Source organism: Carica papaya, chromosome 6 (assembly GCF_054855325.1).
Source record: "Carica papaya isolate Zhongbai chromosome 6, ASM5485532v1, whole genome shotgun sequence".
Taxonomy (NCBI): Eukaryota; Viridiplantae; Streptophyta; class Magnoliopsida; order Brassicales; family Caricaceae; genus Carica; species Carica papaya.
This window is the reverse complement of record NC_142314.1, coordinates 14,549,580-14,621,668: the sequence shown is the minus strand read 5'-3', so window position 1 is coordinate 14,621,668 and position 72,089 is coordinate 14,549,580. Positions and strand designations below refer to the sequence as shown.

The window sequence follows — 72,089 nt, the reverse complement described above, 5'->3', positions numbered from 1 at the left end:
AAAATTTCACATTTTAATTTCATCTATCAGCTTTTAAGGTTATTTTTGTTAATAATAAAATAAAAAATAAAAAAACAAATATCTAAATATTTTAATCACATTGTTGATGCAGAACAAAATAAAAACACCACACAAAAATTATTTGCTCAATAAGTTAATTATTAATCACATTTTATTGACATATTTCCAGTTTAATATATCACGAAACGACATCGTGTCGTGCCTTTTAGCTTGAAATGAAATTATTTTAGTTACTGGTTGTTACTTAGCCAAATGTTGGAACCAGAAATCCACAAGTATCATTCATGCACGACGTGGTAGCAGCACGTCCTCATCCTCACCGACATTGAACCCATTTACGCATCTCCATCTTCCACCTATTCTTGTTACTGTCTATATATATATGTATATGTATATGTATCAATGAAGGCTCAATTGCAGATCATAAAGCGAACATGGCGAGAAACTCGCCGGGCCTCTTGCTATTTCTGCTTCTTGTTCTTGCTTCTCGTAACTCTCTTTCTCACTCGACTTCATTATACACTCTCTCTCTCACTCACTCACACACACACACACATAGATATACGTATTATATATTATATGGTAATAATAAAAATTTTCAAGTTGGGGTGTTTGGTTAATTTTGCAGAGGAAGAAATGATGACGGAAGGCAGGACGTGTCAGTCTCAGAGCCACGGTTTTCACGGTGCATGCTTAAGTCACCATAACTGCGCTGTGGTCTGCCAGAAAGAAGGCTTCTCCGGCGGTAAATGCCGAGGATTTCGCCGCCGCTGTTTCTGTACCAGGCTGTGTTAATCCGTTATGTATTTTACTTGGATCAATATATATCTGCCAACTACGTGACCCTCTTATATATAAATAAAGACCAAAGGGCACCAACTTGTTATTAATTACTATTTAAAATATTTAATGGGTGTGTGTGTGTATATATAGATATATATATATAAATATATATATACGCTAATTAATGTATATTTTATTTTTAGGCTTTAAATTTATTATGTCTAAATGTAGTGAAATTATTAAAATTGATTTTTAACCTAATATATTTCAAAATTTAGTAAATTTGTCAAAATATTTGTGGGTTATTATTTTAATTTTAGTAGTAAATTAAGAGTTTGTATAATTACTTAATACGTTGATATAATTAAGAAATTTAAATATATTTATTAACCACTATAGTATATTTAAAAAAAAAACTTTAGATAAGTTATGCACCTTGTCTTCAAGAGAGATATATAGTCTTGGATAGTTGGATACGTATACTAATATATTGTTCAAGGAAAACTCAAACTTATCATCTAATAAACCTATACACGTGTAAATATATATATATATATGTCATAAGTAAAATAATAAACGTTATAATTGTATTTATATAAATTGAAGTTTCGTAAAAATTAATTTCTATTTCGGCCCGTTGGATATATGTATACTTCTTCATCTGAGTAGAGTAAGTTGGTTCAAAGCCCTTTTCCCTCGGCTCTCTCTTTTGATTTTGAAAGCCAACTTTTTCTTCTCTCTTGTACAAAAACCCACTTAATATATGTATTACGAATTTCCTTAAAAGAATTTTAAGAGCAACCAATATATTATTATTATAAATTTTGCATGACATATTTGAACTGTACTGGAGTAAAATGTGATTTATTAAATTTTTTAATATTCAAAACTAATTTAATTAGTATGGACATATTTAAATCGTGTAGATTATATATTATTTATTAAAATTTAATAACTAAAACATGGAATTATTAGAAATTGTAGATTAATTTTATGAAGACTTCATCGTCAATGCGAGATTTCCCGACCTATTTGAATACAAGAAGGGAATGAAAAAAATAAAAAAAATAGAAAGAAAAATAAAACGGAAGGCAGGTAAGGAAAATAAAAAAGTAAATAAATATATAAATTTGTATTTCAAAAGAAAATTTTTTCAAAAAAGTAATTTTAATTATGCAACAGAATATCAAATATTAACAAAGCATAACACAATCATTTATATATTATAAGTCTTTATGACAGAATGGCATGCATGTAAAAAGAAAAATTTATTTCTTCCTTTTCTTTCTTTTTTTTTTTTTCCCAAAGGGAATAAAGAATAAAGTTACATATTAGAGAGAGTTAAGCAAACCCAAGCAATGTCCTAGATATCCAATTCAGTATAAGGTTTGAGGTCCTTTTGGAGTTTGAGAAAGGTGAACAGTATCGCTTAGAAATGTGGTGCGTCTACCTAACAAGACGATCGATGCACGAGTTCACCTCCTAAAAAATATGAGAAATGTGAATATTTATGGATGAGAGATTCTCATTTGGGTCTCAATCACAGAGGTATAAATTATTATAGCATTAGAGGATTTGTTTAAGGCTAAGTCAATCAAATTTGAGAATTACTTTTTTAATTCCCTTGTCTTAGAAACCTTTTAGAGTAGTAATAAACTCAACAATCATTAAACAAATTTGACTAAGGTTACACGTAAAGGCTGTCTCCTACCACATATAATTATCATGACTGATACCACCAGTAATAGGTCCATTAGGGTCCATCAAGGTTGAGTTATCCGTATTAAGGTTGAACTAGTCATATAAAGGTGTCGACCATCCCACATCAGGGCTACGGATGCAAAAATACATGTAAAGGTCTTCAAAGCTCCTACTATTTGTAGTCTGAAACTCTAGGGCCAAGTTAGTGCTATCTAGATTATAGGGGATCATGAAAGTCTCATTCTTACCATGCACAAAGTGGTTTAGTCTCCTTCACATAACCAAAGCAGTGGTGGTGGATATAGATTTCCAACTTCCAATGCCATGATGACTTGTTTCCCTCCAAATTCCCATTTGGATCCACCTGCCAAAAGGGATGATAGACACATGTTAGAATATTTAGAATCAATTAAGTCAATTTAAACCTACCTTAATGTTGGGCAATCCCTGAAAACATGCAGGAGGCTCTCACTATACCGACGGTCGTGTGAGCATTAGTCATCTTACTTAAAATGTCTTCTCCTCATTTCCTCATAAATGAGGAGGCATTTAAAAAAGTAGCCAGAGGAATTATTTAACTTTTTTTCAAGAACAGAAAGAACCCAAATGTTCTTTCAATGACGGTTAAGCTTATACTAATCCTATCACTAAGATAATTATAAGCTGCATACATAATCATCCTGTTTATTATTTGCATAGATCTACCTCATCTCGTTAGGGGTTCTATCGCTTTTAGAAATATGTAAATGGAAAATTTCCATGCATAACATTTACGAGAAAGAAGCTGGGAATTCATCCAACTTCAAAAAACCATCAACACGAGTATAAGATTGATTGTTCGATCATTACTCTCAATTTCAACTTAACAATGCATAATAAAAATTTGGGGGCTATCACCAACTCAGATATCTTGCTAGAATGGCCTGCATGTTCTCTTATTTTTTTATCTAATCCAAGTTTAATAAGATTAATCTCTTTACTTAAGTCCTTACATATATTTTATAAATAAAGTATCATATGAATTACGTTACTTATAACTAAAAGCTTTACTTGCTGTAGAAAACCTTGTAAACCATGTTCTTGGTGACTGTTTAAGTCCATACAATGACTTTTTTAATTTACAGACTTTATTTTTGCCTAAAATTTTTTGTATAAGTCTTGGTGGCAGCTCTATATAAACTTTTTCTTCTAAGTTTCCATTAAGGAACATATTCTTAACATCAAATTATTGCAAGGGCCAGTCTCGATTTGCTGGTATAGAAAAGAGAATGTGAATTGTATTCAGTTTAGCTACTGATGCAAATGTCTCTTAGTAATCTACCTCATACTTTTACCTATACCTCTTTGCAACTAGTCTCATCTTATATCGATCGATACTTCCGTATGCTTTAAGTTTCACTGTGTACACACATCTACACTTAATAATTTTTTTTTGTTGGGTAATGGAACTAGTTCCCATGTGGAATTTTTTTTGCAAAGCCTCCATCTCCTCATTCATTGCCTTTTTCCACATTAGATTTTGTAATGCATTCTGCACGCTACTAGAAATAGAAACTTCGAATAATTGATCAATAATAAATGCATATGACTAAGATAACTTATGAGTAGAGATATAATTGTTAATAGAATATTTAACTGACTTTAGGATCTGGTTTGTATCGCTTTTTTAGAACACATTTGTTAAATCTTTGTATATATCTAGGAGTCATAAATTCAGAAGAAATTTTTATTTCATTAGTTATAGGATTTGGAGTTACCTGAGATGAAGTATTTTTGATATTTTGAGTTAATTCTTCGATTAATGGTATTATCAAAGGCAAATATGTAACTACTGGTAATTCTGACATATTTTCGAAACGAACCATCAGTTCATTACCATTCTTTGCCAAATTTTCTTAACTAATTTTCCCAACATTTTCATGCATCTTTTCCACCTAAAAAAAACCATCTTCATCTCTTTTACTTCTTTTTCTTGCAACCTATTTTCTTCTTCAGATTTCTCCCCTAGAAGAGATGTATGAACTCTCCTTGAGTAATAAGGTTCTGCTTCGCAAAAAGATGCATCTAGTGTCATATGTAATTTCTGAGTTTGAGGATCATAACACCGATGTCTTTTCTGAAAATCAGAATAACCAATAAAAATACATCTTTTTTGCACACCGATCACGTTTATTTCAAAGATTCTTAGGAATCTGAACATAGACAGTACATTCAAAAACTCTGAGTTCAACATTTGGAACATGTGGAATGTAAAAAAAAAGATTGCATCTTTTGTTGTGATGTTTGGAAATTCAATACATTGGAAGGTGTTTAATTGATTAAATAAACAGTAGATTTTACAGTCTCACTCCAATAGAATTGAAGCATAATCATATCAAAAAGTGATGCACGAACCACCTCCACCAACAAGCTCTTTTATAATGTTAGATTATCAAATACGAATCTGGCATTGATATTAAGTTCCCACCACACTATGAAATGTTTGAAAAGCTATAAAAATATCATTTTTTCTCTAAAGTAAGGATAATCAAGTTATTTTAATACATTCATCAATGAATGTAACAAAATATAAAGCTTTAGAGATAGAAGGAACCTTTGCAGGCCTCAAATATTAGAGTGTATGACAACAAAAGGTTCATAACATTTATTCATACTAGGTAAGTAAGGAATATGATGCCTTTTAGCCAGTTCACAAATATCACAATGAAAATCAGAAACATCCAAGTTTAAAAACAAATGTGGTTCTAATTTTTGAAGATATTTAAAAAAAAATGCCCCAATCTTCTATGTCATAACCATATAGTTGTTCGAGCTTTCTCTTCACTACTATTTTGACATGCATGACTAATTTTTTGTTCCCCATTTTTTGTCAATTTCAAGTAGTAGAGTTTGCCTCATTTAATACCATAACCAAGAATTTTTTGGGTCAGAATATCCTGAAATACACAAAAAAAAGGCAAAAAAGTTATTATGCAATCAAGGGATAAAGTAATTTGGCTCACAGATAAAAAGTTGTATTCAAAAGATAGGACAATAAGAACTGTATCCAAACTAAGTGTATTGAACAATATGACAGATTCTTATCTAATAATAGGAGTTGTACTCTCATTAGCACTAGATATAATGGATTGAGAAGATAAACAAATGGATTGTAACTTACCAAAGTCTCGAGTCATATGATCATATGCGACTGTATCAATAATCCAAATTGTATTCTTAGAAGTTGCAGAAAAAATATTTACTTCATTGATAATATATGGGTGAGCAATATTTGCTATAGGCTGCAAATTATCTTCTGTATTACATTCAACTTCCTTAGACAATGTCAGCATAGATTTCTCTACAATTTTTTCCGTGGTTTCTATGAAAAATCTCATCATTTATGATAACTGATGATTTCATAGCATTGTTGTTTAAAATAGTATATTTCACCACAATGGCTATATACAAAATTGTTGGACTTTCCAATGGATTGATTATTTCGAGTTTTTATGGATGTCGAAGATGATCCATGTAGTTTTTGGTTGACAAACATGGCTGAGCATTTTGAGATCTCTTGAGAACCTCCCATTATCTGTCGTTGTTGATAGTCTTTTCTTATATATGTATATGCACTCTCTAAATCCAATTTTTGGATATGTTTGCAAGATTTTTCCACGAATCTGATCAAATTCAGAATCAAATCCACTTGAAAAAAATATGAACTTGAAGTCTAGCTATTGTAGAATGCAACTGGATAACTCTTTCAATTGTTTTTGCTTGAGAGACAGTCTTATGATCAATTTCCTGAAAAATAATAACAAGTTCATATAGTAAATAGACAATGGTCTACCATTTTGTGTGGTAGAAAAAGTCTTATGATTTAACTCAAATAGATGAGTTTCATCTGATCCATCATAAAAAGTCTTTGATATAGCTTCCCATATTTCTTTAGCTATGGGAAGATGAATAAATTGTTGCATAAGGAACGGACTCATTGATCAATAAGTCAGCTCTTTACTTTTTGATTTTTGGTGACCCATGTTTTATAGTTAAAGTCTTCGAGTTTTTTCGTTTCTCCAGTAAGATAATCATATTTATTTCGAGCACCAAGTTGTATCTCCATGAGCTGAGACCACAATGAATAGTTTATCTCATCTAATATAGTACTAGTAGGAAATGTAGAGTTATTTTGGTGATGACAATCAGTGGTATTTGGTTGTTGGATTCGAAGATAGTTAGTTCAACAATTTAATTTTACAGAGAGGAATACAAGATTTAATTCAAGAGATCCTTTAAAAAGAACACTCGGATACTGTGTAAAATAATAAAATTTATAAATAATTCAGGGATATCTATTTTTCTCTATTTAGAGGCAATATATAAGTACAATTATATCGTAGAAAAAAAAATAGAAATTATTTTACAAAAAAATCAGATAATTAAGTTCTTATAACTGTGATACTAATATAATAATTTATAGTACTAGTTTATAATACTAATCTACTAATTAAATAATTAATATAATAATTTACAATACTAGTTTAGTAATTTACAACCCATGTCAATAAAATTTGATCAAATACATTATAGACATAGATTTCACATTCTTGTCCAATGCAGCTGTGTCGTTCAATTTTTAACACAGTCGATCGTTTATTAGCTCATATTATAAAAATAAGTCTTCATTTTTTTGTGTGTGTATATATATATGTAGAAGCATTTGTTAAAAGAATTTATTATCTAAAAAGTGACAAATTAATTAGAGATGGAAGAGCATGCATATAATTTTTTTAATAATATGCGTTCTAACATAATTTATAATTAATTTGACAAATTACTTGATGTGATAATTAATCTGACTTGCGAATGTGGGTAAAAAGCTGCTAATTGAAAATATTCCATCTTTCGTTGTACAAAGCAGTAAGTATCAGTGCTTTTTTGTGGCCATATGTTGAAAACCCATTACATGCATGCATATATATATATGTGTGTGTGTGTGTGTGTGTATATATATGTTATACACTGACTATTACCAGACTACAGAATCCACAAAAGAAAAAAAGAAATACATTAGGGATCCACCAACACAAAATTGATAAGGACACACGACCTCCAAATAAAAAGAACACAGAAACATAGTTTGATTCGAAATAGAGTCTCTTACAGTGAAAGGATATAACAACCATTTAGCTAAATAATGGTTGATAATTTTTTATAATTCGTTATTAATTAATTAGGAAGTAATTAATAAAATCTGCTAGCAGAGCTTGGTGCAAAAGCACCGGCGACGGAAGCCTCGGCAGCTGCCACCAGAGAAGCCTTCGTTTCTACAGACGAGAGCACAGTTGTGGTTTCCCATGCATGGTCCCTTGAAATAATGGCTCCTCGACTGGCAAACTCTTCCCGCTGCTCCTTTCATCATCTCTTCTGTAATTTCATATTTAACATTTTTAATCATCAAAACAAATTAACAAACAACATAAATGTATGATTTTTCTCAAATAATAGTGTATTTATGTATGTATAGAGTAAAGAAAAAACTTGAAGCATCATATATATGTGGATTGAGAGATTTACGAGAGGCCAAGACAATAAGCATCAAGTAGAAAATCCCCATGAGTGATCTCTTCTCCATCTCTCTCTCTCTCTCTCTATATATATATATATATATATATATATTATCAAGCTTTGAATCTCCTGATTGCTAGCTCTTGAGTTGTCTAAATAACCTTAGAAAGTGTATATAGAGGGAGAAGAGAGAATGCAGTAGTGGGAGAGATCCATCTGATGATAATTTATTATGATGAAATAATGTGTTAATGGAGGCCAGGGCAGATAAAACTTGCAGAGGGCGAGGAATCTGATCTTCACGTGCAAAACTGCAATACCCATTTCTCTTCCTCTTCCACATCAACATTTGTCTTCACATCAACTATACACCACACTACAGCATTAAAAAAAAAAGAAAAGTACCCAATAAATTTTTAACCCCATCATTTTTAGGAAATGATGCCTGGTAATCTACTGCATTTGGGTTTATGGTTTACTTAAATTTTAAATAGAAATTTCAAAGTAAATAAAAGGAATAGTTATTAGAAACTAAATACGGAGTATTACAAAATTTATTTTATCAAGATTATGTAAATTATCTATTTATCATATTTGTATTTATTGGTGTTTAACTTAAAATTTAATATGCTGATTAGGGGAGATCCTCGTGGATAGGGGGGTGGTTCTTTTTGAAGTTAAAGATTTTCGAAAACGAAGACCTTTTGGGTTATTCATCGTCAGTCAATGGTTGGTTCTTTAGATAGATACACATTACTAGTAGATAAAATATTAAATTGGTCCAATTACTATTTTTAAATATTTAAATTATTATTTTTTACATTTTTAATTCCTGTATTTTAAAAAATTTATAATTCAATCTTATATGTTTAATTTTTATTAATGAAAATGTTAGGTAACATGTGCCATATTTTAGTTGGATTGTTTCAAATAACGAGATGAATTTTTAATTTTTACAACACATAAATCAGTTCTAAGTAAACTAGCATTTTAACCTTATATCTATAAATTTACGCCATCCATCTTCTCTAAATATCCTCGGACTCTCGTCCACACTCTCACTCATTTGTCCCTCGTCTAGTGCAATCTGCTTCTTGTCCATCATCGTGATCTCACACACCAGCACTCTTTCTCACCCTCATCTTTTTCCCTTCTCCCTCACAATCTAGTTTATTCCCCTCAACTCTTCCTATTTTACAATTATTTACCTGTTTTGACTTCACTTCTCAGCTACAACTAGATTTCTTTCTGCTACATCCATCCTTCTAACTAGTCCTTAATAAAATGCATTTACTAGCAGATTCTAACTCAAAATCCAATAAGTGCAACATTACTTACCCCGTGCCTGCTTTCTTAATTGTTTAGCCCTACGATTTCCTCTTTTCTCTTTCTGTTATCTCCATCCAGACATATATCCATCTCAAATCTCCTCTCCACTCCTTATTTCATAACTCTTTTTTAAATCTTCTATAACCAGAAACATATAAATCCAAAATGCACTGCCATACTGAGTTTGAAGTTCTGAATCTTCCTTACCTTTGTTCACAGTGACGTCGTTGAGTCAGTCGGCGTTTTTCTTTCTCATTTCGCGCACGATTTTTCTGTTAGCTCTGCCACTGTGGAATCGCATGCCAACCTCCCCTCTCTATCCCTTAAATTTTGAATTTCATCTTCTCTACTGTCTCACGATCGACCTTCTCCCCCTCTCCTTCCTTACCGCACTCTTTTATCTCTCTCTTGCTCACAACTGCAGTGTTGATCCCTTCTCTCTCTGACTTCCTCTCTACCCGTCAATAAGCTCTCTCTCTCCACTAAGGTTTCCTCTTTTCTTTTTTTTTTTTTTTTATTATAATCTTCGGAGGTTACAATATATGTATTACTGTATAAATAATTATTTAAATTAAATTTCTTTTTTAAAATATATTTTTATATTATTTCAATATCTATAACTACGTTACTAAACATACAACTTTTGCTTTAATTTATTCTCTTTTCATTATCAATAGTTAATTTAACCAAAATTAATAACTTTTAATTAATTAACAATTATTTTAATAATACTTTTTAAATTTAAAGTAGCTGCTACAAAAAATCTTTAAATTAATTTAAAAAATAATTAATTTTCATACATGCATTAAGCTAATCTAATCTTGCACATTTAATGTTGGGAAATTAGTAACTTACTACATGCATGAATTAAATTAGTCTTTAAAATTAATTTTAAAAATAATTAGTTTACATGCGTATATTTAATTAGCTATAAAATAATTAATTATATTCATGTATTAAACTGATTTTAAAAATAATTAATTGCATGCATTATTAGTTTTAAGTTTGATGTGTAATTAATTTTGAAAACAATTAATTACATTCATGTATGAAACCAACTTTGAAAATTAATATTAAAAGTAATAATTTATATTAATAATTAATAATGTGTAATTAACATCCTTTGATGATATGGCTTAAGCCAGGAGGTGTACCATCACCTAGTTATAAATGTACATATATATATATATATGTATGTATAGTAAAAAGTAAACTTCAATCCTTTAATAATCAAGATGTAGTTTAGAAAATAATTAAGACCCAGAAAAAAAAAAAAAAAAAAAAAAAAAAAAAAGGTCAACAATAGAAGAAGCTACAAAAATATACAATCCTCATATATACATGTAAGTACATATATATGTATATGTATATGTGAGTAGTGCATGAATAAAAAAATATTAATTAGAGAGGAGATATTTTTTTTCAACAAAAAAAAAAAACTAGAGAGGAGAAATGGCAAACACCCTGAAAATAAAGGATGGTGTATATAGTATAGATATTTTCTGGTGTGCCTAATGTGATGCGCTGTGGGCCCCATCTTTTCAAAATTCTTCTTAACACGTGTAGATTGATATCATATGCTTCTTTTTGGTCAAAATTAAGAATAAGATCCACAATATGGACTTTTTAGCCTTCAGGAATTTTATGTAGTTAATTATGTTCTGATATTCAAATTATTTTTACATATTTCAAATAAACTACTAATTAAATACAAGTTAAATTTTATAGAAAAATATAAATAATATCTTATGATTTTTTCCATTATAAGTAATCCTAAAAATTTATTGTTTGCGTAATAAAAAGAATAATAGATTTTTTTTTAAAAAAAATATAATTAATTTAAATGTCACTAAACAATAATATTTGATTATTAATATTCCCAAATACAATAAATAGAATAAAACGTATCCGCATAAAATACCTTGATAAAAAAAATTTATTTCTTCTTGAGAAATTATTTTAAAATCTTATCAATATAACGACACATAAATTAAAATATAATAAATTTGATATAATTAATCAGTGATTTTATGTAGATATTCTTATTAATTAAACCTAAGATGATAAACTAAGTTAAAAAGTTTAATTAAAAGCTAAATTAAAGTTCAATTTAACTAGTCTAAGATATTGAATAATTATTATGGATTTGTAATTAAATAATTAAGAGCTAATTATTTATTTCATAGACAAAATGTTCAAGGGTATGTCAATACTTTGGTCTGTTTGAATAACTCTCCATGGATTTTAGTTACCTTGCATACTACTAATTCTGATTTGTATTAAAAAAAAAAAAAAAAAAAAAACGTATAGGATGCTTAAAAGATTACTACTCATCATGATTAAGTTTGAGAATAATTCATTGTAAATTGCTCATATACATACATATATATATATGTGTGTGTGTGTGTGTGTGTATAATGGCATGGAGAATGCATGAGAGTAAGAAATGGCCCACTTGCTAGTATGTGTATATATATATATATGTATATGAGGACAAATATATGGAAGTAATGAGATGTGCATCACCTACCTAAGATTATGATTCTTCAAAATTAATTTTTTTTATAAAATAAAAATAAAATTATTGGGTTTTACTTAATAATTTGTTTAATATTCAAAAGTTTCTAGAAGATCAATTGAAAAATAAAAATAAAATTAAAAAATGTATGACCAACCAAACCCCTTTGTTGTTGTTATTAAATTTCATTGCTATTAATGACATACGCTTCTTTTTTGGAATATTAGATTTCTGATTTCGAAATTTATTTATTTCTCCAAAATTCATCTTATATATATATATATATATATATATATATGCGACGCATGACGCTGAAAACCAATATATTCTTTTATTTTATGGTGCTTTTATGATACCCTTTTGAGCTAATTTTATCCTTCTCTCCTAATTTAATTTTCAATGACAAATATTTCAATGGACAAGGGAATTAAGAGAACATTATATTTATGGATTAAAAAGAGAAAATTACTTACTTTTAATTTTAATACAAAAAGAAGAGAATATCAATAAAAGAAGATACACCATTTAATTTCTTATACATACAATATTAATCGAGATAATTATTTTCAAATTTTTTGAAAAAAAAAAAAAAGAATTGAAATTTTGTAGACCCAAGAAAAATAAAAATGAAGTATAAGAGAAGAAAAGAATCTTTGGTAAATTAATATTTAATATAATTATGGGCATTAATTGTGAATCTTAATCATGGAAGGTATGGGAGTTAGTTACTTTTTGTTTCATGAAATTGACAAGAGTAAGTGGAGTAAGTTGGGGTTGGGGTGGGCTTCTAGAATGCCATTAAAATAATATTTATTCTAATATATATATATATATATACACACACATACAAGTAAAGGTGGAAAGAAAGAAGACCATTTTAACAAAAAGGTTATGGAGAAGGAAAATTGTTGATGGTCAAAATTTTGATTACTTGTAGAAACATGTTATTTGCAAAATAACACCCTTTGTTTTTTCAATTTTACAATAAATACCCCAACCTAATTTTATATTCTCCCCATCATCGTACCTACCAAACCATTTCCCATATCATCCCTCTTTTCACGTTTCTAGAACATTTTATAAATACATCTACTCTCACATATATCCAAAACTAATATCTCTCTTCCTAATGTTTCTTATACTATTATTATATGCTGTGCTTATACATGTTATTTGTTGTATTATCATCATAAATTTGATTCATTTTACACTTAAAAATTTATTATATATTTGCGATTAAATGACATTATAATTAACTATAACTTTATTTATATTACTCAAATTATTATATGCTATTAAATCTATCTTTGTTTTATATGACCAAATTGACACCCATTTATAGTCTAAAATTTTGAAGGCAATTTTTTATTCAATTTTCTTTTATGAAAAAAGAATAAAGTTGCTGTTCTTTTTAGAAAATTTATATAAACATAGAGTCCTCTACATGTATGAATGTCTCTTATGAGTTTTTCTTATTCCTAATGGCAATGTTTCTACAACCATGATAGATATGCCTTCAGTAAGATATATATATATTTTTTTTAATTTTGTTGTACCTCATTTTTTTAGAGTTAATGTGGTATCTATTTTCATGTTCTTTTTCCTATTTTAGTTGTCTCCATGTTTTGATACATTTACTTATGAAACTTCTTTATGTGGAAAAGTTAGTCTCCAATTCTTAATAGCCCCACTTACTAATTTAGTTGCCATTAGAACCCTGAAGTGTAGAATGGCAACAGCAAGGATGGGGGTATAATGACCTCACAACCAGTTACCAAATAATAGAGATAACAATCTTTGTTCCATCTAAGGTGTGAACTTGAAGCACTAGATTCCTTATTTAGTCGGTTGACCATTTACTAAACAGTTCTATAATATAATGAATTTTATAAATGTGATCATCATCAATGTGGAAAGTGAAAAAAAAAAAAAAAGTATAAATGTGAGAAAATAGGCTACAAAGATTTTATTTTTCACAATAAAATATCTCAAATACTATGTTACAGATATACTCATTATTTAAAATTATAAGAAAATTCATATGGGTTGATGAGTACTTATCAAATAATACAAATTATGAGATAGAACATCAAAGATGTTTAATGCATTATCTTTTAACTTCATGAAATACAATATTTATATCATTATTAGATGATTATATAAATTCTCTAGGACTTACATCAATTCTAAGGTCAAAGTCAGATTTTTTGCACTACTTTAGCTCAATATTGGACATCTCTTTCTTTGTATACACCTGAGAAAATTTAGAGCCTTGTATGATCTTTTGAGATGATGAATTTTATAGATTTTTCTATGGTGATAAGTTTCTGATGGGTTTTAAACATTCTTCTGTGATGATAGTTTTAAGAAGTGTGGCAATAGTGGTAGGTTAAAATTCATCAAGAATTTTGTATCCTCATCTTCTAATATAAGTTCCCCATAAAAATAAAGTTTGGTGAAGTAAGACTCTTATTCAAGAAATTGACGTTTACAGATACATAGAGTTATTTGGTAAACGGATAGTAACATGTTTACCCCTTTTGATTTGAGGAGTACTTCACAAGTACACATTTCGAGGTACAAAGGCAACATTCCTCTTTAATAAGAATAAATATGAAGAAATGCAACACACTCAAATGTCCAATGGACTAGATGGTTTGTAAAACTTATTGTTGAATGTTTCAAGAGGACTTCTGAAGTCAAGAATATTTGCGGGTATACGATTAATAATGTAGGTGGCAGTAATAATGGTATTGCCCAAATATTATTTTAGAAGAAAAAAGCTCTAGTGGTGGTTAAAAGATTATTATTCTTGTGTTATGCTACTTTGTTTTATTGTAGAATATGGACATAAGATGATTCATGATCTTTTTTTGACGAAAAATGATCAAAGTGTGTGATTGAAAAAAAAAAGTGATGTGTGATTGAAAAAACTTTTAAAATTAACGGTACAAAATTTCTGTACGGGTGTTCTAAATTGAATTTTTATCACATTGTAAATTTGATATATGATATAATTGATATCAGATCTTACTCCAAGTAAAAACAATTAGGTGACTATAGTGCAATCGTTAATATATGATACAAATAGTAATTATATGAGATGATCCCTAAATATTACTACGAATTAATAAAAACGAAACTAAACTTTGTTCATTACTAAAGAAAAATGTCACACGCTTATGTTTTACAAATTCATAGATATTGCAATGTAAACTTTCATATCCTGAATCCTTAAATAATTATAGAAATATCACTTTAAAGATGGAGAAGGATGAATGTCCTAGTATTTTATGATGAATCTAAATCTTAGAGTTTATGAGATTGGTAGTAATAGCGAATAATGATCCCTCATATGTATCCAAGTAGTATAATTTGTTTTTAACTTCAATGTATCCAATTACCTTGCTTGAATTCGGTCTTGAAAGTCATAATGAGAATAGTCAAATATAACTTTACAATTCAAGATCGATACACAATTTAGGAACATTAATACATTTTTCAAGACAAATGTAGAGTTAAGCTTAATGTCGCCCTTGCCTGTAATAGTATTGAAGGAACTATCTACGTTGATAATATTTTCGTTACTCGAACATAAAACATAAAAATAAAAATATTTGGAATTATTAGTCATATGATATGTGACTTCTGTGTAAAGTCCCAAAACTTAAAAGAAAATAAGGTCATAAATTAAGTGTGAAAGCGAAATAATAGAGTTTAGGGTTTACATTCATTATGCAATAATTTAAAATACTCAATAAGACTACGTGAATGATCATTCTAAAAGAATAAACAAAAATTAAAAAAACAAATAAAGGCAGTATGCTAAGTATTCTACGACGACCTTCACTAGGTTTTGAAGGGAGTTGGGGTGGTGAACTATTTACAACCCTCTTATTGATTAGGATATGAGTTTTAATTCTCTTAATCTGAAATAGTTAATGAAAGGGTGAGCTACACTAGTTTAGTAAAAATATCACATTATTCACTGATACAAAAACTGAAGATTGGTAAAAATTATAAAACAACCAATGGAGCTTTTGATTTAAATAAATTTATTTATCATCAAAAAAACTATTTATTACATATATTTACCATTGCTAGATTTTCAAAATCGACCTGTAGAGACAATAACTTAAATAACATTGCAATCTCATATTCAAATGAGTAAGAACAATAAATTTCCTTTTTTATTTTTCTACTAGTATCCCTGGGGCCCATAGGAATGTCTCACTACGCGTGAACTAATATCTAATATTTTCAACTAACTAGCCGTCCTCATAACCCGTCCGGTATAAGCACTAAAAATATTATTCCTTGATACCCCGTATGGTATGAGGCAACGTTCACGGTAAAATTTTCTATGTACCCAGTCCATCTACCATCTCCCAAAATATACAGTAAGGCTACCATTCATTAATTCACATGACCAAACGATTTTTTGTTTGCATATTAATTTTTAATTTCATAATTAACCGTAAATCACGCAAGACAAGCAATATATATATCAAGAAAGCACAATTGAATCATTTAACCATTCCAGTATATCATCATATATTTAAACATGAAAATTCAACAATCAGTTATGCAGGACAACAAATAAATGACTAATCAGTTTCGGCTCCATTAGTAACATGTAATTATTCTCAAAATTTTTTAATTTACATAAGATACTATATTATCGATTATTAAACTTCAATTTTATAACGAAGAATAACGTGAGAGATTCTTACCCGAATCGATGTCCAAAATATCGAACTTTCTACTACGCCTACTGGCGGTCCCCGGGTTTTCTAAATTTTCCTGCGAAGATTAAAACACGTTTCACGTACCTAAAAATACTCTAAAAAATCTAAAATCAATGTTAAAAACTTTTTTTGGCCAATTTCAAAACTCTAGCACGGTGGCACCACCGTATTCCAACGACGGCACCGCCACTCGTGGTGGTGATTTGCCTCAACCTTGCAGTTTTTGGCCAGTTTTGGTTGGTTTCGACGGTTTTATACCCAACTTTATGAGAAAACACGTTAGGGGGCATCGGTTGGTTGAAAAAAGTCAAAAGATAGAAACCTACCAGTGGTGGAATTTTCTAGTGCGGCGGCTCCGTCGGCTCACCTTCGCGGCTGAGTATTTTTCTTCGGTCAACCTGTAAAAAACAAAACAGTTAACATAATAAAGGAAAAATCGCACGAAATAGAAAACAGAAAGGGGCTCATCGAAGGCGTTTGCAGGTTTTGCTCGCAGTTTTTGGCTTATCCATTGTTTCTTTTGCTCTGATTTGGCCATGGGGTTGCTCGGAATCAAATTCCGAGCGGATAGGAGAATTTTTATCTTTTTTGGCGGTTAGAGGTGGCTCCAGCGCGGCGGCGGTCGGCGGTCGGCTACCTTCTCTAGCGAGTGGTTCTTCTTCTCCGACCGGAGGGTGACGACTAGGATTTTGATTCGGTGTGATGTAAAATATTTATATCCATCTCGCGTTAATCTGGACTGTTCATTGCGTTTGATCTCAATCGTCCGATCGCATTTAAAGAGAAAATAAATCTGAACCGTTCATCATTATTTGATCTCGATCATTCAATCGCGTTTAAAAATGGAATAAATCTAGACCGTTCATTGCATTTAATCACGACCGTCCGATCGCGCCTGAGAAGAGAATGGATTCGGATCATCCACACGCGCGGGAACGCTTCCGGATCGTCCGATAGTGGGGCACGCGAATCACCAGTGTGGCCTCTCGCGTGGCATCGAGTCAGCATGCCTTACCACGCGATGCGCTCCGGTTCGTCGTGGCTGTTGACTGGGCAGTTCTATATGGTGCAATTTTTATTATTTATATTTTGACCCTAATTTCTAATTTTTCTTTCAAAAATACTATCCGAACCCAAATTTTCACATATTTTTTCCAAAATTATTTTCAATTTCATCTTCAATTTATTTTTTTTCATAATTTCACATTAAATTAAAATTTATTAATTTTTAAAATAGATTTTTATATATTTTTTTATGTTAAAATTAATCTCGACCCAAATTTCAGGTCTAGGTATTACTTTCTGAGTTTGCAGTAGTAATGAGAGAACCATCTGCATGAATAATCTTTTGATTACTCAAATCGAGAATATATGCATAAAAATATTTAGAATTATTACTCATATAATATATTACTCCTGAGTTTATAATCTAAAAATTCTCAAAGAATTTATCTAAAACATTTAGTTCATGTGAAGTAGAAGTCATTCATGAATGTGTTGAGAAATCAATAACTGTTTATTTCTCCATAGACTCAAGTTAAACCCTCAATCTTTTAATATCTATTCTGAATTTATCAAGATCTAAAGTTGTCATATTTGAATTTGCTCTTATAACTTGGGACGTATTCTCCAACATCCTTTAAGAATTGGATAGCATTTAATTATAAAAAAATAATTATTGACAAAATTTTATCAGAACTCGTGGCTATATGAAGTTGTTTGTGTTTGACCACGATGAAAGCGACAGGGGGACGCTGGCCTATGAAGATTGCCTAGTGGTGGAGGTGGTCAGCAATAGAAGGGTGGCGCTAGGCTATGAAGGTTCGCCCTTTTCGGCTTTCTTATTTCAGCAAAGAAGGCCTAATAAGGTTTGTTAAAGAGTATAGGAATTTCTTTACCTAAATCTTTAATACTATGTTAATTTTGATTAATGTATATTCTATTAAATATTATAGTTCTATATATATAGGTTTTCTAAGAGAGAAAATTAAATAAAAAATTAATTAATATTTATTACAAATGATATAATTTACCATTTAATTTGATTTATTTATTTTTAATGCATTGATTTATTTTCTCTTTTAATACTTTAATTTTCTTTCTCTTTAATAGCACGATTTCTTTTCTCTTTAATACTTTAATTTACTTTCTCTTTAATACTTTTTTTTTTTCTTTTTAACACACTGATTTACTTCCTGTTTAATAATTTAATTTTCTTCCTATTTTAAAACCAAAGCATACATATCTCCTTTTATTTGAATTTTTTGTTTCCATTAAATGTTGAGCCATTTAATACCCAAAAAAGATTAGTATATCTAAATACAAAGAATTTGATTAGGGTTTATCAAATTATCGAAAGATTGTGATTGAGAAGAATGAGGTGATAAGAACAAATATAAGAAAATAGAGGAAGAAGAGTGCAAAAAAGAGAAGGGGGAGATGAGCAAATAAATCTAACAACATGAAAAGTAGATCTACCTACCAAACCCAAGCACTAACTTAATTACAACCACTCGTCTTCCTCACCAACTTGGTCAAATCCCCTGTAAAAATATAAACAAAAATTTATTTTCTTTTCAAAATAAAGAACAAAACAAAAGGGCCCCGAGTCAATTGCCAACCTTCATACATCACCCACCTCCCATTTATATTCTCTCTCTCTCTCTCTCTCTCTCTCTCTCTCTCTCTCTCTCTCTCATTCTCCATTTCCATATTGCATTATCTTGTCTGTTTTACCCAGCAACTCTCCATCTGTTTACCAATTAATTCGTACAGAAATAAAGAAAAGGCAGATGGGTAGATCTCCTTGCTGCGAGAAAGAGCATACCAACAAAGGTGCATGGACCAAAGAGGAAGATGAACGTCTCATCAACTACATCAAACTCCATGGTGAAGGTTGCTGGAGATCTCTCCCCAAAGCTGCTGGTATCTCATCTTTTTCTTCTCCTCTAATTTCCTCTCACTTTGTTAATCCATTCGTGTGTTTTTCTAAGTTGATGAATTAATTAATTTTATTTTCCAGGGTTACTTAGATGTGGCAAAAGTTGCAGACTTAGATGGATAAATTATCTCAGGCCTGATCTCAAGAGAGGAAACTTCACAGAGGAAGAAGATGAACTCATCATCAACCTCCACAGTTTGCTTGGAAACAAGTACGTATTTTTTAATTAATTCCTTTCCTTTATATACATATACATGAATTAATTAATGAGTTCTAATCAATGTGTTGTGTTGTTCAGATGGTCTCTGATTGCTGCACGGTTGCCTGGAAGAACAGATAATGAAATAAAGAACTACTGGAACACCCATATCAAGAGAAAGCTCTACAGCCGAGGAATCGATCCTCAAACTCATCGGCCACTCAACTCAACCGCCGCTACTACCACCACCACCAGCACTCCTCACAAAACAATTACTTCTACTAAGAACTTCCAACTGGAAATGCAAAACTCAGTGGTATTGCAGGTTCCGGTTCCAGGTAGGTCATCTACTATGAAGAAGATGTTAAATGGTAAAAGAGAGTCGGTGGAAGAAGAAAGCTCCAACAGTAGCAGTGGCGTAACGACAGAAGAAGTTCATCCACAACTCAATCTGGAACTCTCCATCGGCCTTCCATTTCATCATCATGAACCTCAGAGATCAGTAAGCGGGACAAACCAGAAGAAGAAGCAGTATCTTGGAAGCAGTAGTAGCCAATTACCAGGAGTTAATCAAGTGTGTTTCTGTTATAATCTAGGGTTTAATAAGAGTCAGATGCAGGCATGTAGCTGCAACTTTATGGTAGCTGACAATATCTATAAATATTATACACCCAGCTTGAAATCTTGATAGCTTATATATCTATATAAAATATTTTTTGGTATGCTTTTTTGCTAACATGAAGGAAAGCCAACCCATATATATATATATATATATATAGTTATATCTACAAACTAGCTTATGAGATTAATTCCTCCAAACTTTTTCATTTTAGATTTGTTTTCTGGTACAAAGTTTATTTCCATGGAGTTTTGGGCTTCAATGTCTAATTTTTGAGGCTTTGAAGGAACATATATATGCATACATATACGCGTACATGCATATATCATTATATGTTACATTTGTTGGTAATTTTATGTGAAGACTAATTAATTTCTAAATTATTCTCTATGTTACAATAATTGTTTAATTAGGTTAGGATCATATCAGTTCTAAGTGTGAGATTTTTTATATTAAACATAATTATATATATATATTCATTCTTCTCTAGGGTAATTATAATTAATTGTAAATATAATTTAATTTTTATTTATAAAAAACAAAAAAAAAACAAAAAAACAAAAAAAAAAAAAAAAAGAAAGAGAAATGGTAGAGGTGGAAATGCGGCAGGTGGGTGACTTTTGGTTGGTAAGTGGGTGACGTCATCCACACAACTACTCCCTTTTCTTTTCTCATTATATGATTTAATATATGCAATATATTTTTTATTTAATTATTTAAAATTTTTAAATAAATCGGAATTAGAAAAACTTTTAAGAAAATTTCAGTATTAAGATTAGTAATATTTAATTCTTTTTAAAAAAAATAATCTTAATTTTTTTTCATAATATAATATTTGTTTATTATTACATCGTAGTTCATAATAAATTTCATATCAAATTCAACTTAAATATTTTTGTAACTCATTTTTAACAAAAATTATAATACAAAATTTTTACATATGTAGGTGAAATCAAGAATTAATTAAAGATATAAATTATAATTAGTGTTTACATATTAAAAATTAAGATTTAAAAATAAAAAAGAAAAAAAAATGTCTCAACCAAATCAAGGTTATAATAATAATAAAAAATAAATCATTATACCTATATAGTTAATTATTTATATTATGGTAGTGGTATTTTGCTTACTACACCCTAATATATAACTATACAAATATAATAGGCTACTTTTTATCTAGAAGGTTTCTTTCTTTTTGTTTTCTAGAAGCTTAGGTGACTGAAGATTACACCTAACCTCTTTTTTTTTTTTTTTTTTTTGGGTTAATATCTTACTTCATTGATGAATCACACATGGTAATATCATTTTCTAATTTTCAAAATTAGTTTTGTACAATAATTTACATGGGTTATATAAACTATTATTTTAATTTTTAAAATTATTATAATTATTCTTAGACCCAATTTAGCTATTGTCTTATTAGATAGATTGAAGAACAAAAAATAGTGATATTAAAACTAATTACCATGGACATGAACTTAGATATTCTAATTTTAAATCCTTTGAAACCTTAATGTACCGTAGAAATATGTATATTATGGATTAGATATTAAGTTTGAATTTTGGTGAACTCTAATTTATATTTAAATTTTAAAAATTTTAATAATAAGAGTTTATTATATGATTAAAGTGGTCTTATAAGATAATCATCCGACTTACGAGAAGGTATTTGCATTCTAGACCTCTTAACAAAGAGATTAATTTCCTATTTATTTATTTTAACTCGTTAAATTTAAGTATATCATTCAATTTTAATCGGTATAAATTTTAAAAAATATTTACTAATTATTTAATTAAAAATTTAAATGAAATTAAATTATTTAATTAAAAATTATAAACCATGTACATCACAAAACAAATTTATATACATTATTTAAACAACAAAACCATATAATAACAAAGAAGAAAACAGTGGCGAAACTAAAGTTGATACTAAAAAAAAAAAAAATCAATAATTTACTATTTTCTTGTGCATTATTTTATTTATATTTTGATTATTCTACAAATATGTAAAAAAAAAAAAATTCATGTTTGCATAAATAAATACAAAATAAAATATTATAAAATATTTTCTATGTACTCAACACAATCAAAGTTGCTTACAAATTTAAGATTATTTTGTTGGAAAAAAAAATTGTTTTGGCATGTAATTTGAAGCAACGTGTTTCTCTTGTCTACTTGATAGATTATTTTAATACATTAATTTGGAAGATTAGCAGGTCAGCTACTATTTTTGGGTTGGTAAAGAAATTTCAATTACGTATATATATATATATATATAAAATTTTCCTTCTAGATCTTCTAATTCCTTTCCCAAATTTTTTAATACAAAATTTCAAATGGGTAAGATCGCATTAATCTTAAAAATGAATTTAAAAATTATTTATCTAAAAAAGAATTTTTAAGAGTTCGTGTGAATGTGGAAGACAGAGCGAGCTTTATGGATAAGAAGAATATATACTTTGATATTGAAATTACAATATTAATTTTAAATTATTAAAAAATATATATAAATTTTTTCTAATATTAATTTCTACCCTTTGAATAATAAATTATCAGAATTGATATTCTAAGATTAAATTTTATTGTTTTTAATTTAATTGTTTATTTATTTTCAAGAAACAAGTTTGGTGTACGTGTGGAAGATGACTCAATAATGCGTATGAATAAATTCAAACTTGCAATTTAATAAAACAAATATCCTCCCAATTTGACCAAATCGATTCACTTTTATTCCCTCCAACTATGAACCATAAAATACACACACATCCATATCCATTATCCGACACGGCAAGAATGTTATTCAAGAAATTCTTATACTACAAAAGAAGAAAGGGTCTAAACATAGTTCATATCATCAATTCAAGATATGGATATGATCATAAACTTTCATCATCTCGAGATGTGTTTTCTATCTTCGGGTCTGGTATATATTTACATATGTGAAATTTTATTTTCATTAATAAGTTGATAAAAAAAAATCTCAAATAACCAATAAAATTTACGGCGTCAGTTATTCGATTAATTAAAAATGATGATTATTTAGTATGAGACATCAACTCATCTCTATTCTTAATCTAAATGTGAAGGTTACCCCTGTTGACTTAAGACAAGAAGATTGGAACAGTACGGACATATACAGCAACTGTTTACATATTTTGATTCCCTGTTTGCTAAAAATTACTACCCCGAGTTGGACGACAGACGTGATTTCTTTTACACGCATGTTCTTCGTTATGGTGCTGTGTTCGACATGCATATCCATACCAACAGTCTTTCCTTTGTGATGCATCTGGTGGTAGGAGCTGTAGCAGTGAAATTCAAACACAAATGTCAAAATTCCAGTGACAGTTAAACCACCGATCGAGGAAGATAGAGGAGCGATGCAATATGAAACACAGAGAGATTTATCTTTAGTGGTACTCATTTAGTGATTCTCACCGTGACAGTATAAAAAAACAACAGATAATGCAGAAACCATGATGGCGTTGCAAATAGGCATTGGGTATTACAATGTTAAAGTTCTCGAGAGACAAGAAAGAGTAATTTGACTTGAAAAACATATTAAAAACAGAAGCTTGGAATTAATGTCTACAGAAAAATATGGCAAATTAGCAACACTTACATGTCTGGGCATAGTAAGTCGAAACCAGTATAAAAGGAATGAAACCAATTTGTCATAACAGTCTCTGCGTCCAAAATAAAGTAGAAACAGACATTAGATAACCAAATTTAACTGATCACAGTAATATGATTATGATGAGTCCATGAATCTAATACATTTAAGAACTGTAATATGAGCTGCTCCCTAGTTGATCTAGGAGATCTACCATAGCCCAGAATCCACTTCCTAAAATAATTACAATGATCCATTGATGGGTTATTTAAGTGTCCAGCTAATCTTCTTTGTAACAGACTATACAATAACACGCATGTTCCAGATCTCTTACTTCAGAAGACAGCAACATCGCAATTATATCCAACAAGAAGATAAAAAAGACTATTCTTCTCCCAAAAACAAAAGAAAGAAAGAGAAAACAATTTGCATGATCTGTTTTCCCCTGAAAAGAAACAGACATTGGTGAGCTTTTGGTCAATGTATAACAAGGAAAACAATGAGCATATCTTACAGAATGTGTCTTGAACGTAGCATTTGTTTCTGACAGGAGCCAATAAGTGTTTGTTAAGTAAATTTTTGGCTTAAAAATAAAACAAGAAAGCAACTGTGACAAGATGAGAAGAAGCCTCAAGTTAATGTCGCAGAACCTGCCCAAACAATAACATACTTTCCAAAAAGCCTAATTGTTGGATGAAAAATATAAATCCAAGAATAAAAGTCCTGCCGCTCAACCTGAGAGGCCCATAAAACTGGGGCAAGTTAATCCTCAGAACCTTCTTAAATGCTCCAAAGAACTCATACCAAATGCCTCATGTTTAAGCTCTCTTAGAACAAAGACTTACTTGCATGTATGTGTCCCAGCAGTTATCATCTCCGCATGGTTCAGACGCAACCTTGTCCGATCTGCACGGAATAATAGGCAAACCATCATATGAGACAAAATTTGAGGACCAAAGCTTATTGGAAAAATTATTTTACATTTATATTCAGAAGAAGTTGGCCAAAGAATAATGAAAACCACTGCAGTTTCTGGAAAAATAAGGAGCAAATGAACATGGCTTGAGTGAAGTTGATCAGAGAGCAATACCAAAACAACCATGATATGCTTAAGTGAAGAATCCATCAACATACTGATTGACCAGCTAAAAACATAAAACTGGTATGATATTTAAACTAATAATTGATAAACATACCAATTTCTCTGTTGCTAAACTTCTGAATCCAATCTGAGATTACATCCTGCAGTGTCCTTCCCATCTGCCTAATACACCTATCTGTTATCTAGACGACAGAACTGGAAATCAGATCAAATCTTTCAATAAGAAAATAAAGTTTAATACAAAAATTTGCATACAGCTTGTTCATGCCGATTCATTCCATGCGTCAAAAATGGAATCCTTGTAATTACGTGTTCTGAGATCTGTGGAGCAAACAGATCAGTTTAGTTATAGAATTTAAAACTACCGTATCAACAATTACAGTAGATAGGTGATAAATAATGAAGCAGCTACGGTGAAGTCACATCTCCAACAACTGATTAATGAAACAGTAGAGATAAGGACAATAATAGAAAATATAACACTCATTGATCCTCAGGCACGACATGCTAACCAAAGACTACTAGTTTCAATTTTGAATAATACAACATTATAAATATTACTAGGAGGAGCATTAGATAGTAAAAATTTGCAACCAAAGAAGGATAAAATAAAGAAAATAGCTGACTCACTGGTTTAAAAGTCTCACGGCTGCAAACAGCATGTGAATCACCATGAGTAATCATTTGAGAATGCCAATAAGCACCGCAGAATGCCCTATCACATCCCAAACCTGCGAAAGAATGTAGAATAAAAAATGTTCAACATTTGAGACTGCTAATTTCTTACAGTTATAAAAAGCTAAAAATAAAATCTTCCAACATTCCTATGCATAACAAGAACTTGGGTAAAAAATAAAGTAGCATATCAGAATGGGTTTTAGAACAATAGAAAAAAGGAACAGAATATGTAAATTTATCAACAACCATAACCGCAAGGTTGTTATGCACTCAATTCAATCAGAGGAAATTATTATTTTTTGTTCATAAGCAGCATTTTTATTAATAATAATGAATCACCCATGTTAAGCACTCAATTAAAGAAGAGAAATCTCATTATTTTTAATTCCTAAGCACTCTGCACAGTAATAATGATGAATCAACTATATACTACAGGGTGTTTACATAGACTAAAGAGACCAGAATTCTTAACCAGAAAAAAGAATAAAATATATGGCTCTAGATAAATGCAATCAAATAACAAAATATAATGACCCAAGGAAGGACATTCATATTCCTAAGAAAATACTTATTTCCAAACAACTTAGATGTGCCCACATAGTTCTCTCTCTTCAGAAGAGCTCAACTCCAGATACATAGCCTATCAATATCGATGCATTAATGGATTAGGTTCAAGTTTCTTACATAGATTAGAAATTTTAATCCTTTTAACGCAAAAAAAACTATATTGTTTAACAACATTATCATAATTTTTAGTAACTTCAGAATTTTATTCATTTTAGCTATCTAGTTCTCTTATTCATGTTAGTGTTTTCTAGTTTAATCCTATTTAAGAAAAATTAATTAGAAAGCACTATAAATGTTTTTCTAATCCTTTTAGTTGTTTGATACAATCAAGCCATTAATTATGATACTTAAAACTTTTAGGTATGATATCTAAGAACTCAAGATGTAATATCAAAATTCTAACCCCAAATTCTGAAATAGGCAAAATTAACTGTAATTTATGCTTACATCATACAATCAAGTATAGGCTTGGATCCATCACGCAAAATCTGTCATCTATTTCCCAAGGTTTATCCAACTTACAACTTTTTCATTTCGCTAGGAACTTTTGATAAACTTCATCAACTGAAGCAACATAGGCATCTTTCAAGACATCACTAAACGTGGTGGAATTGCTGTTGCTTTAGAAACTATGTAAATGCAGAAACACTTGAAGGCAAGTTGGAGGCTCAAAATTTCCCAGAATAAGAAATAAAATTTTTATGTTGGAAACTCCACTAATATCATCAAGAAAATTAAGCAAATCAAGCAAATAAGCATTAGGTCTGATTTTTCTAAAGTTGGGGTAAGGGATCAAGGCTCAATTATGCAATTTTTTTTAATGCGAAGGCTATACTCTAGTTTAAGACGAACCATAACAGAATCACCACACCAAACTCTGGACCTAATGATATAAATCAATAGTAAGTTTATAACCTGCCTTGCTCATAGCAATATGACATCTAAATCTCGACAAGCAAATTTTGCAATGTTCGGCAAGAATTCAGTAGACTCAGAAAGGCATGCATCATGATAAGTGGTAGGAAATGAAGAGGTGCATGAGGTGAGTAGCTATAAACAATGGTGAAAGGGCTATTTCCTATAGAGTGGTTAATAGAGTTATTACAAGCAAACTCGGAAACTGGTAACATTACATCCAAAGAACCCTACTTGTCTCCTACAATACACCTAATAAAATTACCAAACCACCACTGACTACCTTAGTTCATCAGTTTTTGCCTAAGAGGTAGAAGAGAATTTCAAGGAGGTATGTCAATTCTTCCAGAGTCTTAAAAAATAACTTGAAAATTCAACATCCCTATAAAACACTATGGTAAAAGATAAACATGCAGTTTTGCCTACTTCTCTAAAGAATATCTAAACGATATGAGTCTCACCTCTGTTCGATCACAAGGATAAAAATGAGAAATTTTTAAACCCTTATCCACACATACAAGAAAAGAATCATGACCTGTATCTGAGGTACTCATAACACCAAAATCTTCGAAATTCTGGACAGAAAATGGGTGGAGTATAAATTTTAGTGTTTTTTCTACCCATCGTTTGCTGACATGTTCTTACGCAAAACAATTTTCGCAATATTCCCCCAATAGATGGCCAATAAAACCTATCTTAAAAAAAAGTGAAGTTCTTACCTCTACCAAAATGCTTGCATGCATCTCCCGAATAAGATAATCTCTGATGGAACTACATGGAATGCATATATGACAAAATCTATCCAACCTCCACTGCGAACATCCTTGATCTCATGCTAGATACTGCTAAAAAATAAGGACAAGTAGAATGTTCATCCTTCATCTTATCAAATGATTTGAGAACTCGTTTTACGTAATACAATAACTACCCCACAAATTACATCAGCCAAACTCTTCCCAAATACCTGAATGGGTGAAGGGATAAAGCTACAGTCATTATGAAACCCAACTTAACATACCAATGGCTCAATTTCTTTTGTAAGAAAAATTTTTTCAAACTAAATGGTTCTGTTACAAAAGGAACTCTTCAGGAATGAGGTAATATCTCCAATGGCAAAGAGATTATACAACCTAGAATTGTTTTTACGATAAATAGAACATCACTTAGCCTGATAAATTTTCCTACTAAAGAATGCAATAGGGTCCCCTCCTTAGGCATCATGTGCAACCTCAAAAACCCTTTCCAAAATATGTATGCCTTAAACCAAGAGCAAAATTCTGGTTCTTGATCTTCAAAAATGCCTTAGTAACTGAAAAGCTCCACTTAAGTTCCTATTTAACTAATTTTTAGCCATGACATAACTTATGAATCTCTTACAAAAGGTACCTAGACCATGAAAGATGCGAATATCCATTAGAGTCCTATTCAAGCCACCCTCTAATAGCTCTAATCTTTTCAAGCTCAGTTGCTATACTCGGTAAAAATTATGAATATTAGAAAGAGCACATGAAATCATATGCAACCTCAAAAACCCTTTCCAAAATATGTATGCCTTAAACCAAGAGCAAAATTCTGGTTCTTGATCTTCAAAAATGCCTTAGTAACTGAAAAGCTCCACTTAAGTTCCTATTTAACTAATTTTTAGCCATGACATAACTTATGAATCTCTTACAAAAGGTACCTAGACCATGAAAGATGCGAATATCCATTAGAGTCCTATTCAAGCCACCCTCTAATAGCTCTAATCTTTTCAAGCTCAGTTGCTATACTCGGTAAAAATTATGAATATTAGAAAGAGCACATGAAATTGTAACGAAAAACATTTAAAATTGAACAAAAAGTTTAGCTTCCCTAAAGATTATAGAGACTTGCCTAAAATGATCTAATCACTCTTTGATTTGCTATAATTAAGATTTCATCAAAATAAACCACAAGAAAGTTCCCAATGAAAGGCCTCAAAATGTGGTTTATTGCCCTCATGAGAGAGCAAGTTTAACCCTCGATAGACTTTGGTTGTTAAAGGTGATCTTTCATTTGTCACCAAGTTTACACCATTCAAACAATAGATTTTGGTTGTTAAAGGTGATCTTTCATTTGTCACCAAGTTTACACCATTCAAACAATAGATTTTGGTTGTTAAAGGTGATCTTTCATTTGTCACCAAGTTTAACCCTCGATGCACCCAGTGCGAAGATATATCTTGAAAACCTAGACTTAGTAGTCATTTATTAATGGCTCAACTATCTACACATTCTCCAAGAACCACCTTTCTTAGGGTTCAACAAAGTGCGTACAACACAAGGGCGAGGACTATAACTGCCAAAAAGGATGTTTGTTGAACAATCCTATGTAGATTAGGGCTTATGATACTTCCTTATATCTTGAGATCTTTAGAAGGTTGTATTCAGACACAACCCATGAACAAAACCTACCTAACATCATGCTAGGTCCCTTTGCTTCTTTTTTCTTCTTTTTTTTTGTGTATTCTTCATTCCTTTCTTTATGTGAGTTAATCCTCCTTTTTTGATGTACCATTCTTCCTTTTGCTTTCTAATAAGATTCCTTTTCTACCCAAAATAAAAAGATTGCAAAACTTCTCAATTAGGTCTTGTTTATAAATGTGGGAACATAGTTGGGTCACAAATGCTCCCTCATGTCTCCCTAAGGAGTGATAAGTGAATCATCTAAACCTCTAAAGAGTTTTGAACCGTCTATAAAAATCTCCTATCAAACCCTAGTAAGTTCATCTTAGCTAAAGTAGTAACACCAAAAGGAGTCTTGAACTGTCTTTCCTACCTCCCTCAAGTGATAACATTAACAGTAAGTCCTATATGTCATGAAGCCAATTTAAAAGGAGTGAGACATCTAACTCCCATAAAATATAGGTGCCTCAACTTGATCCTTTTACCAAGATCAACATGCTCCTCTGGAGCAAACTTTTTTTTTACATTAAAAGTATAGAGTATCATTAAATTATAATACCAAAGGGGTGCATCCATGTACAAAATTAGTTACAAATCAGTTAGTATGTCACTAAAATCCCAAACTCTCTTATAGAAAGAATAGGGTGCCCCATCGTCCAAAAACCCAGCACCTGAAGCCATCAATCTCTAACTCTAAACAAGTCCTCTTCCTCCCCCTCAAAAGCTCTCTTGTTTCTCTCATTCGACACAACCTATAATACGATAAAAGAAATGAGATCTACATGTTTCTTTCCATTGCTTTTGCCTTTCCAAGCCCATAACTTGTATCTTACCGAGCCAGCTATTGCCCAGTTAATCCCAAAAACTCATAGGTCATCATCCACAATTTGTACTAAATGGACATCAAAGCGTGATAAGATCACAGGATCTGCCTCCTTTTTACATAGGAAACATTTATTTACCAAAAATTTCCGCTCCTCATCAGTTTATCTATTGTCAAAATAGCCTCGCATCCCGCCTTCCATGTAAACAAAGCAACTTCGAGAGAAGCATTTACCTTCCCAATTTGCTTAAATGGAAGTTTGGCCTGTACCCTTTCGTTCACAACTAAGTTATGAATGACTTAACTGTGAATACGCCATTACTCTTGAGATTCGATAATGGTTGATCATTATTTCCATTATGTTTTACTAAGGAAAGTTTGCTCAGTAAATGCTCAAATTCATTCACCTCTCATTATTTAAATTCCTCACAACATTTACACTCCACTCGCCATTCCTTCTACCGTCTCTGTGTGTCTCATAGACTATCTATCCTTCCATCGCAAAATAACCTAAGTATGCGGGAATTGATCCCTCAGAACTCCCCTTTCAAGCAAGAATCATTCCAAAAATTAATGTTCTAAGTCATGCTTATTTTCCTTCACATCCCCTTCCCTTGCGGTTTTGTTGTGTCAACATCCAAAGCAAACTTAGAATTGTCATGATATTATGGATATGGGCTAGACCTTGCCTAGGCATGTATTTTTGGTGGTGGTAAGGGGATGGTGGGTTCCATGCCTATATTGTGGAATTCTAAGAGAAACTGAATTTTTTATATATTGAGAATGAACACATACATGATACATATAATTATTACAAAGAGAAAAATAAGAAAGTGGAACAAATAAAATTAAGTCAAATCAAATAGTGAGATTCTCTAACTGGTATCTCATATTTTAAGAAGACTAACTTCCTAATATTAAGACAAGAGATTGAGAGATTTCTAACACTACCCAACAATTTGGAGATTAAGCTACTTTCATTCCTAACTTGCAAATAAATCCTTGGAGCGTCGCACAACTTTTATTGTTTGAGACATATGGACTAAAAATCAATTTACTATCAAATTCTCCCTTACATAGTGTCTATCTACTTCAGCATGCATAGTTTTGTCATATTGCATAGAATTGTGAAAAATGTTAAAGACAGACCTGTCATAAAAATAAGTTTATTGGCCCATCTCATTTAATCCTTGAATCTTCCACAACTATGTTAAGTCAGAATAATACATGCACTCCCTACATCAATGTCCTAACTCTCCCTCTGCACTTGATCTAGCAACCACACTGTTTCTAACTCCTCCAGTTTAAAAGATTGCCTCCAAGGAAACTACAATAATTGATAGTAGACTGCATATCAACTTGTGAGTCTGCATAATCTGCCTAGGTGTATGCATCAATTACTAATCTAGTGGCCCTTCTGAATAAAATTCCTTTGCTAGGATTAGACTTTAAGTAACATTAGCATTTTGTAGATTGCATAAAGGTGAACCTCTCTCAAGCTATGTAAAAATTAACTAAACACACTCATAGCATATTTAATGTATGGCATTGTATGAGTAATAAGTGTTCCTACCAGTCCCTGGATACATCTCTTTTTCCACAACTGCATCTTCATTTGCTTTCTCACAATTTTTGATTTTGCTCAGTAGTCATGGAAACAAGTTTATATGCTAACTTCTCTGTTTTCTTAGGAAATTGGTCATGTACTTCTGCTATGAATAAAGATGTCTTCCCTCAAATAAGCTACTTCAATTCCTAGTTTCATTTCACTCTCTTAAGTTCTTTTGTCTCTAATTATCCAACTAGACATCTCCCCAATGTTTTCTTCTCTCTCTTCATTCCCTGTCACAATTATATTAAAACATACCAAGAGACTTCCTCTGAATCCAAGTGCTTTATAAGGAGTATATAATCTCACTAGATATTTTTGTATTTGGTTTTACGCGTTATTTTGACAAATCTTCCAAACCAGGCTCTTGGTAATTGCTTTAAACTATATAGCAATTTTTTCAATTTGCACACTTTATTTTCTCTTAGTTTCCCTTGAAGCAAGAAGGATTATCCATATATCAACAAAAGTTCCTTACATTTAACTCCAAATATCAACAAAAGTTAGCTGCTAAAAACAGCAAAACTCTTACTGGCATTCATTTTTGTAGAAATGTAAATACACTAGGGGGTAAATTAGTATTTTACTAGATTGTTATGACTGCTAGAAAATGCTCACTACCATTGCAACCCGTTAACCTGTTAGAATATTTTCCATAATCTCGTTTGTTTGTTCTGGCCGAATGCCTATAAATTGGCACCTTTGTGCCCAATAATAATAACAGAAGATTCTCCTCTGTCCCAAACTCTCAATCTTCTTCATGGTATCAGAGTTCTTGTGCTTACACCCCTCAACAAAATGGTGTAGCAAAAAGAAAAAATAAATATATTCTTGAAGTGTCTCGCTCACTTATGTTTACCACAAATGTTCCTAAATTTTTTTGGGGATAAACTATTTTCACTGCCGCATACCTGATCAATAGGATGCCCTCCCGTATTCTTAAATTCAAAACACCTTATAACTCCCTTGTTCAAGCATTCCCAAAGTCTCATATTCTTCACACAATTTTTTTTAAAGTCTTTGACTGCTCTGCCTATGTTCACATTCACACCTATCTCAAAGGGAAACTAAATCCTAGAGTCCTTAAGTATATTTTTGTAGGGTATTCCTCCTCTCAGAAAGTTTACAAATGTTTTTATCCAGTCACCCATCAATTCTATAACACTATCGATGTCACCTGTTTCAAGAACAAACATTTTTATCCCTCTCTCGATATTCAGGGGAAGACATCTGATATTCAAAAATATCAATTGTGAAATGTGAACATACATTCATTACATGTTCCATTAACAACATTAGAAAAAGAATTCGTCTCTCAAACTACCAAAGAACCTGAGCCTAAACCCATCACAGAGACTGATAGTACATTACTAGCAATAAGTATGTTGTGTGTCTATACCAGGAAGAACAAAAGTAAAAATAAAGATAAAGTACTTGAGTCAAGTTCAAGCATTCTCAGAGTCTCATATTCTTCACACAATTTCTTTTAAAGTCTTTGGCTGCTCTGCCTATGTTCACATTCACACCTATCTCAAAGGGAAACTAAATCCTAGAGTCCTTAAGTATATTTTTGTAGGGTATTCCTCCTCTCAGAAAGTTTACAAATGTTTTTGTCCAGTCACCCATCAATTCTATAACACTATCGATGTCACCTTTTTCAAGAACAAACATTTTTATCCCACTCTCGATATTCAGGGGAAGACATCTGATATTCAAAAATATCAATTGTGAAATGTGAACATGCATTCATTACATGTTCCATTAACAACATTAGAAAAAGAATTCGTCTCTCAAACTACCAAAGAACCTGAGCCTAAACCCATCACAGAGACTGATAGTACATTACTAGCAATAAGTATGTTGTGTGTCTATACCAGGAAGAACAAAAGTAAAAATAAAGATAAAGTACTTGAGTCAACTATGCACTATCATGATTCAACTCCTGGATCAAGCATCTAAAATAACACAAGTAATGAGATCTCTGACTCAACTGATGATATTGGTTTACCTATTGCTTTACAAAAAGGTGTTCGCTCTTGTACAATGCATCCTCATACAGGATTATGCCTCATATGGCAAACTATCTTCAAAATATCATACTCTTATGAGTAAGTTTGACAATATCCTTTCAGAACCAAGAACGGTTCATGAAGCTATCAAAATTCTTGAGTGGAATGCTACTATTCAGGAAGAAATTTCAGCTCTTGAGAAAAACGGAACATAGGAGTTATCTGATCTACCTTTAGGGAAAACTCTAGTAAGATGCCAGTGGATCTTCAACACTAAATACAATCGTGATGATAGTGTGAATCGGTACAAAGCACAACTTGTTGCTAAAAGGTTCACCAGTCATATGGAATCGATTATCAAGAGACGTTTGCTCCAGTTACCAAGTATAACACAACTCGGGTACTATTCTCTTTAGCATCTAATCTTGATTGGCCTCTTTTCCAGCTTGATATGAAGAATGTTTTCCTTAATGGTGATCTAGAACAAGAAGTATATATGGAAGTCTCACCTGAACTCGAGATAAATCCACAAAAAGTATGCAAACTAAAAAAGGCACTGTATGGTCTCAAACAATCACCAAGGGCATGATTTGACAAATTTACCTAGGTAGTGAAGCATATAGGATATGAACAGTGTCAATCTGATCACACTTTATTCATCAAGCACTGTATCACAAGAAATAGAGCTGTACTAATTGTTTATATCAATGACATTATACTGACAGGTGATCATAATGAAAAAATCTAGAAATTTAAAGACTTTTTAGCCAAAAAATTTGAAATCAAAGACCTTGGAATACTTAAATATTTTCTTAAAATGGAAATCGTTCGATCCAATAAGAGAATTTCTATATCTCAGCGAAAGTACATCTTAAATCTTCTGAATGAGACATGTATGCTTGGTTGTAAACCTGCAGAGACTCCTATGGAATCAAATGCTAAACTTGGCTCTAAAAGTGATAGTAAATCTGTTGATAAAGAGATGTATCAAAGACTTGTTGGAAAACTCATATACTTGGCTCACACAAGACCTGACATCTGTTTTGCAGTAAGCACTGTGGGTCAATTCATGTCTCAACATACTGAGGACCATATGAGTGTTGTCTATCACATCTTGAGGTACCTAAAGATGACACTTGTACAAGAACTATTTTTCAGAAGACTATGGTTAGAGATATTGAAATCTACACTAATGCTGATTGGGCTAGTTCAGTAACTGATGGAAAATCTACATCTGGTTACTGTTCTTATGTATGGGGCAATCTATTCACTTAGCAAAGTAAGAAACAAACTGTTGTGTCAAGAAGTAGTGCTGAAGCTGAATTACGATCTCTTTCCCATGGAATATGTGAAGGAATATGGATGAAAAAGATCTTACTTGAACTAAGATTCTCGATTGCCACTACTATGAGGATTTGGTGTGACAATCTATCAACTATAAGCATGGTCAAAAATCCTGTCTACTACGACAGAACTAAATATATGAAAATTGACCGACACTTCATCAGAAAAAAAATTAAAAGTAAGGATATATCACTACAATACATCCCAACAAGTCAACAAACTGCAGACATTCGCACAAAAGCACTACCAAAAAGAGAACTTAATAATCTTGTATCCAATCTAAGATTACTTAACATTTATGCATCCTATATTGAGGGGAAGTGTAGAAATGTATATATGTAGAAACGTAATCGCACTAGGGGGTAAATTAGTATTTTACTAGGTTGTTATGACTGCTGGGAAATACCCACTACCATTGCAACCTGTTAAGCTGTTAGAATATTTTCTATAACTTATTTTGTTTGTTCTGGCTGAATGCCTATAAATTGGCACCTTTGTGCCCAATAATAATAATAGAGGATTCTCCTCTTCTCCCAAACTCTCAATCTTCTTCAATTTTTTTTCAATTTGCACACTTTATTTTCTCTTAGTTTCCCTTGAAGAAAGAAGGATTATCCATGTACCATCAAAAGTTCCTTACATTTAACTCCAAATATCAATAAAAGTTAGCTGCTAAAAACAGCAAAACTCTTACTAGCATTCATTTTTTTCACTAAAACAAATGTCTCCTAATAGTTCACACCATAGACTAGTGTATATTGGTTCGCCATAAATTTGGCCTTGTATCTTCTAGGGCGTCATTTGACCTGTACTTCACTGTAAACACCCACTTGGATCCCGCTAGCTTTTTGCTTTGAAAATAAGTTTAACAATTTCTCATGTTCAGTTCTTCTCTAGTGTCTACATCTCTTATCTTATAGCATTTTCCATTTCTCATCAAATAATGCGTTAGATAAAATATTAGGAATCTAGGTAGTATTTAAAAGCTTCTACATGGATGCAAGAAATTTCCAAAGGACACAAACTTCATAAGTGGAGGCAATAGCTATTAGTGCATCCTCTTGTATCTTTATCTAGCAACGAAAAAAATTATGAACAGAACCATATCAACTCCCACCCTAGAATGTTACTGCTATGCTCTTGTGATGCTTGTAGTCTCTCTCTAAAACTCTCCCAATCAACTGACCTTCTCCTCGATACTCCCATTTCTTCAACCCTCCTTTCCCTAACAACCAAATTCTTAAACCAAACACTACAATTTTCCCTAAACGGGTCAGCCCTGATTTTTGTTTTCATTGAACAATATTTCTCTCCAACTCGAAGCGGTTCATTCTCATCGGAAATAAGTCTTACGATGTCATCTGCGAAGGAAGAAAACTGGTCTTTAAATAAGTGAAAACAACCACGGAAACAGGGTGTCAATCAGCCTCAATAAAAACGAATTGAGATGGATTACCGAATCACTCAACGACTTCTATTGGAATAGGGGTGGGAAGTCCTGGGGTAAAAAATTTAAAGGTGACCACCGATATCTCTTTCTGATGACGATCCAGAATAAAAGAGGTCGAGCTCTGGTCCTCTCAGATGAAAGAGAAAAGTCAACAAGGAGAATCTTCATCCCAGACGGCTATGAGGCTGGAGGATGGTGGCGTTTTATGAAAGCAATTTCTGAGCTGTCTGAAATTCCTTTGGTAAACCCCTTTAAACTTCAGAAAAAGGTAGCAAGCCCGACACCCATGGTAAATAATGCAATGTTTTCGAGTCCAGTTTGTTGCCCTACCTGCAAAACGCAAATCCAAGTCCTTTTGGTTTCGTCGAAGAAGAAAACTTACGCAACCGTACTTCAGTGCAACGACCTGTCTCGTACTCGAATGCAAGAAAACCCACCCGACTCGAAGAGGAAACCAAAAAGGCTGGAAATTCAAATTGCATCTGACAAAAGGACAAATTCTACCACCATCAAAAGCTGCCAGAGACAAAATCAGAAGATTAAGTCAACAAAATCAAATGGGACCTTTTTAACTGGATTTCGGGCACCAAAAGACAACCACAAAAAGCCCAGATTTTTCTGGGCTGAGAAAGGGAAATGGACTAATCAAGCTGGCCCAAGCAAGCCCAATCTGAATCCTCTTAGACCAATAAAAAAAATTAAGAAAGTAAAGAGCGAATGGAGGAAGAAAAGAGTTTTACCTTCAGTTGTGCAGAACACCAATACAAATTTTAAGACTCAGACACCAGCACACAGTGTTATGGCTGTTCATAGTGAAGGAATTTTCACCGACAACAAAGAAACTTCTCCTTCCTCAAACCAGCCAGCGTCTTCAGCTCTAATGACTGGTCTCCCGAATCAAGCTTTTTTCTTCAACCAGCAGTAAATCATGAAGAGGAACACATTCACATCAATGGAACAGAATTGGTCACAATACACATAAAACCAGAATCAGACCCCTCGCCTCTGCAAACTCTTAAAGATACCAGTTTGGCAGAATTAATTAATTCCTTGGATCACATACTCAAAGGGAACTACAAGGGAGACATTCACCTCTACTCTGAGTGGATCAACAAAAATATTTTCTGTGTAAGTTCATTTCTCGATGTCCCTCTTTTTGGTTACGAAAAAGAAATTCAACTTCTTCTTGCAGATATGGAAGTTAATAAGAATGAGGAGAACAAAAGCATTATACTCCTTGAAAAGGGCCGAAAGAAACAGAAAGATGGGAGTTCACGTGAATTGAGATGTCTACAAACCTCTATTAACTATGATAGACGCAACAAAAAGAACAGGGAAAATGGCAGTATTTCAATTTCTCAATTATGATTGACAAAATACTTTCATGGAATGTAAGGGGCTTAAATGACTCAAAGAAGAGAACAACTATTAGAGAATGTCTCAACAAGTGGAAACCATCCATAATCTGTCTGCAGGAAACAAAGATGAGCTCGGTGAGCGATAAATTCATTAGAAGCATTTGGATTCCCAATGATATTGGCTGGCATTTTTTACCAGCCAAAGAATCAGCTGATGGCATCATTATCATGTGGAGAAAAGACCGGTTCCAATGCCAAAATGTTATTCCTGGTGAGACCACCCTCTCTTGTCTATTCTCAAATTTATCTAATAGCGAGACTTGGTACTTCTCTAACGTTTATTGTACAGGCAACAACACAGAGCGCACATTGTTAGCAATTGAACTCGAGATGATCAAAAATTCCTGGGGTAATAAAGATATCATTGGTGGAGACTTTAATATGGTTTTAAAAAAATCTGAGAGATCGGACAGTAGATACGGTGATTCTAGCATCAAGGACTTTCATTCCCTCATCAATAATTTTGACTTGACTGACCTCCCACTAAATGGTGGGAAATGGACATCGAGAAATATGCGTGATCAGCCTTCTTTCGCAAGTATTGACATATTCCTTATCACCTCCGATCTGATGATTTCACTTCCAAATATTTACCAAAAACTCATGCCCAAACTCACTTCAGACCATTTTCTCATCATGTTGGTCTCAAATGGAATCCAATGGAGACCCATTCCCTTCCGCCTGGATAACAAGTGGATGACATTGGATAGTTTCAAACACTAGCGAATGACACTTGAAAAAACACTCAAATCGGTAGCAAGACTAGTTATAGAATTGCTCAAAAGCTCAAAAAACTCAAAACAGATATTTAGAAGTGGTCTAAAACTACTGACAGACAAGAGGAAGAGGGCATTTCAGATATTATTGATGGAATTGACACTATTGACAGATTAGAAGAACTCAACAATCTCACTTCTGATGATATTGATTAAAAGAACAAATTGAAAGTTGATCTGGCGCACAGACTACAAATGGAAGCTATTTCTTGGAAGAAAAAATCTAGAAAGAATGGCTTAAGGACGGGGACAAAAACTCTAAATACTTCCATATACTTGCAAACCACCGCAAAAGGGTCAATTTTGTTGACGAACTCACTATTGATGACCAACTGTTTCAAAACAACAATGATCTAAGAAATGGTGTTTAAGTATTTTCAAAAACTTTACACTGAAACCATTGACTCTCACCCTAAACTTGATGATTTAACATTTAACAGAATTGATATGGATGATTGCTTATCATTGGAAAAAGGTTTTTCTGAAGTGAAAATCTTTGTTTGCTTGAGGGATTGTGATGGGACAAAGCCCCAGGGCCGGATGGATTTAATCTCAAATTCATACAGACTTTTTGGAAGGTTGTCAAAAGAAACATTATTGACTTCTTCAATGATTTTCATAATCATGACTCATTTGTAAGAGTTCTTAACTCTACTTTTCTTGCCATGATACCTAAATTACCCAACACAAAGAACATCAAAGACTTCCGGCCTATAAGTCTCATTGGCTACATATATAAGCTTCTCTTAAAAGTGTTAGCTAAAAGACTTGCTATTGTTTTACATAAAATTATTGGGGAATCACAAAATGTTTTGTTTTTGGTAGACAGATTAAATATGCTATTCTTATTGTAAATGAAGTGGTGGATGAAGCCATCAGGAATAACAAAAAAAGGGCACTATGTAAGCTGGATATGGAGAACACTTTTGATCACATCAGTTGGGACTTTATTGACTACATGCTGGAGAGACTTGGTTTTGGTACAAAATGGAGAGATTGGATTAGTTTTGCAGCCATGGTTAATGGCGGTCCATCGAATTTTTTCACTGGTTCTAGAGGTTTGAGACAAGGTGATCCCCTTTCTCCTCTCCTTTTCATCATTGTTATGGAAGGTTTAAATAAATTATTGGAAAATGCTAAAGAATTGCAGCTTTTAAAAGGTTTCACTGTTGGCCAACAAAAGAATCAAATGGAGATTTCCCATCTATTTTTTGCTGATGGCACACTCATTTTCTGTCAACCTGATATTTGCTCCTTAATTTTCCTGCGATGTGTCTTACTCTGCTTCCAGGCAGTATCAGGACTGAAAGTAAACCTACACAAATCTGAGTTAGTGGTTCATCTCCCCGGGTGACACACTTGCCCGTTTTTTAGTCTGTAAATTATCTCATCTCCCCATTACTTATCTTGGTGCTCCTTTTGGTGCTAAATTCAAAGATAAGCTGTTGGGATTCGATAATTGACATGTTTCCTAATCATCTTGCAAACTGGAAGATGAGGTTCTTATCCAAGGAAGACAAACTTACACTCATCAAAAGCACACTCTCAAATCTTCCCATCTACCTATTACCTGTACTTAATATTCCGAGCAGTGTTGCCAAAAAACTAGAGGTCATACACTGCAATTTCCTTTGAGGGGATGGTGACAACAATAACAAAAAAACTTCATTTGGGGGGATGGTGACAACAATAACAAAAAAATTTCATCTTGTGAATTGGAAAATAATCAAGAAACCATTCAAAGAAGGTGGTTTGAGTCTGAGGTCAATTGACAAACTAAATAAAACTCTACTTGGAAAATGGATATGGAGATTTTGGAATGATAACAACAGCCTTTGGAAATCAATCACTATGAGTAAATGATTCAATAGTGACTGCAATGATAACTCTAAAATAAAAAACAGCAGTTATGGCTCTAGTTTATGGAGAGGTATTTGGAATCTAAAAAACCTAGTTCTTCATAATTCCAAGTGGAGCATCGGCAATGGTACCAAAACTCGTTTCTAAAAAGATATTTGGCATGACAGATAAGCATTACAATCAAGATTTTCAATAATTAACGCGATTGGTAGACACAAAGACATTTTAGTAAAAGATGCTATCGAATTGAATCAATGGCAAGTGATTGTGTCTAAAAACTTACAAGATTGGGAAATTAAGGAATATAAACATTTGCTCCAAACTCTGTCTCACATCCACCTAACTAACAGCAATGACAAACTCATCTGGCAACACACCAAATCTGGTATTTTCTCAGTTAAGTCCCTGTACAAGACTTTGGTCAGCAATATTCCACAAGAACAGACAAAATTTCCAGCTAATTTATTTAGAAATCAAGTATCACTCCAAGAATTTCATTTTTTGCATGGGAAGCAACAAAGGACCGCATTCTTACACTAGATAATTTAATGAAAAGAGGCTTTACAATGGTAAATAGATGCTTTCTCTGCAAAAACAGCAATGAAACATGTAATCACCTACTCCTGGGATGTCCGATCTCTCACAACCTCTGGTCTACTATTCTTGGCCTCATGGGACTATCTTGGGTCAAACATAAATCAATTTTGGATGAGCTAATTGCATGGGAAGGATTGAGCTGCCACAAGAAAACTTTTAAATTTGTCCCTCTCACTATATTTTAGATCATTTGGAAGGAAAAAAATAATCGTGCTTTCAAAGAAAAAGAAATCGACTTCAAAATCATCACTGACAACTGATTTCATTATTTTGGATCCACTATTTTAGAATATAACATCGAATGCTTTGATAATCTCGGCTTTATTGTCGATTGTCTAATAGATCTGTATTTTTTTTGTAAATGGGCGGTGCCCCCTTGGCACCCTTACTTCAATACAGTTTTATACTTTTATTTCAAAAAAAACAAAAAATTATGAACATGTGCTAGTTGAGAAAAAAGTCTGAAACTACATTTACCTCATTCTCAAGATTTGATAAAATATAATAATATATGCTAATAAGTCTTACATTAATGATACTCTGTGAAGCCATTCCTAATCTTATGAAAATATTTCTTCCTAAATAATTTAGATGGTTTCCTGCATCAAGGAAGATTAAGTTTGCACTTACATTGGAACCTTAAAATATATACTCAAATTTTACCATAGTCAACCACTTTTATGTCACAATATCTCATTCAATCAGACATTAAGACACAAAACTGACCTATGAGCTACAATTAAGAAATATATGTTAGTTCACAAGGATTACCACCCAAAACAAAAGGCATGCAAGTAGCACAAGCACGTGCACACAAATACACCTACTCACAGTGTTGTGGTACATTAATATCAGTTCTGGAAGGCATCATTCCTCCACATAATTGACATTGTAAATGGACGGTGTTCCGGTTGCACATGAAACCACCAGTATCAGCACCTGTCATCAACACTGAACTACCCAAAATAAGAGTAAGAAAAGATCGCAAATTAGACACATAATGCAGAACAAAGTTCTAAATGCCAAAAAGGATCAGATTTCTTTGTCTTCCTCGTCCAAGGTCACTGAGCCCTTTTTCTTTATATTCCTCAAAATTGACTACTTTTTTAAATAATAGACGTACCACATTGTGGGCATGGACGCTCTGCACTGTCACCTTCTTCATCCAGGGGCGAATGAGCCCTTTTTCGGTAGATTTTCTTCCCAGTCTTAATGACCTAATATCACAAGTACAACTATTAACACTAGAAAGGTTATGAATATAGATTAATCTCAATAGAACACCTAACAGATGATACAAAAAATTTATAAAAATAACCATTAAAAGGAACTTTTCTCAAAGGCTTGATTTATAACTGTTATAGAAAAAAGAACTTAACTTTCCTACAAAGCTTACTAATTATATAAAATGCCTAAATTAAAATTTCTATCATACATGGGAGACATCCCCTTGTCGTCCTTCATCAATACAACTTCAATACTTTTATGTCAAAAAAAATCTATCATACAGGATGACATATTAAGACGTATTGAACTTCCTTTTTTTGAAATACACCACACTGAACTTCCTTATTTTCCGAAGGTCATTTTCTTTCTCATAACTTGAGAATCTCAGGCACTGGAACCTTTATCTCAAGTAATCAAGAGCGAGGTTATGAGGTGTGGCCTAAAATTGTTGCATCCGGGCATGTAACTAGTTGTCAACTCGTCCACAACTATAATGCAGCTGCCTTTGACAAGTGTTTGAGGTTAGTCCAACATTACATAGTAATTAACATGAGTGGCTAGGCTGATATTAATGTTGCGAGTCATGTCAATCGTGATCTTGCTGAAACCATTGGGTGCACTAATTTGCAACGGCCTATCACTTATTTAGGGCTGCCTCTGGCAGGCAATTTCAGGTTAGATCTTCTTGGCATCCAATCTTGAAGAAAATCATTGTCTCAAGAATTGCAAGATACTATTTTTTTTCTTAGGAGATAGAGATATTCTCCTTCAAGTATCCTTCTTTATTTCCATCTTCTTTTAGAAGCCCAGTTATCATAGCTCAAATAGTTTAAAAATTAGGAGAGATTTCTTGTGGTCTAAACAGGGAGAGAGCTCTGGAGATCACTTGGTTAGATGTGATGTGTTGCAACTCCAAAAGGATGCAGACCTACAACTTTGAAATCTTCTATTCAGTAACCTTGCTCTAGTACCTAGGGGTTAAGGCGCTTTCCCTCATAGTGATTTTTAAGATGAAGGGACAATCTCCTATCTCTCATAAAATTCCTTGAAAATTCATTTTAGATATATGATTCTTTCCCCACTACTTTTTATCCAGGTAGCTGATAGATGCCATTTTCTCGTTCCTATGATCACTGGAAAGGACTGTCTTTGTTTGCTAATCATTTTCCTTATCTGTATCATCTATTTGTAGAAAATTTGCGCTTATTTTTAGTTTCATGGATTGTCTAATGATTAGTTGTCCTGGAATTTCTTTTCCATAACCTGAATGATAAAGAAACAATAGACTTGACATCCTCACATGTTTACACTTTAAACAGCATTTTTCTTTTAGCTTCTTATTGGCTACCCTAATATCCACACAAATCTTCTATCCCATAATTTTTAGAATGTTAAGGCATTGTCTAATGTAGCAGTTTCTTGGGTTCACTGTTCTTTTGAATAGAATTAACACTAGTTATATTCTTCAAAATCAAATTCATCACAGAGCTCTTCTCGCAATATTAGTTTGATGTCTTTTCATAGTTTACAGTGCAATTATCACTTGTTTTTTCAGTGTTCTAAAACATGGAAGATATCGACTAAATTGTTTTCTTTTCTTTTGTTTGGAGCTTAGTGGGGCGTCCTCCTAACCTAGAGATGCATCTCCACTAGCTTCTGGGATATAAGGAGGACTAAACAGCATAAGACGTAGAGAAGGAACATTTTTTCACTAGTTTGCATGTCATTTGATTCAAACTGAAAGGAAGAACTTTCAAGGACTGATAACTGTCTCACATGACTTCTTGTTTTTGCTTTTGGTTAAAGCTTACTGTTTAAGGGGATGCCTTTATATACTTTGCAAAGAGGTTGAATCTTTATTTGTTCTCAAGGCTTTTTAACTTCTTTTTTGTCCTTGATTCTTTTTTTTATGGTCACTTTTTCTCACTCTTTTATATATTCTCTTTCTCTTGAATGAAGTTCTCCTTTTATTCAAAAAATTACAGCTCATCCAACAATCATAATGTTGTATCTAACTCAATCCAACACTAGTAATGTTGTATCTAGCTCATCCAACACTAAGCATTTCAGGGAAAAGAAAAAAGCTAATGTTTTATCTAAATCATCATAAAGGCAGAAATTTATAAATCAGGAAAACTAAAAATAAAGATGCACCTTAATATGGATCTTGAACATGAGATATATGAAACGTATTACTAAAGTATGTTCTTTCACCCTCCTTTCCAAAGTGGAAGTCCCCTCTAAGGCGAGAATCTCCTTTTGGAAACAATCCTTAATAGAATTAGATACTAATGATTTGCTTCAAGCACACAAACTCGACGTTGCTCTGTCCCTAATATGTTTCATATGCTCTCATGGCTTGCAACATAACAGTCGCATGTTTCTGCATTGTGAGGCAGCTTGAAAGATTTGGACTGTGAACTTTTATCTTCCTTGGACTAGACCGGTTTGCTTGCAAACTTAGAGAATATAATTTCATTCTTCGTATGGTTTTAGGAGGAGCAAGGAACATTCCACACTTTGGACTCTTGGTGCCTTAGTTCTAGTGAAATTCAATGAATGCTCCTTTTTAACAAGATTTAAGATGGAATTGTTTGCTTCATGTCTCTTTGGGCTAAAAAGCCAATTCATTGAAGATGTTTCCTTTTTTTACATTTTAGATGAGTGGGCTCACAATATTGTATTGGCACTTTTGTTTCTTTGTTTTCTTTGTTTATTTTTGCATGTCTTTTCTTTTCTAGATGATAGTTTATTCTACTCTAGGTTATATTCCCTATTTGATTAAATACTCTTTTAAGAAAAATAAAAAGTGTAACATATAGTATTAATATGGGCACCAAGTGGGTGCCAACCCATGTGCAAAAGTATTTACAAGTCTATCAACTTATTATCAATAAGGTCTACTAAATCCTCTATCGACTGTGGAGAATGACCTAATAACAAAACACTGAAGGTGTAGAACCATTTGTTCTTAAGTAGATCAAACCTATTCTCATCATCCACCCTATCAAAAGTCCTTTTGTTCCTTTCCTTCCATACTACCTAAAAAATGGTAAGTGATATTAGATCCTCCCTGATTCCCTCCATGCCCAAATCTCATTTATCACTAATCCTGTCATCACCTAACTGATGCCTAACAGCCCAAATCTCTTCTGCTCTCTAGCAAAAATAACAAGCATTCATCAAAATCTTCCCTCATCTCCTCAGCTTGTCAATGGTTAAAATGCATTTCCTGCTAACCTCCCACGCAAAAAAAATAATAATATACAGAGAGGAACTCTTACATTCCAAATTTTTCTGTCCGGGAATCTACCACCATTGTCTTCATGCTTGAACAGCTGCTTGTAGAACAACTTAACCATGAAGAACCTATTCTTAGTAAGGTTCCGTTGAGGCATATCATTCTAACATCCAGCAATACAAGTGACAAAGTGCTTAACAACCTCTCATATTCACCTATCTCCCAATCATTCCAATTTCTCATGACCAACACTTGTCAATCCTTCTCCAAACATATTTCTTTTTCATTCAAAAAAGAAAATATGACTACATTTTGTTGTCGGAAAGAACATATTTCTTCCATAACTAATAGAATAACCCCATACCACTGTGTTTTAACCAATTACACTACTACATAGTTCTACAAAATTACTACCAAATGAGATTGGGATACTACATAAAAGGCATTTGGATTGGCTTATTAATTTTTATGTTATACGCCTATAGGGTCTTTAGTTACAATGAACTTCAAGCTTATTTCAGTAGGATCATAAAATTAAAACTTTAAAATGAAAATTTAGTAAAGACCAAAGGGGACAATCATCTACATTTATTTTTACAACAAAAATACTTAAAATAATTACAAACATAGTTTATCCCCATAAGAATGCTAAATTTTTTATTATTTGACTTTATTATTTGAGATATTTATTAATTTAACTATTAATTATGTGGAAAAAGATAACTAAAATTCCCAAATAAGAGTTAGTTTTATATAAGTAGATATTTGTAATTTTGTTTTGATAAGAATATTTTTCACACAAAAATTAAAGGAGCTTATCTTTTTCCACTTAAACCTCTAAAGAAGTTGGTTTTCAAGCCTTTCTGTCAAAAGATATAAACTAGTTACCTAAACACGTTGCTTTTTCAATCAATATGTGCTCAGCACATTTTTAACCACAAAAATAAATTAATCTAAACACACTCATAACATCACCAAATTATTTTAGTGAGCTTTTTAGAAAAAATAAATTTCTAATTTTATTTCTTATTTTTTGTGTTTATATTTAAAATATATATACAAAATGGTTATTCTTATTCTAGTTAAACTCTAATTATAAGATATAATTATATTATTAGAACTCTAACTAATATAGTATTCTACTTAGCATGAAATCCTCATCAACACTACTCTTCAAGTTAGCGCAAAAATATCACACATACCCAACTTGCAAATCAAGTTCAAAAGAGATTTGTTGCATAATCTTTTAGTGAAAATGTCAGTCACCTAATCGTCAAAAGATACATGATATAAGCATAGAGAGTCACCAACCACCTTCTCTTTTATGAAGTGTCAATATATCTCGATATATTTTATTATGTCATGATAAACTGGATTATGAGCAATATTAATTGTTACTTTATTGTTACAAAACAGGGATAGTTTCTCATTTTTAAGCAGTTTTAATTCTCTCATTAACTTTTGCAACAATAGTAATTCACATACTCATTGGATCATTACTCTATATTCTGCTTCAGCACTAGAGCGAACAACCACACTTTGTTTCTTACTTTTCTATGTGACTAAATTGCCTCCTACAACTGTGTAGTAACTCGTAGTTGATCTTCTATCATCTAGGGACACAGCCCGATCAACATTTATAAATGTTTCTATTTTAAGGTGACCATACTTAGAAAAGAGCATACATTTTCCTGGTGTAAACTTCAGCTATTGTAATATGCGAAAAACAGCATGTAAATGAATCTCACGAGAATCATGCATGTACTGATTCACAAGATCAACTGCATATGTTATATTATGTCTGATATGTGAGAGATAAATGAGTCTTCCAACTAGCCTCTAATATCTTGTCAAGTCAACTGATGTATCACTAACTGCTTGTAATTTGTGACTGCTCTCAATAGGTGATTCTGCCAACTTACAACACATCATATTAGTCTCTTCTAGTAAGTTTATAATATATTTTCTTTGAGAAATGAAGATTCTTATATTAGATCTGGCAACTCAATCCTCAAGAAATATTGCAATTTTTCTAAAACTTTTATTTCGAGCTCTTGAGTAAGAAGTTTTTTTAACTGAGTCATCTCCTTTGTATCATCTTCAGTCACCATAATATCATCCACATAAACAATAAGAAGAGTGACCTTACCCTCACAATGTTTGATAAATAAGGTATGATCCACATTACTTTATTGATATCCAAAAGAAATTATAACTCTTCTAAAACATTCAAACCATACTATTAAAGACTGCTTCAATCCGTAAAAAACCTTTTTTAATTGGCAAACTTTTCCTTGCATCCTCACATCTTCAAATCCAGGTGAAATTTTCATTTACACCTCTTCCTCTAAGTCTCCATGGAGGAACGCATTTTTTACATCAAACTACTGTAGACCCCAATTAAGGTTAGCTGCGCAAGACAAAAGTATCCTAATTGTGTTCATTTTCGCAACAGGTGCAAATGTCTCCTGATAGTAAATCTCCTAGGTCTAAGTAAATTCTTTATCCACCAATCTAGCTTTGTACCTTTCAATAATCCATCTGGTTTGTATTTTACGGTGAACACCCGTTTGCAACCAAGTATCTTCTTTCCCTGCGGAGATGAAATAAGTTCTCATATTTCATTCTTTGTCAATACTCTCATCTCTTCAATCATGACTTTCTTCCACTTGGGATCTCCTAGAGCTTCTCTCCAATAATATGGAATAGACACAGAGAAAACAGACAAGACAAAAACTCTATAAGAAGGAGATAGAGAGTTATAGGAAACAAGAATATTTAGTGGGAGTTCTCGTTCCCTTTCTAATAGCAATAGGTTTATCTGATAAATCACAAGAGAAAGATAACTCACCAATATCTTCTGCAACCAGAGAAGATTCTTAACCTAAGACAGACTGCATAATGGCTTTTTCAGATTTCTCTCTCCTTGAATACTTTTTCAGGTCTGCTTTATCTAAACTTCTAACATTATCTTCTTGATTAAGACTTTATGCAATATAATTCTCTTCCTGGATATGACTCTCAATTGTTACCTAATTAGATATCACTTCTTCCTTCTCACTCTCCCCCTGAAGAGGTGTTGGGTTTGAGTTGAAGTAAAACTCATTCTCCCTAAAGGTAACATCCATAGTTACAAAGTATTTTCTAAATTGTGAATAATAATACTTGTAACCTTCTTGGATAAAAGAATATCCAACAAATACATACTTAAGAGCTCTAGGTTTTAGCTTACCCACATTTATAGCATGAACAAAGTACACACATCCAAACAATTTTTGGGAGAAACAATATAATAATTTTTTCCTCACAAAATCTACATAGAACTTTTAAAATTCAAGACCCGCAAAGGCATTCTATTAATAAGATAAACAGCTGAGCGAACTGCATCTCCCCGATAACTCTTTAGTAAATTTATGGTAAACATTAATGACCGTACTACCTCCAGTATGTGTGTTTTTTCTTTCAGCAACCTCATTTTGTTTACTGGTATAGGCAAAACTTGTCTGATGAATTATCTCATTTGACTCCAGGTAGGCACGGAACCCACTATCCATATATTATGTACAATTGTCAATTCGCAGAATTTTAACTTTAGCACCAAACTGTGTACATATCATTTTGTGGAAAGATTAAAAACACGAAAATACATTACCTTTTACTTTTAACAGATAAATTCATGTTAATCTACTACAACAGTTAATAAAAGTAACTGTTAAAATTTAGAATAAAAAATATAATTTTATTTCTCATTCTTTAGTTTGTTACACCTGATATTTATAGAATTCCTAACCTACTAATAAAAAAATTCTTATTTTACTAAAACTCTAATAATATGAAATTATTATTCTCATAAAATCCTAATTACATAATATTAACTAATTACATAATATTAACTAATTAAATAATAAAATATCATATTCAACATCCCCCCCAAGCTGGTGCAGGGATATCGCACATACCCAACTTGCAGAACAAATTCTGAAGAGTCATCAAACAATCTACTAAAGGTGTACGTGCGCTCGATACGGCTCAAACAGTTCGACTCAGCTCAAAACAACTCGGTTTGGCTCAAAACGGCTTGGCACGACTCAACACAGCTTAGCCCAGCTCAAAACGGCCTGAATCGGCTCAAAACAGCTTAGCTCGGCTCTAAAACTGTTCGGATTCGACTCTAAAATGGCTCAAGTTTGGCTCTAAAACGGCTCATACTTGGTTCTGAAACAACTTGAAGTCAGCTCAGATCTTTGAACGTGTGCAGAAAAACGAAATAACGCAGTCTTTTTTACCGGCACCTGTAGATGTATGGTTGTAACTTTTTACCAGCATATGTGACGTGCGGCTACATCTTTTTCCTGGCGATTATGGATGTGCGACTGCAACTTTTTAACAGCGCTTATGGTTGTACGGTTGTATATTTTTACCAGCGCTTTCGGATGTGCGGCTTCAGTTTTTTACTGTCGCCTGTGAATGTGTGGTTGTAGCTTTGTACCAACGGTTCAAGAGTGCGGCTGCACTTTTTACCAGCGGCTCCAGAATGCAGCTACACCTTTTTCTACCGCCGCCCAAAATCACCTTAAACACCAAAGAATACATCAACGAGTTCAAATCCATCTTCGGTGGTGATGAAAGTAGATATAGATAAAAGGGTACCAACCCAGCATATTGTACTATTTTAGTATTTGAAAATAACCCTAAAATAATATTATTTGGTTCTGATACCATGTTGAATTGTAGGAGAAAAAATATAATTTTATTTTTCATCCTTTAGTTTATTACACCCGCTATTTATAGAGTTCCTAACCTACTAATAAGGAAATTCTTATTCTACTAGAATTCTGATAATATGAAATTATTATTCTAATATAATCCTAATTACACAATACTAACTAATTAAATAATTAATTAATTAAATAATAAACTAAAATAATAAAATATCATATTCAACAGTAACAAACCATCTATGACCAAAAAGAGAGGTATTATGAGTAGATCCCTACATATCAGAGTGAATAGTTATAAAAGGATCAGTACTCCTATTATTACTTAAATGATAAAAGTTCTTTTAAATAACTTATGATATAATTTATCTAAAACAAAAAATGAAAGATGTCACAATTGTCGGTCTCATTATAATATCTCCATATTGATTTCTTTATTCCCAATGGTTGTTTGATTTCCAATTAAATTCATATGTCTATTCAAAACATATAAATCATCTTATAGTTTACCAATGTCAATTCTCTTCCCAATTTAAAGATCCTAAAATATGCAATGATCAGAAAAAAATTCAATTTTACAGTTGAGATCTCTAGTTATGGCACTAATAGATAAAAAATTATTAAAAAAACTATACACATGTAAAACTGAAAACAGTGTAATAGTAGGAGTACAATTAATGGAACTTGTTCCCGACGCGGGGGTGTATGATCCATCCGTTATACGAACATTATCCCATTCAATACAAGAAAAACAAGTTAAGAATTCTTTAGAAGAGTCTATCATGCGTCTGTTAACTTCAGAATCTATAATCCAATTATCAGGAGTGGAGATAGGATAAGTAATACCTGATTTTATCATATTTGATGTGTCAACAGTTTATGAAGAGTTAAGTTGACTCAGAAGGTGATTCAAATTTCGAATTTCTTCTGTAAAAAAAGTTCCAACGGATGGTAAACCAGATGTTTCCCTAACTTCAAACAAAATTTGCTTGAACTCTTGTAGTTCTATCTCTTCTTCCTCTCCGATCTCTAATTAGTCTGTCATGCAACTTCCAACAAGTTTCTCTAATGTGTTTTGGTTTGCCACAATAGTCACACTTCCATATATCTCTGCATTGATCAAACTGAGCAACTAATCCAGCCTTCTCAACTGGTGCAACATAAAGCATAGCATTTCTTTCTCTTTTCTTACTGACATAAATATAAGTTTATTCTAATAAAGGAAATGGATCATTACAAAGGACTTGGACTCGTATTTTATCATATTCAGTATTCAGACCAGCTAAAAAATTATATATTCGTTCTTTTTCTATTAATTTTTGAAATTTAAATGCATTTACAGGACACTCTGTTTGAAAATCTTGATAGTAATCTAATTCTTACCATAATCCATTTAGTTGAGAAAAATATTGAGAAATAGTCATCTCTCCTTTGTACCATGAACTTTATTCCGAAGTTCATAAATCTGAACGTCATTACCCATCTGTGAATAAGTAAGAGATGCTGCATTCCATATTTTTTCGGCAGTGTTAAGCAACAGATATGTTCTGCCAATATAAGATTGTATGGAATTTATGAGTCATGACATTACCAATGAGTTCTCAGAGTCTCATCTATTATATTCTAAACTACCAACATTTGGTTTCTTCATCTCATCAGTAATGTAACCCTGCAATCCTCTATATTTGATAAACAATAAATAAGATTTCGACCAAATAATATAATTAGTTCTATCAAGTTTTATATGACTGATCTGTAATGAACAGTTATCAAAATTAGTAACACTCACCTTTTTTACTTTTGTCATCTTAGAATGTTAAAAATAAGAAGAAAAAATACCCAATAATAAAAAATGACCTCTTATCTGCACCAAAGAGACAAAAAAGAACCAAAGAAAATGGGAAACAGATAAAAAAACTGGAAACCAGATCTCGCTCGGCTTGACTCGGCATGGCACCGGCTCGAACGTGGACTCTGCTCATGCGCGGACGGAGCAGGTCGGCGTGGTCTGGCGCATGGACTAGCCACACCAGACGTCCCGTGCGCGGAAAAACAGACTGACACGAGGGAAGGGCTCTATCCGGTCAATGCAGTGCGACTCAGTGCGCAACCGGAGCAACGTGGTGTGAAAGAGGATCAGTTGACCAGTCTCCATACGTGGATCAGCCTGATCGGAGTGGCGAATGGCGCAGAACGGCAAATCTTCCGAATGCGCGCAACCACGTGAAAAAAAAAGGCCGGATAATCGTGATCAAGTCGGATTTTGTGCGGAAATGAACCAGATTTGTCTCAATCGAACTTTTCTGGCGGTACTCCACCGTTTTTCGAGCCGAATAGGATGAAGTCGGTGGCGCATGTGGCGGACGCGCGCGGAAACTGTGGCTGTTTTGGCCAGGGTTGAGCGACAACTCCGTTTGGGTGATGTTGGGTTTGGTTTCTTTGGTAGTTGACTACCAACTTTGACCTATTTTGCTTATTTTATGATTTTTTCAAAACCCTAAAATAGCCTTCCTTTGGCTCTGATACCATGAAGTTTTTGGAAAAAATAAACTTGTATTTTTATTTCTTATTTTTTGTATTTACATTTAGAACATATATATAGAGTGGTTATCCTTATTCTAATTAGACTCTAATTATACGATATAATTATATTATTAGAACTCTAACTAATATAGCATTCTATTTAGTATGAAATCCTTATCAACAGTTAATAATAGTAGAGACTATGTCATATACAAAAAGTAATAGCATATTTCTGTTGCAATGAGTTAATACGAAAAATAAATTTTTCCGTATTTAAAATTTTCGTGTCTCATACTCAAGAGAGTGATAACGTACAAGATTTGACTGTATTGATGAAGAGGAATCTAAAAGGGCAATTTCTTCTTTAGGACGCCTTAGTGAAGGATCAGCTTGCAATATATCCTAGACAAAACAAGCAATTAGAAATGGCAACAAAATCATACTACAGAAGAGAAAAAAAAGTTTTAAAACCAATAAAATACTCAACAATAGGAAAGATAAAACAGGACAGGAAAATGGTAATATAATTCATCTGTCAATGACAGGAAAAGAGCTCCCAAGATTAGATTAAAATGTAGAATTCTATACAAGGAGAATTGCATGAAGTATACTACACACGTATCTTTTGTTGTGGACATATCAATATACATTGCACTAAAAGAATTAATAAATTGAATGAAGTTATCAATGTCATACTACCAAGAAACTACTTCAACAACCCAAATGTAATATAATCCAGACAAACAAAATGATTTTGCCATGGTAACAACGAAAATTATAACTTTTGTACCAAATTGATCACTGCGCCAATAATCTTTTTTTTTTATCATGAAAATACCAATATTAATCACATTAAAAATAATTGGCATTCTTCTTGTTCAATGAATTGATCACCAGATGTATGGCAATACAGATTAAAACATGAATGTTAATCACATAGAAAATATTAAGAATGTTGGGAAAGGAGAAGAAAATGTGTCATGAGCATTTCTTAAAACATTTTTAATTACCAAAAAGAAACCATTGCTTAAAGATTTTTCAAATGACAACATGATGGAAAATCGAGGATCCATATTATAGCCCTAAATGATTATAGGTTTTATAGTACATTCATTAATCATTAGAAAGTTTGAGTGGGCAAAAATTTGAATGATGTAATAAATTGCTAGCAATGGCTGTTTTAAAAAATAAAATATGAATTATATCCACATGCACTAAGAGGCACAACCTACAAGTCTAATAAAATATCTATTAGGTCCCCTAATATTCACTAGAATAAAGCGGGTGAACTCTACTCCAAAAACTTAGTCTAACCAAGAATCCATAGATTTATCAAAATTAGATTCAATGCCCTCAAAAACCATTATGTTTCTTTCTTTCCATAAGGCCCAAAAAGTAGCCAAAGATTTAAGACTTAATCTCTCTTGTCTCTTTTGACGCCCCTCCAAGCATGAAGCTCCTCGTTTTTTTTACATAAAAAGTGTGAAATTATATTAACATGGTACCAAATAATCGGGGGTACTGCCCTTATACAAAATCTTTACAATGTATTTAGCCCATCAATGACATGCCCAAAATTCACATCATTAATCATATCATGCCCTAACAATAAAAACCCAAAATAATGCAACCACCTATCTCTCAAACTATACAAATCATTAGCTTTACCTTCAAAACCTTTAGAATTTCTCTCCTTTCATCGAATCCAAAATAAGGACAAAAGAATTAAATTTTTCAACAAGGATAAAGCACGAAGCTCCTCTTTAACCAACCAATAAACCATATACCAAAGTCCACAATCGGTGTGCAAACAAATACATGAAAGAATATGATTGCATGAATTTGCATCCCTCCTACACAAGAAGCATCCTTCACTAAGACTTTTCACGTCCTCGTCAAGTTATCAAAGATTAATATGCTCTCCCAAGCTACCTACCAAGAGACAAAAGGCTACCCTCGAAGTCTCCTTAAGCTTCTAAATCTACTTACCTAGAAAATCCTCCCTCTCCATCAACCCATTGTACAAATGCTAGAGTAAGACTTCAACCAAAAAACTCCCAAAAAGTTCACTTTCTAAATGGGTGTCTAATTCCAAATAATCATTTTTAACCATCAAGACTGTTTAGATGAACTCCAAATATTCTTCGATTTCCCAAACCTTTAGGTTTTTAATCAATTCTATACCCCAAGCACCCCACCAAGGACTCTGGAACTGTTGCCTCCTTCTCCTGGCAACAGCAAGAATGTAGGAAAATTGTTGAGATAAAACCCCTCTCCCCTCTTCACTGACTCATCCCTCCACAATCTCACTCTCTTCCCCGACTCCACCTTCCATCTTGTACATTCATGAAATTCCCTCTTCCCATGCAAATTCTTCTCCATAGCCCTGCTCAAGGCAGTCCCTTTGGACTCTATGAAAACCACCCCTGGCCTCCCACCCCATATCTCGCCTCTATCACCCTCCTCCACAAATTCCTCTACTCCCCCATGAACCTCCAAAGTCACTTTCCTTGAAACGCTCTATTGACACCCACTAAAGACCACAATCCCAATTCTCCTCTTTGAATAGGTTGTTTCACCTTGTCCTTGCCAAATGATACATTCTCTTATTTATGTCATCATTTCAAAGGAAATTACACTACATCTACTTCGATCTATTTGCTACACCAGAAAGAATTGTATTTCAAACATCAAAGATATGAGAATGTTAGCTAGAATGCCCTTGTATTTCAAACATCAAAGATATGAGAATGTTAGCTAGAATGCCCTTGTATAGCTAGAATGCCCTTCACAAGAGTTAGGGCCTTTAGAAATCAAGTCTCTCTTCAAATAGGGCAATCTCAATTCAAATCAACTCTCAACAGGATCCCAAGTTTATACTCACCTGAGTTTTGCATCCAAAAGCATCCTCAAAGTACTTCCTAGAAAGATTAATATTTTTGCACCCCAAGATTTTCATCTTATGACAAGCCTGTCTATCATCTCTAATCATCACAAGCTCTGATTTTGCGAGATTAACCTTGAGGTCTGAACCTACCTCAAAACAAAGCAACACACACCTCACATTTTGTAAGGCCCTATCCTCCAACTCATAAAAGAGAAGAGTATCGTCGCCTTCAAGCCCCTAAATAACCCACCTCCCTAGTTTTTGAAACAAGCTTGTTAAGAGCCTCCATCACAATAATGAAAAATAGAGGCAACAAAGAATCCCTCGTCACAGGTCCCTAGAAGTTTTAAAGAAGGATGATGGATGCCTATTTACCATGGCCACAAAAGAGGTAGATGTAATGCACACCTTTATCCACCTATTCCATTCTCCCCCAAACCTTATTTTGTATAATATATAAAAGATAAAGGTTTAGACAACATGATCATAAGCCTTTTTCATATCCAGTTTCACAAGACCCCTATTTCCTTCCCTTTTAAGTGGCTATCAACCACCTCACTAACAATTAAAGTTATATCCATAATATGCCTTCCCCAACAAAACATGTTGGCATTCACCTATTACCTTCCGCACTACTTTCGTCATTCTCCTGCCAAGACTTTTTGCAATGATCTTATATACTTCTTTCACCAAATGATACGTTTGAAGCCTTTAATGTTCAAGGCACTTATTTTAGGTATAAAAATCAAGAATGTCAAATTCAATCTTTTTATAAATGGACTCATATTGTGAAATTCCTTGAACGAGCATTGAAATCGTCTTTTATAATCTCTTTGTTATGTTGAAAGAAACTCATGTTGAAACCATCTATACCAGCACTTTATCCCTTTGCAATCCATGAGGCCCACATAGATCTCCTCCTCTAGGAACCTTTAGAGACGTTCTGTCTTGGTCTCCCAAACAATCAAAGTTCAAATCGTCTAAACTAGGCTCCAACTAAAATCTTCAATGCCCAATTCCCTATAGAAGGCCATAACTTTCCCCTTCAATTCCTCATTCCCCAAACCACTCTATCCCTCACCTCAAAGTTTCTATACAATTAACCCTTTTGTGGTGATTGCCTGTTTGTGAAAAAAATTTATTTTTCTATTCCCTTCACTTTTCCATTTCACCAGCCTACTGCCTCCACTCCATCTCCTCCATGAACAACATGTTAGCACACTTAAGTCGGATACCTCTCTCCCTCCAACCCATCCAACCTCCCTAACTCCGAGAAAAAGCTCATCCCTCCTCCTTGCTGCTTAACCAAAGACTTCCTTATCCCAAAGCTTAAGTCTATCCTCTATCATAGAGAGCTTCTCGGGGACTCTAAAATAGCATAATTCATAACCTCCATCCCTTCCCACCACTTTTTGCTTTTCTCCCAAAATCTTGACACTTTCATCCATTTATTCTCAAATCTGAACGCAATTGCCCTAATGGATCCCATTCATCTCCAAACTAATACGAAAATAATATGAAATCAACCATCAAAGCAACTTTTAGGCCAACCATGGCACTTGGATTTGAAAACAAGCAGACACAATGAACCTATCAATTCTAAAGAAAGATTGAAACTTAGAATTGAGCCAATTCTGTCTCCCTCACGAAAGAGGAAGGTCCATTAAATCCAAATCCTCAAAATCTCAAAGATGCAACTTCTCGACATGTTTCTTCCTTAACCTCTTTGATCTACTCAAGACCATATCAAAATCCCCTCCCACCACCATGGACCCTCACATCTTTCTCTAAATTAACCTTAAAGCAATTCTTTTTCATTTAATCAAGCAAGAGACAAAGCAAAACCCTTACATGCTATCCTCCCCCCCCACCGTGAGCCCCAATCACTGGCATGTACATCTACCTCACTTCCTTAACCACCAACACCCCCCCCCCCAACCGTGAGCCCCAATCGCTGGCATGTACATCTACCTCACTTCCCTAACCCTTCACATGGAGAGAACCACCAGGTAATCAATGTCCTCGATTTTAGTGTCCTAAAGACGAATCACCCTTGGTTTCCATCTACCAACGCAACCCTTGAAGATGGACTTTTTTTAAAATCATTCAATCCTGCCATATTCCAGGATATTGTTCTATTAATCATTAGAAAAGTGTCTTACTTTCCCCCACTCCTTTTCTTCTCTCCCATAACACTCCTCATAATTGATATGATCGGAGCCTTTTTAACTCTATTTTCATGTCAATCCCACTTTTCTTCTTCACAACAGTTTTTTCGGGTGACATATGGTAATTAACATCATTCCTTCTCACAATAGTCTTAAACAACTCAAAAGCTTGCTCTTTTCACCCACCAAAACTTACCCCCAGTAGTTTACTAATATTTTGGATATTTTCCGATACCCAAACAGTTTCTTCATCACTCCCTCTCTCCTCCACCTCCTCCACCACCATAAGCTCTCTTCCTTTCACGCCAGTCTCATATACCTGCATCTCCCAAATATCTCAGCCACTTCTGGCAAGATTGCAGCCTAAAGGTCCTCCAAGGGTGTTTGTTTACCCTCCACAACCTCTTCCCCCAACTACTCCCCTCTGCATTCACAAAACCATCTTCTGCCCCCTAACTCCTCTTCTTCCTCTTCACTCGAAAAATCAGCCACATTCGAGCAACTCGTCTCCCCTGACCCACTTGCCACTATTTCACCATCGACTACGAGACAGAAGTCTTCTCATCATCCTTCCCATAATCCCTTCTTCCTTTCACACTGTTTTTTGTCTCAAAATCTCAATTTCCCCTTCTATTAGGGTTTAAGCTTAAAAACCTAAGCCCATTTACATTTTTCTTCCACTAGGAATCATCTGAGTTGCTATTTTTCCTTTCAAACTGAACTCAAGTTCATAAACCTGACTCCAACCCATCTTTGAGTTTGGCGGTTCCATATTTTGAATTTTAAATCTGCCCAACCAAGACAAATTTGGATCTTCACTTCTCTATCCCCTTCTACCCCACCTCACCTTTTTTTGCCATAGATGCATACGAACTCCATAAACTCACCTCCAGCTTTGCACTAATGACTACCTCGCATTTGGGACATGGAAACATACAGGAGATAACCTCCAACTTCTACTCCTCCTTCTCTAGTGCCCACAACTTCATTGCAGTTTCTGGTTTACTTGGTTTTCTGAGAATTACACTACGCTTCCCCAACAGTCTCCACCAGCCTCTAGCTTGAACCCCTTTCTGAACAATTACTCATCTTCTTTCCTCCCCCTTTCTCTACATGAAAGTTAGAAATCTCCTACCTTCTTTCTCCCACATCGCCACCCAGAGCACGTGGCTCTGGCCAACCATGCTCCTGACCTACGATTTCTTCTCATTCTTCCAGTTAAAATTCATATATACATCCACACACCCAATCCATCTCCTCCATCCAAAATATAATGTCTGATCAAAAGCCCCTTCTATTTTCACTCAACTTTAGCACTTCTACTTGTTTCCCACTAATTACAAGACAAATATTTTTTCTTTCCACAACTAAAAAACTTTTGGCTGGGAATCAACATGGAGAGCACCCATGAATCATGTCTCCACGAACATTGTCAACTTATAAGCACAGAATAGCTCCCAAGGCATATAGAATTTTATCTCTCTAAAAAACTATAGTTTTCCGCCCACACAATGGCCTTGCGACCAGTCTAATTATCATGAATCTTCAACACTGTATACATATATATTTTTTGGTTAAAGATTAAGTAAAGTGAAGTACAAGATAGATGAAAAGGATTAGAAGATTAAATGATTGAGAGATCCATATAGCTCTAGCTTTTGGAGATCAATCACCAAGGATTGAGAGCATAAAAATAAGTCATCTAAATTTTTATTAGCTTTATTTTAAAAAATATTGAGTAAGAGACAAAAATTGAACCTCACAATTTATTGTGAATTTTCATGATTTATGGTCCATGATAGATTACACCTTGAATAAGCTTTGATTCAAATCTTGAATGATAAGATTCCTACAACACTGGTTGGAAGGATTCTAATGAGCATATTCATTTCAAGGTGGCCAATGGGCAAAAAGTTCATTTTTAGGATGACATTTGTTGCGCCTATCTCTGCTTCACATTTAGTTCCCTAATTTGTTACCATCGGCTAGAAGGAAAAATGCTCTTGCAAATAATTGTTTCTCAATGGTGGGTGGGTGGCCAAGTAATGAGTGCGGTGCAGGTTTTGAAGAAATTAAATTTTTGGGAGGAAGAAAAGTACATTTGCTTACTTCAAAGAATTGATACTATGTGAATTTGCCTATCTTGGAACAATGAGCCCATTCAGAAACTTTTCCACAAACTCCTTCTCAAAACATTCCATGTTCACCCTCCCAGATCCTTCCCTTTTCCCATGGACACAAATTAGAGGAAAAAAGCTTCTCCTATAAATTTTTTTCTTAGGAAGTTTTCTCATGTGCGTATTCTGACAATTGGCAATCTGAAAGAAAAAAAATCATGGCAAATGATTGGTTTTTATTCAAGAAGATTAAGAAAACTATAGATAAGCTTTGTTAAGATGCATTGTTTCATATCTTTTATTGCCTGTGATCCTCAATCTTCTCAAAGTGCATTGGTTTATGGCCAGTTCAATGGTGGAAGATCGTGGGCATGGCAAGCTATTTTCATGAAAAGAAAAGAAAGAAGCTTCTCTCTCTTATTCTTCTGGCTATTTTAAGGGTTATTTGGAAGGAATTAAATAAAAGAGCCTCTAGGGATGCTTGTTTTCATTCAAGACGCCTGTTCTCTGTTCAAGGATCATCTTCTCAGTTCAGTGGAAGATTTAGGGGACATCATAGAGTTATTAATCTAAAAAGTATTCCCATGGTATATTCTTTTTGTAGCTGGGTGGCATGTCAATGTAGCTTGTGCTCTTCAATGATTTCCTTTTTTTTCTCTACTATAAAAATCAATGGAGAAAATGAAAACTACTAAACCAGCCAATTCCATTATCATAGAAATAAAGAGAGGATAAACAACAAGACTACCATGAATTGATGATTTAACATATCACCTTTAACTCTGCATAAAAGAAGACTGTATTACCTCTGAAATATTATTCAGAAAATGATTACGCCCAGCAAATTGTACAACTGCTCTACACTGTGGACACAGCACAGTCAAATGGTTCTCCTGTGATCTCCTTAACCACTCTGAGAAGCATCCATTGCTGAAGATGAAAAACAAGACAGCTAGAGGTTTAAAACCAACAGATTGAAATATAATTGCTACTGGTAAAAATTATCAAGAATAAACAAGTTATATACCAGAAATTATGAAGACATGGGGCAGCTGTGACAACATCATGCCATATGTTTAAGCAGATGCTACATTTTGCATGCTCAGCATTAACAGATATCTGGAAACCAAATTTTAAAGATGAAAGCACATCAGCATATCAACGTATGTAATTGCACACAACAATTGCATATATAGTTAACCACCTTTAACTGCTGGTTGCACAATTTTTGGCCAGGCATCACTTTAAATCTGTAGCTCAAATAGTCTATAGACATCAAAACAAAAAAGTTATCCAACCCTGACAACTTAATAACATAAATCCTAGAATTTACATTCAGAAAAGATCATTTTCTGCAAATAGATTGCAAAATTTACTGTGTTGCTTATGACAATGTTTTCAATGCAGGATTTCTATGGGAAGGGAAATCTGACCCATCAATTATGACAACAAAGTTACTTGAGATAAAGGTTTTGGTTGTGCTTTCTAAGGTTTTGGAGCTTGATCTATTTATTAATTGTTTCTTCCAAATTATTTCAATTGGAAACAGTAAAGAAAGTAAAAACTATATGCTTTTCCAAAGCAGCTACGTGGTTGCTTTCTAAAAGCACAAATTCTGCTTTTATGCAAAGCAAAGCAAATAATCACAAATGCTAATGATTTTTCAAAAAGTTATAATGCTAAAAAGATATATTCAGTACTCTTAAAAGAAATACATCATTTTCTTTTTCATCATTATCCCATGATCTTTTCTGCAATGATCTTTTCAAAGAATTATATGGCTATACAAACATATCCAATATTCTTAAAAGAAATACAATGCTTTCCTTTCATCATTATCCTTCTTCATTATCCCAATATCTTTTCTGCAAAAATCATACAGAAGAATTATATGGCCGTACAAATGTATCAAAATATTCTTAAAGAATTGCAATGTTTTCTTTTTCATCATTATCCCATGATCCTTTATGCAAATAATCTTTTCAAAGAATTATATGGCTATACAAATATATCAAATATTCTTAAAAGAAATACAATGTTTTCTTTTTCATCATTATCCCATGATCTTTTCTATAAATGATCTTTTCAAAGAATTATATGGCTTTGCAAATATATCCACTATTCTTAAAAGAAATATAATGTTTTCTTTTTCATCATTATCCCATGACCTCTTCTGCAAATGATCTTTTTAAAGAATTACATGGCTAGACAAAATACCCAATATTCTTAAAAGAATTGCATGATTTCTTTTTCATCATTATCCCATTGTCTTTTTTGCAAAGTCTTAAAACTTTGTTCCACCTTCTATGAACTATCTTCTATTTTCTATGTTTTATCTAATGGAGGACAAGCTAGGGGTTAATTCTCCTATTAAGGAATTTGGGAATAGAACTTAAGATATCATGCCTAAGGTTTCTTAGATATCACATCTAAAAATTCTTATATCACACCTAAGAACTCTTTCATAAGAAAAAGAGTGAATTTGCATTAATAGTGGGATCCCAAGTTGGTCTGTCATCCCAACCAAGATAAATTTCAGCGGATTCCAACGTAAAAAGAAGATCCACCCACTCATGAATCTCCAATCATTAAGGTTATGAAGGAGGGAAATATTCCATAGGATCCCGCCAGTGTACACACCAAAAAGAATGCAGCACCTTAGCTCTTAAGTTATTGCAACTAAGAAAATAGAAAGAAAGAAGTCTTTTGAGCACCCTAATCATGTTTATGAGTTGTGACTCACACTTAACGGATTTACAGTTCACAATTACGTCTCAATAAGGAGGGCGTACAGTATAATATTTTGCGTCTCAATAAGAATTATCTGGCTAGACAAAGTTACTCTTTCTCTCACTATCTCTTTTTTCCTTTACTTTATGTGCACTACATGGGACTTCACAACAACTCAAACAGCATGGTCCAAACTAGAACCTGTATTTACACCATCAAGAACTTTATACCAAGCTGCCTCTATGACAACAACCCAATTTTTTCCAATCCATCTCCATAAGCTCTAGACATAGCATCTCTACTCCTCTTGGAGTGCCAACAACCAAATGTACAACCAAAACTTGGCTCTCAAAAGCTTCCACTAAAAGGAGCCCTCTCATAAAGAAACCTCCATTGCCACTTGGCCAGTAAAGCTTTGTCAAATGGACCTAATATCCACCACACCTTATGGTTGTTTCGCTGTACTCCAAGCAACCAGATGGTATTTCCCTTGCTCAACAGTCACACACTAAAAACCAACATCAACTAGCTTTAATCATCTTAGCAACCATAGTTGGGTAGGGAAAACGAAAGAAAATAAATAGGATGGTTAGACAAGGAACTTTTGAGCAGCTTGAGTCTGTCCCTCTTAGACATATAGAATACTTTCCAACCAGCCGAACTTCTTTATTATTTTTGCCACAATAGGATCCAACAAAAAGACATCCTTGACTTTTTTCCCCAAAGGGAGGCATAAGCACTTAACGGGAAAAGAACTAGCTTTGCAACCCGAGATTGACCCATCTCAACACCACTAATTCCTTTCCCAATGGTAATAACTCTAATTTTTCCTAATAACCTTTAAGGAAAACTGCATAGAAGTAAAGAAGCACACACCTAAGTAAAGCAAAGCTTCTCTACAAGGTTTCAGGAAAAGTAGCAGGCCATAAGCAAAGGAGTAGAACAACGTCGAAATGGAAATCACGACTTTAGGTCTGTAATCAGAAATAGCTGATTAAAACTTCATTACAATATTTGGTTCAATAGATTACATATCTACACGCATATATATATATGAATAATATGATAAGTTAGGATAAATTTGTAATAGCTTTCTCTTAAACAAGGATTGACTAAAACACCTAGTTTATTTTAATCCAAACATAGGCTTGCAGAGTCTTTTGGTGATAAAGAATTTGAGTTGTGCAGATCGTACATAAGAGTCATCCAACATAAATAGTCCTCCAAATTAAGCGGAAGAAACAACAATATGCATAATGGAAGGCAAGTACTAGAAATCTCTCCCCTCTTTTCCACTAGATTCCTTCTAGTGGATGAATTCAAACAAAATTATCACACCTTGTATGAGTAATTCTTCTTAGATATTTCTAAATGAAGTAAAAGAATTCTCATGGTTGCTAGTTCAAGAAAAGTCTTAAGTTATCTCAAAATAAGAAAAGCAACACCAGTATGACAGTTTCTTTCCGCCATTTTGCACAACAAAACCACTTCTTCATGGTATGGAAAACAAAAGGAAAGAAAAAGTGTGCAAAGAGAACTTTCAAGAAGTATGAAGGCTATGAAACTCTAACACTAGCTCATCTTTTGTGTAGCAATTATGGAAACATGTCTCACAGAATGATCACTGACCTTCTCTATCAGGTCCAAGAATGATTTCAGTTCCACACTTGATATCAACAACACCTTCATTTTGGATAACGGCCCCATCAACAAGTATCACGTTCGAACTATATCAGCACCCACCCCCAGGAATGCAAAGGAAATGAGATAGAGAGATGTGAGTGAGAGAGAGAGAGAGAGTGCATATCTACTATTCAATTCCCGATAAAGCAAATGAACACAAATTTCAAAGTTAACCAACATCTAAAATATGATGTGTTTAGGAATTTTACAAAAAGAATGAGTACCATGTCACCCACAAACACATAGATGTCATGTGTAATGGAGATTGAATGAGACCAAGTTCACAAGCATTGATTAAACATAAAATTTACACAGTATTGACAAATTATCCCAACATGGTGGGATGTTTCAAACCATTATCTAGGGCTGTGCCCAAAAATCAGAGTTCACTGACTGAAACCACCTGGTGCAACTTTCAGGTTCAACATATGAAATGAGAATGCAAGACATAAACTGTTCAAAGAATTAATGCAAGTTACCACTTATTTTGCATTGTAGCAGAATCTAGATTTGAATTCCTTGTTATTTTGCACCATTCATGCTTCTCAAGAGAAGAAGATGAGATTTCTGAGCATACCACCACCTCATTTGACCCTATGTCAATTTCTGAATATCTAGTATCAGATGGTACTGCATCAAGGAAACACATCAACCAAACCTGAATCAGTGCAAAAAAATACGTATAAGATTAGATTTTTAAATATCTATCTATGCAATTGTTGCAAACATGTCCACTACTGAGCCAATTGATTTCATACTGAAGCATCTGACTGTTAAAAAACTAGCAGATATACCCTCCTCATGGGTCAACCAGAAGCATCAAGCATATGACTGAAAAGGGGTGAGCACTGTCTGCAAATGAGACAATTACTTAGATTTTAGATCTCTAATCTCTAGATGTGAACCTTTATCATGAAAATTGCTGCGCTAGCAATTTGATTATATTCCAATTGATGCAAGAATGATGATAAGTAAATCAAACAATTAGCATACCAGTAAAAGACGAATTAGCACTAGTGTTTCTGTAAGATTCCACGCCTTCTAAGGTTAATATTTTCGTTTGGACTTCACAGTAAATAGGTTAAATACTTTTTTTTCTTGAAATATAAAGAAATAAGTTAAATACTTATGATGCTAAATTGTTCTTTATCCCCTGGGAGTTTGGTGTGCTTTATCGCTGTTGAAGTTGAATCTCATAATTATCCCTTCCCGCAAGGTGATATAACTTAGAGTCTTTGGTTTCATTTATTTGATACTTTTGATATGTATTGGGTTTTCCCTTCAGTATTTGAGAGGTTTTTGTCTTCTGCATTAGGCGAAAGAAGACGGGTATATTTGTTGGGTCGTGAAAAGATTTAACCCTCAAATGATATTTCAAAACGCCCATCAGAATCAACAAAGTTACCCACATATACAAGAAAGGTTCAAGGTAATTTTCTTCCGCCATAAAACAACCATTTCCATCAAGGCCGAATATTACACACTACGAAGAAATCGAGAAAATCAAATAAGTAAAGAAATAAAGTCCGGAAACAATGAAAAAGAATCAAATAAAACGAACTAGAGAAGGAGTTTCTTGGAAGCCAAACACAGACTAGCAGACAAAAACAATCAGCAGAATGAGGAAAGAAAATCAAACATACCAAGCTTGGCCCATATATCAACCGAGGGCTTCGCACCAGAGCACTCGCCAACTTCCCCCATGCTAATAGGAAACAAAGTCGATAGCTTTACTTCTGAGTTCTACGTGCGGAAAGAAAGATGTCCAAGTGCGGTTCTAGAAAGAGTTAAATACGTTGCCTTGCGCGAAAGCGTGCCGTGGAAGACGAAGACGGTGAAAATAATATTAAAAGTGAAATATAATTTTGTATTAAAAATCATTACAAACATAAAATATGATAATAATATATTTAAATGATTATATTTTTAACCTAATTATAAAATAATTAGATTTAAAAGATAAAAAAATCAATAATAGAAAAGAAGGTGGTGGATAGAAAAACTTATTAATGGTATTCAATAAGTTTTATCTACTATTGGATTGAATCAGTCTTGGTAATTAATTAAATAATTTAAAGTACTTATCATAATTATTTAAATAGTTTAATTATTTTAATAATTATGAAATTATAAAGTAATTAATTAAATAATTATTATAACTATTTAATTAATATAAAATAATTATCACAACGGATTAGAATTTTTGCCCTATAAAAATAATACTTTAATCATTAAGTAAGTTAATTATCATTGTAAAAATAAACAAAAAAAAAAACACATCCATAGATTATAAATTCAATGTTAATTATCATAATTATTTAAATAATGTGAAATAAATTTTATTAAATACGGTTATTAATTTAAATCATTATTAAATAAAATTGTTTAAATACTTTATAATATTATAAAATGATTAATGAAATTGTACTCGTTTGGACCTTTGTCAAATTAATAAATATTTTCATTAAATAATAAAAATATTTTTAACTTAACTCATTCTTTTACAAATATTTATTTTAAGTCTATTAATTTTATGTTAATTAAAAAGGTTTTAAAATTATTGAGTTACATTTTTTCCTATACGTTTAACATATTTGTTTATACTTAATCAAACATATTTGACCCATTAATGTCACTTCGTTTTTAACTTACAAATTTTAAAAATTAATTATACATAAAAATTTGGGTTGCATTAGCGATTGTTTAGGAGATTTGCATGCTCAATGTTGTTTTTAGGGCTTCATGAAGATTATCCTTTTTTTAGGGTTTTGCAAAACCTGTCATGCCCCCTTGTCTTAACATTTCAAACTAGTTTTCAACGTTGTACTCTAAATAAGGCTCGATATTCATTTTCTTTAGATATTGAAAATATGGACGATTTTAGACTTTAGAGTATGATTAATGGGTAAAAAGGTCTAACAAACAAAGAATAAATTGTGGTTGTCATATATCCAAAAGTGAATTTTTTACATGAATTAGCATTATTCTAAATTAGGTATTTTGTTTTTTGTTTGTTATTTTTCGAGCCATCTTTTTGTTTAGTTTTAGCCTTTAATCTTTTGTAACCTATAGCATGGAATGGGTGCTTTATTCTTTTTTTTATTTGGTTTCATTTTTTTCACATTAATTTTTTTTATTATACGAGTACATATTTTGAATGTTAATTTTGCCTTAAATAAATTAGTGGACTCTTGCACTTTTTTTTGTAAAATTTTGTCATATATTATAGTTATAATAAGTTACGCATATTATTTATGAAACTTGACTGAGATTTAGTGCAAGCAAGCAATGGTAGCAATTGCAATGCTGTGATAACAATTTGGTGATCATGTCAATGTGTTTTATCACAAGAGCACTATTTGATAGTTTATGAACACAACATAAAGCCCATGAATAAGTGTTCATTATGTCGTAGGTCAACTTGTGAACGACTCGACCCACCAACATTTTGAAGACTACCTTGGAGACCCAAGGATTTAGGATTTGAGGTCTTAATGAGAACTAGAATTGATACAATTTATTAAGAAGATGTGCAACATTATTGCACTTGATGCCTTTAACATGTTGCCATAATATTCGTGTAAGAAACCACAAACTAACACAAGCTCAAATCAATAGTCTTCCACCCTAAGGGGTAGAGTAGAAGAACACGTGTAGCCATGTAATCTTGAGTTTAAGTAAGTGAAGCTCGTACACAACAAATGATGTAAGTTCTACATTTATGAGTTATTGTGTTCCTATGAAATTTAATTAATACAAACTATTAAATACATATAATTTTTTATTTTTTTTAAGTTCTCTCTAAAGTTGGAAAAAAGTTGTAGTCAACAAGTAAAAGTAAGTTCTCATAGAGAAAGGAATACATAACCTATCTACATACATATATATTTATGGATAATATAATAAAAGTATTGATATATGGATTTCGATACCTGTAGGATTCATAAAATGTTTGGATTCCCTTTGAAGTTGGTATAGGCACATGTGAGATTGATATGGATGTATAATTACATCATTGTGACATGAGATGAGTTTGAAAATTTAAAGAATGTTGTAAATAATATTTTATTGGATATTATATTTAATATTAAAGGATGTTAAATTACAAACTTTATCTCTTTACATTGTGTAACTTTATGTAGGGAAGGGGTCAACATGGAACTGTCTAAACAAGACTAAGTTAGGCTTAGATAAGTGAGACATTAACTAATAAAGCTAGTGTAACACCCTGCTCACCACCGCACTAAATTTGTATTTGAAATATTTTTATTTATTCGGGTCTTAAGACTACTTGAACTCATTTAAATTTATTTTGCAGCCTTATTCGTAATTCATAATTTCAATTTTATGTTGATTTTATTATTTTATTTATTTTTATTTGTTATTATTATTTTTATTTTATTTTATTTTATTTATTATTATTATAATTATAATTTTAAAAAAAACTAATTCTCAGGAGAAAACAAAAAAAATGGAGAAAAATCCTGTGGGAGAGAGTCGCCCACGCGCTGTGCGCGCACGACCAGGCGCAGGACGTGCGCATGTCCTATCCGCATGAGGCGCGGGGCCAGTCCTGCGTCCGCTTCACATCACGCGCAGACAGGGCCAGGTGCCGCACACTGTGCGTGCGCCGTCCATGCGACAAGCCTGCGTGTGGCGCCCCAACACGCTGTAGGCCTGGTGCACGCTAGGGTAGGCCAGCACCTGCAGGCTAGGCCTGCAACGTGCACCAGTCGAGTGAGGCGCACTGCCGCCGCAAGTAGTGTACCATGCCCTCCTTGGGCGGTTTGCCACTGCCCCGTGGAAGAATTTTTCCTCCATTTTTTTGTGCCTCATCAAATCAATCATCTTCCATTCAACACTCTCTCTTCACCAGATTTCGCTACTTGATGCTAATCCGATGGTCCCCATTTTTTATAAATAGGGACTCTTTCTCCCATTTTCTCATCACTTCTATTTCATTTTTCCACCTTTCAAGAGTTTAAAAAGAGCTAGAGAGTGATATAGAGAGAGAAAGATGAGAAGAATAACGGTGTAGGAAAATTTCTAAGTTCCGGTAAAGAATTTAGTATTTTTAAAACATTTTAAGTAGTATTTCTAGAAAATTTAAAATTATGAATCCATGATTTTGTGTGGTTTACATGTTCTATGTCTAGTAGTTCTAAATAAGTGAATTGTTCTTGATTTCAAGTATACTATATGATTTATAGGCATTTTATTATTTGAATGTAAATAAAATAATATGAATCCGATGATTTATCTGAAAAAAAAAAAAAAAAAAAAAAAGAGATATGGAATAAAGCCTAAATGGTTTGAAATATGTATGTATTTGTATTGACATGCATAATGCATCAAGTGTCTCGTTATACTTTTTATCTTTAATGACTATTTGTTTTTTCCTCCCTCATCTGGTCTAGAAAGACGTGAGAGAATCGCTCATTGTAAATAACGACGTACACTCTGACGATAATGGTGACACAAATATCTATTAGGAGTTACATTTTGCTAAGTATTGTCATGGTCATAGAATATTTGATAAGACCACTATGGTCGGTATGACCATGGTCATACTCGTACCATGGTTTGACAAGTTGAAAATGTGTCTGAGTAAATTGTTATTATCTATATATGATCTGGTCATTTCACATGGATAATCGAAAATCCATATCTGCCCTCAGAGATAGAAGTCGGAATGACTTCGCGAAACATAACACGAAAATCTGAGAATTTCATAATTTATTTGATTTTCTCTATTGTTGAGTATAATTTTGATTAAATTGTTGTGACTATGATACGATGTTTCCTCTAATAAATAAAATTATTTTCATAAAATAAAATAGGACCCCCACGTGACCTGATGGTAAGTATTAATGATATTATTATTCACCTTTTAAATCTTACGATATTATTTAAATATTATTTTTCTTACTGAACATATAAAACTCTCTTTTCATGCCTCCTCATATATGAAGAAGATAGTGATGAACTGTTCGCTGATCTATTCATTGAAATCTATGAGGATCCTGTAGATTCACAAATCTTGAGTGTATGATTGTTCCTGCACTCTGATCAGTCAAATATCATAATAATAGAAGTGACCTTTTTGTATTTTGATATTTTATATTTTGATGTCACTTCTGATCTCAGTTATATATATGTGTAATTGCAACTCATACAATTTATAAGAAATTTGTAATAATTTGTTTCGTTATATATAATTTTTATCATGCACTAAGAATCTGTTTCTGTATCTGATACTTTTATGCCTTAATTTTGCATTGGAGATGCCATAGCTACAAAGAGTCAACTAGGAACGAGTCAACCAATGATGAATCATGAACTTTTTTTATGAAGATGTGGGTTCAAATAATCAAATTTGAATTTTTTTTTAAAGTTGAATGAAATTAATTATTTTTTTATTTTTATCTATGACCATTTATATTTCTAAGAACATGGTGAACATGCGCTTTATTGGACAACTGTTTATACGTATGGAAGTGTGCATTGAGATAAATGTTAATCTATTATGGATGTTTGACAAGATGAATTGAATGAAGCTTATTTGGAGACACTTGTATAAGTTCTTGATATAAGTTTATATTGAGTTAATAATATTAAATAGTCCTACATTGCATTGTTCATCATTACACAATCACATAATATTACACGGTGCAACGACCCTGGAAATATCCAAGGAAAATAAATGATAATTAAAGTGCAAAAGAGAAATAAATGTTCAAGGTTTATATTCATTACACAATAATTTAAAATACCAATTAGTGATACAGAATTCATCATTTTGAAAGAAATACGAAGAAATAAGGAAATGAATGGAAAACAAAAAAAAAACTAGCATTTTACTTGCAACCCTCTTGTGGATCGGGCTCTGGATCCTGGTCCTCTTGATCTGAAATTGTTAAATAAGAAATGAGCTACACTAGCCCAGTAAAAATATCACACTATATCACTGACACAGAAATGAAGGTTGGTAGAAAAAAAATCAAAAAACAACTAATAGATCACTAAATTAAGTAAATTCATTTATCAATAATAAAACCATTTATCGCCTACTTACCATCGTGATATTTATAGAAAACAACCTATAGAAAATAATAACATTATATATATCATGATTCTGTATATAATTGAGAACATAGTATATATTATACTTTTATATTCAAATCATCAAAACAACATTT

General features: G+C 32.8%; 4 protein-coding genes across 6 annotated transcripts; 2 read left to right on the top strand and 2 right to left on the bottom strand.

Annotated features, from left to right (window-relative positions):
• The first annotated feature begins 357 nt into the window (after positions 1–357).
• On the top strand, positions 358–911 carry LOC110808639 (defensin-like protein 1). Its single transcript, XM_022034183.2, has 2 exons — positions 358–510; positions 650–911. Exons 1-2 carry the CDS (start codon positions 456–458, stop codon positions 814–816), a joined length of 222 nt encoding a protein of 73 aa, XP_021889875.1. The 5' UTR covers positions 358–455; the 3' UTR covers positions 817–911.
• A 6,642-nt stretch (positions 912–7,553) lies between these two features.
• On the bottom strand, positions 7,554–8,412 carry PDF2.5 (Scorpion toxin-like knottin superfamily protein). The gene is made up of 2 exons (XM_088221882.1): positions 8,065–8,412; positions 7,554–7,914 (listed from the first exon to the last, which is right to left on the bottom strand). Exons 1-2 carry the CDS (start codon positions 8,120–8,122, stop codon positions 7,745–7,747), a joined length of 228 nt encoding a protein of 75 aa, XP_088078008.1. The 5' UTR covers positions 8,123–8,412; the 3' UTR covers positions 7,554–7,744.
• A 10,895-nt stretch (positions 8,413–19,307) lies between these two features.
• LOC110808617 (myb-related protein 308-like) lies at positions 19,308–20,512 on the top strand. Its single transcript, XM_022034162.2, has 3 exons — positions 19,308–19,575; positions 19,673–19,802; positions 19,890–20,512. Exons 1-3 carry the CDS (start codon positions 19,443–19,445, stop codon positions 20,476–20,478), a joined length of 852 nt encoding a protein of 283 aa, XP_021889854.2. The 5' UTR covers positions 19,308–19,442; the 3' UTR covers positions 20,479–20,512.
• A 2,885-nt stretch (positions 20,513–23,397) lies between these two features.
• LOC110819111 (RING/U-box superfamily protein) lies at positions 23,398–66,695 on the bottom strand. 3 transcript variants are annotated; one of them, XM_088221880.1, is made up of 15 exons: positions 66,534–66,695; positions 65,370–65,520; positions 64,837–64,934; positions 61,682–61,743; positions 61,505–61,596; positions 61,284–61,407; positions 53,621–53,707; positions 42,720–42,813; positions 42,428–42,535; positions 25,758–25,858; positions 25,383–25,448; positions 25,222–25,309; positions 24,871–24,931; positions 24,035–24,098; positions 23,398–23,714 (listed from the first exon to the last, which is right to left on the bottom strand). In XM_088221880.1, exons 1-15 carry the CDS (start codon positions 66,592–66,594, stop codon positions 23,583–23,585), a joined length of 1,389 nt encoding a protein of 462 aa, XP_088078006.1. In that variant the 5' UTR covers positions 66,595–66,695; the 3' UTR covers positions 23,398–23,582. The 3 variants fall into 3 exon arrangements, with proteins under 3 accessions (XP_088078006.1, XP_088078005.1, XP_088078007.1); XM_088221879.1 differs by having other exon boundaries at positions 42,428–42,547; positions 66,534–66,693; XM_088221881.1 differs by having other exon boundaries at positions 42,428–42,547; positions 65,370–65,548; positions 66,534–66,684.
• Positions 66,696–72,089: the final 5,394 nt, after the last annotated feature.

Bases quoted from the DNA above. Each gene is read 5' to 3' on its own strand.
- LOC110819111 (XM_088221879.1), bottom strand. From the start codon at position 66,594: ATGGGGGAAGTTGGCGAGTGCTCTGGTGCGAAGCCCTCGGTTGATATA. The intron at 65,521-66,533 runs GTATGTTTGATT...TCCTTGATGCAG, and splicing joins TGATATATGGGCCAAGCTTG to TACCATCTGATACTAGATAT. The intron at 23,715-24,034 runs GTAAGTGTTGCT...TCACTGCTACAG, and splicing joins GACTTACTATGCCCAGACAT to CTCCTACCACCAGATGCATC.
- PDF2.5 (XM_088221882.1), bottom strand. From the start codon at position 8,122: ATGGAGAAGAGATCACTCATGGGGATTTTCTACTTGATGCTTATTGTC. The intron at 7,915-8,064 runs GTAAATCTCTCA...ATGAAATTACAG, and splicing joins GCTTATTGTCTTGGCCTCTC to AAGAGATGATGAAAGGAGCA.
- LOC110808617 (XM_022034162.2), top strand. From the start codon at position 19,443: ATGGGTAGATCTCCTTGCTGCGAGAAAGAGCATACCAACAAAGGTGCA. The intron at 19,576-19,672 runs GTATCTCATCTT...TTTATTTTCCAG, and splicing joins ATCTCTCCCCAAAGCTGCTG to GGTTACTTAGATGTGGCAAA. The intron at 19,803-19,889 runs GTACGTATTTTT...TGTGTTGTTCAG, and splicing joins CACAGTTTGCTTGGAAACAA to ATGGTCTCTGATTGCTGCAC.
- LOC110808639 (XM_022034183.2), top strand. From the start codon at position 456: ATGGCGAGAAACTCGCCGGGCCTCTTGCTATTTCTGCTTCTTGTTCTT. The intron at 511-649 runs GTAACTCTCTTT...TTAATTTTGCAG, and splicing joins GCTTCTTGTTCTTGCTTCTC to AGGAAGAAATGATGACGGAA.